The 70,675-nt window shown below is 43.6% G+C and overlaps 5 protein-coding genes and 2 long non-coding RNA genes across 11 annotated transcripts; 2 read left to right on the top strand and 5 right to left on the bottom strand.

Moving 5' to 3' along the window:
- Positions 1-17,528: 17,528 nt before the first annotated feature.
- LOC127295903 (protein IN2-1 homolog B) lies at positions 17,529-19,681 on the bottom strand. The gene is made up of 10 exons (XM_051325905.2): positions 19,523-19,681; positions 19,356-19,430; positions 19,193-19,253; positions 18,949-19,035; positions 18,757-18,855; positions 18,550-18,658; positions 18,362-18,438; positions 18,150-18,257; positions 17,821-17,901; positions 17,529-17,738 (listed from the first exon to the last, which is right to left on the bottom strand). The coding sequence occupies exons 1-10, from the start codon at positions 19,546-19,548 to the stop codon at positions 17,730-17,732; spliced, it is 732 nt and encodes a 243-aa protein (XP_051181865.1). The 5' UTR covers positions 19,549-19,681; the 3' UTR covers positions 17,529-17,729.
- A 5,309-nt stretch (positions 19,682-24,990) lies between these two features.
- LOC127295901 (zealexin A1 synthase) lies at positions 24,991-27,085 on the top strand. The gene is made up of 2 exons (XM_051325903.2): positions 24,991-25,941; positions 26,313-27,085. The coding sequence occupies exons 1-2, from the start codon at positions 24,991-24,993 to the stop codon at positions 26,928-26,930; spliced, it is 1,569 nt and encodes a 522-aa protein (XP_051181863.2). The 3' UTR covers positions 26,931-27,085.
- On the bottom strand, positions 26,169-26,857 carry LOC139830668 (uncharacterized). Its single transcript, XR_011743715.1, has 2 exons — positions 26,719-26,857; positions 26,169-26,646 (listed from the first exon to the last, which is right to left on the bottom strand). It is a non-coding gene; the product is annotated as an uncharacterized lncRNA (long non-coding RNA).
- A 5,996-nt stretch (positions 27,086-33,081) lies between the features above and the next one.
- On the bottom strand, positions 33,082-35,281 carry LOC127295902 (protein IN2-1 homolog B). Its single transcript, XM_051325904.2, has 10 exons — positions 35,018-35,281; positions 34,849-34,923; positions 34,682-34,742; positions 34,462-34,548; positions 34,255-34,353; positions 34,044-34,152; positions 33,858-33,934; positions 33,639-33,746; positions 33,396-33,476; positions 33,082-33,324 (listed from the first exon to the last, which is right to left on the bottom strand). Exons 1-10 carry the CDS (start codon positions 35,221-35,223, stop codon positions 33,316-33,318), a joined length of 912 nt encoding a protein of 303 aa, XP_051181864.1. The 5' UTR covers positions 35,224-35,281; the 3' UTR covers positions 33,082-33,315.
- A 12,836-nt stretch (positions 35,282-48,117) lies between these two features.
- Positions 48,118-50,365, bottom strand: LOC127295899 (protein IN2-1 homolog A). The gene is made up of 9 exons (XM_051325901.2): positions 50,190-50,365; positions 50,018-50,092; positions 49,828-49,888; positions 49,604-49,693; positions 49,381-49,479; positions 49,161-49,269; positions 48,746-48,822; positions 48,463-48,651; positions 48,118-48,328 (listed from the first exon to the last, which is right to left on the bottom strand). Exons 1-9 carry the CDS (start codon positions 50,285-50,287, stop codon positions 48,320-48,322), a joined length of 807 nt encoding a protein of 268 aa, XP_051181861.1. The 5' UTR covers positions 50,288-50,365; the 3' UTR covers positions 48,118-48,319.
- Positions 50,366-54,720: 4,355 nt separating this feature from the next.
- On the bottom strand, positions 54,721-55,820 carry LOC127295900 (MEIOTIC F-BOX protein MOF-like). The gene has a single exon (XM_051325902.2). It carries the CDS (start codon positions 55,700-55,702, stop codon positions 55,103-55,105), a length of 600 nt encoding a protein of 199 aa, XP_051181862.1. The 5' UTR covers positions 55,703-55,820; the 3' UTR covers positions 54,721-55,102.
- A 478-nt stretch (positions 55,821-56,298) lies between these two features.
- Positions 56,299-61,166, top strand: LOC127295898 (uncharacterized). 5 transcript variants are annotated; one of them, XR_011743713.1, is made up of 11 exons: positions 56,299-57,022; positions 57,094-57,343; positions 57,429-57,489; positions 57,613-57,684; positions 57,785-58,123; positions 58,240-58,331; positions 58,858-58,989; positions 59,144-59,261; positions 59,868-59,955; positions 60,460-60,635; positions 60,867-61,166. It is a non-coding gene; the product is annotated as an uncharacterized lncRNA (long non-coding RNA). The 5 variants fall into 5 exon arrangements; XR_007848156.2 differs by having other exon boundaries at positions 58,236-58,331; positions 59,215-59,261; XR_007848153.2 differs by having other exon boundaries at positions 58,236-58,331; positions 59,881-59,955.
- Positions 61,167-70,675: the final 9,509 nt, after the last annotated feature.

The following is a 70,675-nucleotide window of genomic DNA, read 5'->3' as shown; positions in this document are numbered from 1 at the left end:
AACATGATCATTCCTAATCAGCATGATGAACTTACTTTATTTTTGGGGTGTGAAGAGTTGTCAAGAAAAAATTCTTTGTTAGATATGAGTGATCTTGATATGAATAGTGTGTTGCATGGATGTTATCTCTATTGTGTTAATAACTGCCATGCCAACACCTACATACAAAATGTTATAAAGGATGGGACTTTACCAAAATATGACAGGACTAATATGTGTTTTGTTCTTATTAATGAAAGAGAGGTATCCTCCCAAGTTTCTTCTATTGTTTCTAATAATAAACCAGGTTATGTGGAGAAGCCTCCTTTCAAGCCTCTCCCTCCTAAAGAGGAAAAGAAGAAGAAGAAGAAGAAGAAGAAGAAGAAGGGAACGAAGAAGAAGAAGAAGAAGAGTAAAAGGAGAGAGGAAACGGAAGTTTTCAAGGATCAAGAGAGGAGGATGATATAATATGATCAAGAAGAGTGAAAAGCCTAAGCTTGGGGATGCCCCCGTGGGTCATACCCATATATTCCAAGAAGACTCAAGCGTCTAAGCTTGGGGATGCCCAAGGCATCCCCTTCTTCATCGACAATTTATCAGGTCATCTCTAGTGAAACTATATTTTTATTCCGTCACATCTTATGTACTTTACTTGGAGCGTCTGTGTGCTTTTATTTTCGTTTTGTTATTTTCATTCTCTGAATAAAATCAGATTCTAACATGCTTGTGTGGGAGAGAGACATGCTCCGCTTTTTCATTTGAACACTTGTGTTCTTCGTTTTAATTTAATATTCATGGAGAAAGCTGAAAGCCTCAACATTGATTGTTATTTGGTTGGAAACAGAAAATGCTTCATGTGGTAGTTGGTATACTGTCTTGAATAATTTGATACTTGGTAATTGTTTTGAGCTCTCAAGTAGATCATGTTTAAGCTCTTGCATCATGTAGTTTAAACCTATTAGTGGAGAACTACCGTAGAGCTTGTGAAATTTGGTTTGCATGATTGGTCTCTCTAAGGTCTAGATATTTTCTGGTAAAAGTGTTTGAGCAACAAGGAAGACAGTGTAGAGTCTTATAATGCTTGCAATATGTTCTTATGTAAGTTTTGCTGCACTGGTTCATACTTGTGTTGCTTCAAACAACCTTGCTAGCCAAAGCCTTGTACTGAGAGGGAATGCTTCTCGTGCATCCAAATCCTTGAGCCAAAACCTATGCCATTTGTGTCCACCATAACTACCTATTATGTGGTATTTTTCTGCCATTCCAAGTAAATACTTCATGTGCCACCTTTAAACAATTCAAAACTTTATTACTCCTTATTTGTGTCAATGTTTTATAGCTCATGAGGAAGTATGTGGTGTTTTATCTTTCAATCTTGTTGGGCAGACTTTCACCAATGGACTAGTGGCTTCATCCGCTTATCCAATAATTTTGCAAAAAGAGCTGGCAACGGGGTTCCCAGCCCCAATTATTTAACTTTCATTAATAATTCTCTTCACATGTTTTGCCCTGATTCATCAGTAAGCAACTTAATTTTGCAAATAGACACTCCTCCATGGTATGTGAAATGTTGAAAGGCACCCGAGGATTCGGTTAGCCAAGGCTTGAGAAAGCAAAAGGTTGGGAGGAGTGTCATCCATAAATAAAACTAAAGTACATGTGTAAACAAAAGAGAAGAGGGATGATCTACCTTGCTGGTAGAGATAACGTCCTTCATGGGAGCCGCTCTTTGAAAGTCTGTTTGACAAGGGAGTTAGAGTGCCCACTACCATTCGTTGACAACAACAAACACCTCTCAAAACTTTACTTGTATGCTCTCTTTATGATTTCAAAACTTGAAAAGCTCTACCACATGATTTAATCCCTGCTTACCTCTGCGAAGGGCCTTTCTTTTACTTTATGTTGAGTCAGTTTACCTATTTCTTTCTATCTTAGAAGCAAACACGTGTGTCAACCGTGTGCATTGATTCTTACATGCTTGCTTATTGCACTCATTATATTACTTTGTGTTGACAATTATCCATGAGATATACATGTTGAAAGTTGAAAGCAATTGCTGAAACTTAAATCTTCCTTTGTGTTGCTTCAAAACCTCTTATTAAGAATCTATTGCTTTATGAGTTAGCTCTTATGCAAGACTTTTTGATGCTTGTCTTGAAAGTACTATTCATGAAAAGTTTTTGCTATATGATTCAGTTGTTTAGTCATTATCTTTTTGTTAGCAAACTATAGACCATTGCTTTGAGTCACTTCATTCATCTCATATGCTTTACAATAGTATTGATCAAGATTATGTTGGTAGCATGTTACTTTAGAAATTATTCTTTTTATCGTTTACCTACTCGAGGGCGAGTAGGAACTAAGATTGGGGATGCTTGATACGTCTCCAACGTATCTGTAATTTCTTATGTTCCATGCTAGTTTTATGACAATACTTACATGTTTTATATACACTTATATCATTTTTATGCATTTTCCGGGACTAACCTATTAACAAGATGCCGAAGTGCCAGTTCCTGTTTTCTACTATTTTTGGTTTCAGAAATTCTACACAGGAAATATTCTCGGAATTGGACCCCACGAAGATAGAAGTCAATATTTTGCCGAGACGGACCCAGAGAGCCAGAGAAGGGCCAGAGGGGGGCCAAGGGGCTCCCACACCATAGGGGGTGCGGGCCCACCCTTGGCCGCGCCACCAGGTGGGGAGGACACCCTGGGGCCCCTGCGAGGCCGCCCTTCCGCCTATATATTCTCCTAGATGCGAAAACCCTAAAGATATCAGTCATATTCCATGAAAATTTACGTAGCCGCTGCCATCGTGAAGCCAAGTTCGGGGGACAGAAGTCTCTGTTCCGGCACGCCGCCGGGGCGGGGAAGTGCCCCCGGAATCCATCTCCATCGACTCCATTGCCATCTTCATCGCCGTTGCTGACTCCCATGATGAGGAGGGAGTAGTTCTCCCCCGAGGCTGAGGGCTCTACCGGTAGCTATGTGGTTCGTCTCTCTCCCATGGTGTGATCTTTATGTGATCATGAGCTTTGTAATCTAGTTGAATATGTAGATGTTGCTCTTGTCTATTATGCACTCTAGAGGTTACTTTAATATGAACTCCGGAGTTACTCTCCACGGTGTGATGGTAACAGTGTGCGCATCGTGTGTGATTCCTTTATGACGTTGTGGAGCTTGTTTACTCCGGCTTGAGGTGTGCTTTTGCAGCCCTACACAATGAATGATGTTTGTTATCCAACAAGAGAGTGTTTGAGAGTAATATTTATTTATTCAGTTATGTGATCAAAATTGAGAGTGTCCACTAGTGAAAGTATGATCCCTAGGCCTTGTTTCTAAGCATTGAAACACCGTTTCCAACAAGTTATGCTACATGTTCGCTTGCTTCCATTTTTATTTCAGATTGCAATTACTACTTATAATCATCCATATTACTTGTATTTCACTATCTCTTCGCCGAACTAGTGCACCTATACATCTGACAAGTGTATTAGGTGTGTTGGGGACACAAGAGACTTCTTGTATCTTAATTGCAGGGTTGCTTGAGAGGGATATCTTTGACCTCTACCTCCCTGAGTTCGATAAACCTTGGGTGATTCACTTAAGGGAAACTTGCTGCTGTTCTACAAACCTCTGCTCTTGGAGGCCCAACACTGTCTACAGGAATAGAAGCGTGCGTAGACATCAGTGTTCATGATAGTTGGTCTTGAGATCATCCTGACCCCACTCAATGGGATCCTCATCACTTTCACTAGCTTCATGCTCCTTCATCTTCAAAGCGAGATTGGGCTTGCAGGTGTTGTGAGCGCGAGCAACAAGATCCTTCGCATTCTTCTTGGAGATGTCCAAAGCGATGACTTCGCTAAGGACTTCATCGGATGTCATAGCGCGGAAGGAGGCATTTTGGCGGATGGCCATCAACTTCACTTCCTCATAAGGGAGGAGAGCGTTGTAGAACTTTCGCTTGATCCAATGGTCATCCACAAACGTTGCTCCAAGATCTTGCATTTGTACGGCAAGAGCGATGAGGCGCCGGTACATCTCTTCGGGCGATTCTCCTTCATTCATGACGAAGTTGTTGGCCATGTTGTTCACTTCATCGAAATGAGAGCTTTGAATGCTCTCATTTCCAAGGAAGAGCTTGTCGAGTTTATCCCATGCTTCTTTGGCGGTCTTGAGCGAGCGGATATGAGCGCGGTCATTGGGTGTGATGGCCATGTGAATCATATTGATGGCGGTGGCGTTGAGTTGGTCATCCACCACTTCTCTTCTTGTCAAGTTCTTCGGGTCTCGTGGTGAATAAGCCTCCTCAATGATGCGTCATAGCTCGGTGGAAGCGCTGCGCACATGAGAACACATTAAGAATTGCCAATTTTAAAAACTATTGGATTCAAGTAGCGGTGGTGAGCCATGAGACAAAATATGTGGCATAGGAATTGGAACATTTATGGTGTAATCACTTGGTGTTGGCACCGCATGATTACCCCCTAAACGTTCCGCTACCGGTGGCTCATCCTTCCCTTTTGATGAAGTGTCGGTCTTGATACGTCTCAAACGTATCTATAATTTCTTATGTTCCATGCTACTTTTATGATGATACTCACATGTTTTATACACACTTTATGTCATTATTATGCATTTTACGGCACTAACCTATTGACAAGATGCCGAAGAGCCAGTTGCTGTTTTCTGCTGTTTTTGGTTTCAGAAATCCTACAAAGGAAATATTCTCGGAATTGGACGAAATCAACACCCAGGGTCTTATTTTTCCACGAAGCTTCCAGAAGACCGAAAGGATTACGAAGTGGGGCGACGAGGCGCCGCCACACTAGGGCCGCGCGGCCAAGGGTGGGGCCGCGCCGCCCTAGCGTGTGGGCCCCTCGCGAAGCCTCTAAACCTAACCTTCCGCCTACTTAAAGCTTTCGTCGCGAATACTGCTGGCGCGTAGTTGATGTGGGAGTTAGAGATCTCTGTGGTGTAGTTTTCCTTCACGTCCCCGGCAACGGCGCTAGAAATTTAGCTTGACACGCGTACAGCACGCGACCGTTGGGAACCCCAAGTGGAAGGTGTGATGCGTACAGCAGTAAGTTTCCCTCAGTTAGAAACCAAGGTTTATCGAACCAGTAGGAGTCAAGAAGCAAGTTGAAGGTTGATGGCGGCGAGATGTAGTGCGGCGCAACACCAGGGATTCCGGCGCCAACGTGGAACCTGCACAACACAAACCAAGTACTTTGCCCCAACGAAACAGCGAGGTTGTCAATCTCACCGGCTTGCTGTAACAAAGGATTAGATGTATAGTGTGGATGATGATTGTTTGCAGAAAACAGTAGAACAAGTATTGCAGTAGATTGTATTTCAGTAAAGAGAATTGGACCGGGGTCCACAGTTCACTAGAGGTGTCTCTCCCATAAGATAAACAGCATGTTGGGTGAACAAATTACAGTTGGGCAATTGACAAATAAAGAGGGCATGACCATGCACATACATATTATGATGAGTATAGTGAGATTTAATTGGGCATTACGACAAAGTACATAGACCGCGATCCAGCATGCATCTATGCCTAAAAAGTCCACATTCAGGTTATCATCCGAACCCCTTCCAGTATTAAGTTGCTAACAACAGACAATTGCATTAAGTATTGCGCGTAATGTAATCAATAACTACATCCTCGGACATAGCATCAATGTTTTATCCCTAGTGGCAACAGCACATCCATAATCTTAGAGATTTCTGTCACTTCCCCAGATTCACGGAGACATGAACCCACTATCGAGCATAAATACCCCCTCTTGGAGTTACAAGTATCAACTTGGCCAGAGTATCTACTAGTAACGGAGAGCATGCAAGATCATAAACAACACATAGATATAAATTGATAATCAACATAACAAGTATTCTCTATTCATCGGATCCCAACAAACACAACATATAGAATTACAGATAGATGATCTTGATCATGTTCGGCAGCTCACAAGACCCGACAATTAAGCACAATGAGGCGAAGACAACCATCTAGCTACTGCTATGGACCCATAGTCCAGGGGTAGACTACTCACACATCACTCCGGAGGCGACCATGGCGGCGTAGAGTCCTCCGGGAGATGATTCCCCTCTCCGGCAGGGTGCCGGAGGCGATCTCCCGAATCCCGCGAGATGGGATTGGCGGCGGCGGCGTCTCTGGAAGGTTTTCCGTATCGTGGCTCTCGGTACTGGGGGTTTCGCGACGAAGGCTATTTGTAGGCGGAAGGGTAGGTCAGGGGGCGTCGCGAGGGGCCCAGGAGACAGGTCGGCGCGGCCAAGTGTGGGGCCGCGCCGCCTACCCTCCTGGCCACCTCGTGGCCCCACTTCGTTGACTCTTCGGTCTTCTGGAAGCTTCGTGGCAAAATAGGACCCTGGGCGTTGATTTCGTCCAATTCCGAGAATATTTCCTTACTAGGATTTTTGAAACCAAAAACAGCAGAAACAAAGAATCGGCACTTCGGCATCTTGTTAATAGGTTAGTTCCAGAAAATGCATAAATATGACATAAAGTGTGCATAAAACATGTAGATATCATCAATAATGTGGCATGGAACATAAGAAATTATCGATACGTCGGAGACGTATCAAATACCCCAGTACCGAGAGCCACGATACGGAAAACCTTCCAAAGACGCCGCCGACGCCAATCCCATCTCGGGGGATTCAGGAGATCGCCTCCGGCTCCCTGCCGGAGAGAGGAATCATCTCCCGGAGGACTCTTCATCACCATGATCGCCTCCGGATTGATGTGTGAGTAGTTCACCCCTGGACTATGGGTCCATAGCAGTAGCTAGATGGTCGTCTTCTCCTCATTGTGCTATCATTGTTGGATCTTGTGAGCTGCCTAACATGATCAAGATCATCTATTTGTAATGCTACATGTTGTGTTTGTTGGGATCCGATGAATATGGAATACTATGTTATGTTGATTATCAATCTATCATATATGTGTTGTTTATGATCTTGCATGCTCTCCGTTGCTAGTAGAGGCACTGGCCAAGTTGATACTTGTAACTCCAAGAGGGAGTATTTATGCTCGATAATGGGTTCATGCCTCCATTTAATCTGGGACAGTGACAGAAAGTTTTAAGGTTGTGGATGTGATGTTGACACTAAGGATAAACCATCAATGCTTTGTATAAGGATATTTGTGTTGATTACATTACGCACCATACTTAATGCAATTGTCTGTTGTTTGCAACTTAATACTGGAAGGGGTGCGGATGCTAACCTGAACGACTTTTTAGGCATAGATGCATGCTGGATAGCGGTCTATGTACTTTGTCATAATGCCCAATTAGATTTCACACTACTCATCATGATATGTATGTGCATTGTTATGCCCTCTTTGTTTGTCAATTGCCCAACTGTAATTTGTTCACCCAACATGCTTTATCTTATTGGAGAGACACCACTAGTGAACTGTGGACCCCGGTCCATTCTTTTACATCGAATACAATCTACTACAATACTTGTTCTTTACTGTTCTTCGCAAACAAACATCATCTTCCACACTATACAATTAATCCTTTGTTTACAGCAAGCCAGTGAGATTGACAACCTCACTGTTACGTTGGGGCAAAGTACTTTGATTGTGTTGTGCAGGTTCCACGTTGGCGCCGGAATCCCTGGTGTTGCACCGCACTACACTCCGCCACCAACAACCTTCACGTGCTCGTTGACTCCTACTGGTTCGATAACCTTGGTTTCTTACTGAGGGAAAACTTGCTGCTGTACGCATCACACCTTTCTCTTGGGGTTCCCAACGAACGTGTGCTTTACGCGCATCAAGCTCTTTTTCTGGCGCCGTTGCCGGGGAGATCAAGACACGCTGCAAGGGGAGTCTCTCACTTCCATTCTCTTTACTTTGTTTTTGTCTTGCTTTACTTTATTTTATTTACTGCTTTGTTTTCTTTCTTATATCAAAATACAAAAAAATTAGTTACTTGCTTTACTTTATTTACTGTCTTGTTTGTTTTCCTCATATCAAAAACACACAAAAAATTAGTTACCTGTATTTACTTTATCTAGTTTGCTTTATTTACTACTGCCCAAATGGGTACACCTGAGAATACTAAGTTGTGTGACTTCACTAGCACAAATAATAATGATTTCTTATGCACACCTATTGCTCCACCTACTACTACAGCAGAATTCTTTGAAATTAAACCTGCTTTACTGAATCTTGTCATGAGAGAGCAATTTTCTGGTGTTAGTTCTGATGATGTTGCTGCCCATCTTAATAATTTTGTTGAACTATGTGAGATGCAAAAGTATAAGGATGTAGATGGTGACATTATAAAATTGAAATTGTTTCCTTTCTCCTTAAGAGGAAGAGCTAAAGATTGGTTGCTATCTTTGCCTAAGAATAGTATTGATTCATGGACTAAATGTAAGGATGCTTTCATTGGTAGATATTATCCTCCTGCTAAAATTATATCTTTGAGAAGTAGCATAATGAATTTTAAGCAATTGGATAATGAGCATGTTGCCCAAGCATGGGAAAGAATGAAATCTTTGGTCAAGAATTGCCCTACCCATGGACTGACTACTTGGATGATCATCCAAACCTTTTATGCAGGATTGAATTTTTCTTCGCGGAACCTATTGGATTCAGCTGCTGGAGGTAGTTTTATGTCCATCACTCTAGGCGCCGCAACAAAGCTTCTTGATAATATGATGATTAATTACTCTGAGTGGCACACGGAAAGAGCTCCACAAGGTAAGAAGGTAAATTCTGTTGAAGAAACCTCCTCCTTGAGTGATAAGATTGATGCTATTATGTCTATGCTTGTGAATGGTAGATCTAATGTTGATCCTAATAATGTTCCGTTAGCTTCATTGGTTACTCAAGAAGAGCATGTTGATGTGAACTTCATTAAAAATACAATGCTTATAGGAATAATTCTAGTAACTACTATAGGCCATATCCTTCTAATAATGGTAATGGTTATGGTAATTCTTATGGTAATTCTTACAACAATAATAGGAATGCACCCCCTGGTCTTGAAGCCATGCTTAAAGAATTTATTAGTACACAAACTGCTTTTAACTAATCTGTTGAAGAAAAGCTTGGTAAAATTGATATTCTTGCTTCTAAAGTTGATAGTCTTGCTGCTGATGTTGATCTTTTAAAATTGAAAGTTATGCATAATGAAACTAAAGATATTAAGTCATTTGCTACAGCAAACACCATCCAAGTTTGAATTAATGAAAATATTAGATTGATGGCTGAATTGCGTGCTAGGTGGGAAAAAGAAGAAAATACTAAAGAGAATAATGTAGCCAAAGTTTGGACTATTACCACCACTAGTAATGCTAATGCTTCACATGTTGCTACAACTCCTACTTTCAATGGTAAAATAATTGGTGTTGGCAATGTTTCTACTCCTAATGCAAAGTGTGCAAAACTGTCTGAAACTGCTAAAACTGTTGAAACTGCTTGTGATAAAACTGCTGAAATTTTTCAAAACATTAGGGACAATGATCCCATTGTTGTAGATCCTAATGGTTTAGATTTTGATGATTGTCACATCTCTGAAGTTATAAAGTTCTTACAAAAACTTGCTAGAAGTCCTAATGCTAGTGCTATAAATTTGGCCTTTAAGAAACATATTACAAATGCTCTCATAAAAGCTAGAGAAGAGAAATTAAATAATGAAACTTCTATTCCTAGGAAGTTAGAAGATGGTTGGGAGCCCATAATTAAGATGAAGGTCAATGATTTTGATTGTAATGCTTTATGTGATCTTGGTGCAAGTATTTCTGTTATGCCTAAGAAAATCTATAATATGCTTGACTTGCCACCATTGAAAAATTGTTATTTGGATGTTAATCTTGCTGATAATTCTACAAAGAAACCTTTGGGGAGGATTGATAATGTTCATATTACGGTTAACAATAACCTTGTCCCCGTTGATTTTGTTGTCTTGGATATTGAATGCAATGCATCTTGTCCCATTATTTTGGGAAGACCTTTTCTTTGAACTGTTGGTGCTATTATCGATATGAAGGAAGGTAATATTAAATATCAATTTCCTCTCAAGAAAGGTATGGAACACTTCCCTAGAAAGAGAATGAAGTTACCTTTTGATTCTATTATTAGAACAAATTATGATGTTGATGATTCATCTCTTGATAATACTTGATACACACTTTCTGCGCCTAGCTGAAAGGCGTTAAAGAAAAGCGCTTATGGGAGACAACCCATTATTTTACTTCTGCACTTTTGTTTTATATTTGAGTCTTGGAAGTTGTTACTACTGTAGCAACCTCTCCTTATCTTTATTTTATTGCATTGTTGTGCCAAGTAAAGTCTTTGATAGTAAAGATGATACTAGATTTGGATTACTGCGCAGAAACAGATTTCTTGCTGTCACGAATTTGAGTAGTATTCTCTATAGGTAACTCAGAAAAATCTGCCAATTTACGTGAGTGATCCTCCGATATGTACGCAACTTTCATTCAATTTGAGCATTTTCATCTGAGCAAGTTAAGTGCCCCAGAAAAATTCGTCTTTACAGACTGTTCTGTTTTGATAGATTCTGCCTTTTATTTTGCATTGTCTGTTTTGCTATGTTTGATGGATTTCTTTGTTCCATTAACTTTCAGTAGCTTTGTGCAATGTCCAGAAGTGTTAAGAATGATTATGTCACCTCTGAATATGTGAATTTTTGATTATGCACTAACCCTCTAATGAGTTTGTTTTGAGTTTGGTGTGGAGGAAATTTTCAAGGATCAAGAGAGGAGGATGATACAATATGATCAAGGAGAGTGAAAACTCTAAGCTTAGGGATGCCCCCGTGGTTCATCCCTGCATATTTCAAGAAGACTCAAGCATCTAAGCTTGGGGATGCCCAAGGCATCCCCTTCTTCATCGACAAATTATCAGGTCACCTCTAGTGAAACTATATTTTTATTCCGTCACTTCTTATGTGCTTTACTTGGAGCGTCTTTATGTTCTTGTTTTTGTTTTGTTTGAATAAAATTGGATCCTAGCATTCTTTGTGTGGGAGAGAGACACGCTCCTCTGTTCCATATGAACACATATGTTCTTAGCTTTATTCTTAATGTTCATGGCGAAGGTTGAAACTGCTTCGTTAATTGTTATATGGTTGGAAACAGAAAATGCTACATGTGGTAATTGGTATAATGTCTTGAATAATTTGATACTTGGCAATTGTTGTGCTCAAATAGATCATGTTTAAGCTCTTGCATCATGTACTTTGCACCTATTAATGAAGAAATATTGTAGAGCTTGTTGATATTTGGTTTGCATGATTGGTCTCTCTAAAGTCTAGATATTTTCTGGTGAGGGTTTGAACAACAAGGAAGACAGTGTAGAGTCTTATAATGCTTTCAATATGTTCTTATGTAAGTTTTGTTGTACCGGTTCATACTTGTGTTTGCTTCAAATAACCTTGCTAGCCTAAGCCTTGTATTGAGAGGGAATACTTCTCGTGCATCCAAAATCCTTGAGCCAAAAACTATGACATTTGTGTCCACCATACCTACCTACTACATGGTATTTTCTGCCATTCCAAGTAAATACTTCGTGTGCTACCTTTAAACAATTCAAAAGTTATTACCTCTTATTTGTGTCAATGTTTTATAGCTCATGAGGAAGTATGTGGTGTTTTATCTTTCAATCTTGTTGGGCAACTTTCACCAATGGACTAGTGGCTTCATCCGCTTATCCAATAATTTTGCAAAAAGAGCTGGCAATGGGGTTCCCAGCCCCAATTAATTAACCTTCATAATTTTGCAAATAGACACTCCTCCATGGTATGAGAAATGTTGGAAGGCACCCGAGGATTCGGTTAGCCATGGCTTGAGAAAGCAAAGGTGGGGAGGAGTGTCATCTCTAAATAAAACTAAAATAAATAGACACTCCTTCATGGTATGTGATTGTTGGAAGGCACCCGAGGATTCGGTTAGCCATGGCTTGTGAAAGCAAAGGTTGGAAGGAGTGTCACCCAAAAATAAAAATAATCATGGGAGCCGCTCTTTGAAAGTCTGTCTGGCAAGGGGGTTAGAGTGCCCACTACCATTCGCTGACAACAATAAACACCTCTCAAAATTTTACTTGTATGCTCTCTTTATGATTTCAAAACTTGAAAAGCTCTAGCACATGATTTTATCCCTGCTTCCCTCTGCGAAGGGCCATTCTTTTACTTTTATGTTGAGTCAGTTTACCTACTTCTTTCAATCTTAGAAGCAAACACTTGTGTCAACTGTGCATTGATTCTTACATACTTGCTTATTTGCATTCATCATATTACTTTGTGTTGACAATTATCCATGAGATAAACATGTTGAAGTTGAAAGCAACCGCTGAAACTTATATCTTCCTTTGTGTTGCTTCAAAACTTTCTACTAAGAATCTATTGCTTTATGAGTTAACTCCTATGCAAGTCTTATTGATGCTTGTCTTGAAAGTACTATTCATGAAAAGTCTTTGCTATATGATTCAGTTGTTTAAATCATTGTCTTTACCATTGCTTCGAATCACTTCATTCATTACATATGCTTACAATAGTATTGATCAAGATTATGATAGCATGTCACTTCAGAAATTATCTTTGTTATAGTTTACCTACTCGAGGACGAGTAGGAACTAAGCTTGGGGATGCTTGATACGTCTCAAACGTATCTATAATTTCTTATGTTCCATGCTACTTTTATGATGATACTCACATGTTTTATACACACTTTATGTCATTATTATGCATTTTCCGGCACTAACCTATTGACAAGATGCCGAAGAGCCAGTTGTTGTTTTCTGCTGTTTTTGGTTTCAGAAATCCTACAAAGGAAATATTCTCGGAATTGGACGAAATCAACGCCCAGGGTCTTATTTTTCCATGAAGCTTCCAGAAGACCGAAAGGATTACGAAGTGGGGCGACGAGGCGCCGCCACACTAGGGTCACGCGGCCAAGGGTGGGGCCACACCGCCCTTGCATGTGGGCCCCTCGTGCCGCCTCTAAACCTACCCTTCCGCCTACTTAAAGCCTTCATCGCGAATACCCCAGTACCGAGAGCCACGATACGGAAAACCTTCCAGAGACGCCGCCGCCGCCAATCCCATCTCGGTGGATTTAGGAGATCGCCTCCGGCACCCTGCCGGAGAGGGGAATCATCTCCCGGAGGACTCTTCATCACCATGTTCGCCTCCGGATTGATGTGTGAGTAGTTCACCCCTGGACTATGGGTCCATAGCAGTAGCTAGATGGTCGTCTTCTCCTCATTGTGCTATCATTGTTGGATCTTGTGAGCTGCCTAACATGATCAAGATCATATATTTGTAATGCTACATGTTGTGTTTGTTGGGATCCGATGAATATGGAATACTATGTTATGTTGATTATCAATCTATCATATATGTGTTGTTTATGATCTTGCATGCTCTCCGTTGCTAGTAGAGGCTCTGGCCAAGTTGATACTTGTAACTCCAAGAGGGAGTATTTATGCTCGATAGTGGGTTCATGCCTCCATTTAATCTGGGACAAGGATGTAAAAGTTCTAAGGTTGTGGATGTGCTGTTGCCACTAGGGATAAAACATCAATGCTTTGTCTAAGGATATTTGTGTTGATTACATTACGCACCATACTTAATGCAATTGTCTGTTGTTTGCAACTTAATACTGGAAGGGGTGCGGATGCTAACCTGAAGGTGGACTTTTTAGGCATAGATGCATGCTGGATAGCGGTCTATGTACTTTGTCGTAATGCCCAATTGAATTTCACACTACTCATCATGATATGTATGTGCATTGTTATGCCCTCTTTATTTGTCAATTGCCCAACTGTAACTTGCTCACCCAACATGCTTTATCTTATTGGAGAGACACCACTAGTGAACTGTGAACCCCGGTCCATTCTTTTACATCGAATACAATCTACTACAATACTTGTTCTTTACTGTTCTTCGCAAACAAACATCATCTTCCACACTATACAATTAATCCTTTGTTTACAGCAAGCCGGTGAGATTGACAACCTCACTGTTACGTTGGGGCAAAGTACTTTGATTGTGTTGTGCAGGTTCCACGTTGGCGCCGGAATCCCTGGTGTTGCGCCGCACTACACTCCGTCACCAACAACCTTCACGTGCTCCTTGACTCCTACTGGTTCGATAACCTTGGTTTCTTACTGAGGGAAAACTTGCTGATGTACGCATCACACCTTCCTCTTGGGGTTCCCAACGGACGTGTGCTTTACGCGTATCAGGTCTCCCCAAGCCCTTCCTTTTGCGGGTCTTTTGTCGATTGAGCGACAAAACCAACAAGAGAAAATTGATTAGCTTTTGGTGGGGGATCCTCGGCACTTGCCTTAGGATCTACGATGGGGGTTGGTTTTGGAGCAACCATCTCCATCATCATAGCCTTCATTTAGCTTACGATGGATGACTCCAATTTCTTGAGGCCATCCAACTTAGCCGTTGTGCTATTGACGGTAGATGGTGGAGGTGGTTGCTCACCGGGAAGGGACCCATTCTCAGCCGCCTCTTGTTCAGTCATTTCTTAGGTGGTAACGCCAGAGCAAGAAAACCTTGCTCTGATACCAATTGAATGGATCATAGCGAACAAGAGGGAGGGTGAATGGGCGCTACACAATTTTTATGTCTTTTTCAGATTTTATGCGATGTGGAAGTAAAGGTGATAGCTTTAGAGGTAGAGGTGATCCTAGGCTAGTGCAACAAACAAAGGAACCAAACATGATAGTAAAGTTAGGGAGCGGGACAACCGGGGACGCGGAGACGAGGCAAGGTTTGTTTCCCGCAGTTCCTCCCACAAAAGGGAGTACATCTGCGTTGAGGAGGTGCTAGCCACGAAGGCTAGGCGGCCACACCACGAAGGAAGGCCTCACTTTCTTCCTCGAGAAAGCCCCACAAAGGAGCTTCCCCTTCTCCACTAAGTAGCCGATCGAGGCGGCGGTTCCTTCACAAGGTTGGGGCGAGCTCCACAAACATCGGAGGCTCCCAACACCCTATGGGGCTAGCACAACTCCAAGCTAGCATCCATAGGAGCACTTCCTCCAAGATCCCACCATAGGAACCCTAACTCCAAGATCTACTAAGGACTAGTTGGTATTGGTGAATTCTCTCTTGGTAGAACTATAGATCGGGGTCTCCTCCACCACTCCACAAAGTTTGGGCAAGATTGGTTGGGTAGGTGGGGAGATCCTCAAGGTTTGAGCTCAGCAATAATGGAGGAGAGAGAAGGAGAAGAGATAAAATCGAGCTGGGAAAGAAGGGACCCTTTTATAGGTCCCTCCAAATCCAACCGTTATGTGCAGATCCCACACAACCAGTACTACCGCTTGGGCAAGTGGTAGTACCGCTCTGGGTTTGAAATTCCCCCACAAATTCACCACATGGGCTCAAAGCGGTAGTACCGCTAGCGGTACCGCTGACGGTACCGCTAGGGCCTCTACGAGCCCCGGACTCCACGCGGTATCTCAGCGGTACCGAAGCGGAAGTGCCGTAACTTGACTTACGGTACCTAAGAGGTACCAAGGCGGAACTACCGCTTGCAAGCGGTACTTCCGCTCATGGTACCATAGAGGTACCGTAACTCACTCTGTGGGACTTTTCAGTGCAAACACCCAGAGCGGTACTTCAGGGCGGTACCAGTAGGGTAGCGGTACTACCGCTCCTGGTACCGGTAGTACCGGACATGCAGAATCTGCAGTTTTCTCTTTCCCTCTCCAACCACGCCACCTTGCGACACACACACAAAACCAGAAAACCAATAAGCTACGCTTCAGCCTTCCGATCATGAAGTGTTCAGCGAGGGCACCGTGCACTTGCAAATCTATCAAAGACAATCTATGCACACGGTTAAATTTATTCAAGTGTTGTTATCGAACACACAAAACATGGGGTATAGACCTTGCTCTTTCAAATGCCTTTAACAATACCACTGATAGGCACAACCAAAGGCCATACCTTGTGTTTTCACCTTGCAAGTTTAGACTCTGAATCTCGCATGTGTTGTCACCCCCACTTTCCTATGTTACTGCTCTTAGTCAGTGATCACCAAGCCAAACCTCCTTGCTAGTAGGACACGAATGGCCATTACTAGTTTGTCTTTTCTGTGAAACCAAATGATCAGAAAAAACACGGTTGCACGCGACCGAAACCCATCCGATCCGGCAATCTCTCAGCATGTCGTCCCTTGGGGTTCGCCGACGGAGCATTCCGAAACTCGACTCTTCAGCCGGATCAAAGAAGACTGCCATCAAGCAGATCATCGACATGGCGAGAGGGATCCAAGGACCAAACCCCCTTTATTCGAAGCCATCCCCCAGCCCTCACATTGCAGAACCTCACCAGCCACCATACCCACCAGAACCAAGCCGGTGAGGCCTGCTCCGGTGCTCCCCCTAAAGCAAGTTGAAGTGTCATAGTTGAGTTTTTTTTCTGGGTTGGGTCCGCCGAACCCATATCCAGCCCATGTATATCCATCTGTATTGATACAATATGTGTATATCGCGTAAGGAAAAAAAAGAGGTCACGTCACCAGTTAATGATCTCATGCACGTAAGTATCGCCCCACGTCGTGCATGCTTTGTTTTGAACAAAATCTGGTACATACATGTGATCGTAGATACGTACAAAAACAAGATACAACACAACGCGAGCTATACGTGCATGTACGGACAGTGGACCTACACTGAAATTACGATCATGCCTCCGCTTACAAACATGTATGTGAAGATCTCCACCGTTGTTGTGTTTGACGCGCCTAGAATATTTCCAAGGGAGGAGCACCGGAGCAGAAGTGCAAGCCGGTAGATCGATGGAGACCAAGGCGGCCACAACCGTGAGCACGACCAAGAGGTAGAACAACAACGGAGAACCGGGCAGACCGTGAGCATCGGGCAAAAGGCGCATCAAAGAGCTCTACCATGAGCCATGCACGACCACCATGACGGTAGATCAGCCGCCGCTAGCCACGTCGCTACTGCTCTGCCTTTGCGCCGCTACCCGGTCACCCTCTCCACCACGAAGATTGCCCTGCCGCCGCATCAAGAACGGCCGCCGCGCCATCACCGTGCGCAACCCACCGAACCCAGCTCACCGCACGTAGCGGAAGGAGCAGGGTGAACCATCTTTGCCCCACCGCCTTGAACGGCCAGGCGCCACCACCATCGCCAGCGCTGGCGGCGGCCAGGGCTGCACAGCGATGCGCTCTTTTGGCTATGGGGCATAAATTACAGGGTGTATATATGTCACTGAGATTTTCTTAAGTCTTAGTCACCTTAGAAAAGTGCAACTGTAGTTAAAACAAAAGTGCAACTCAGCAGTCCAGTTGCACATTTCTAGCAGAAAAGTGCAATTGCAGTTTTTTAACAGAAAAATGCAACTCAAAGCTTTTTTTTAAGTGACTTAGATTTAAGAAAATCTCAGTTGACTGAGACATAGCAAAACCGTAAATTACAAGGTACTGACAGCGATTCGCGCAGATTTGTAGCATCACCGTTTTCACATATGAATTGGTTAACCTCACGAGCATTAAGCGCAACACACAATTTATCCTCCTTCATACGACAAGGAAAGCTTACAGCAAAGATTTATTTATTCTCTACCAGCATGGCCTTGATAGCATGCATCTTTTATTCAAAATATAGTACTGTATGTAATAAGCAAGCAGACTATCGGGTCTTCCGCTACTGCTGCGCTGGTTCCTGGCATGGTATGTCCTTGGTCACATATTCAAACAATCTGAAATTTAAATTTGATGTGTAAGTGTGGTTAAGATTGGAAGATAACACGAGCCAACGATGAGGTTTAGAATATATCGTACTCCAAACTTCTCCTTCATTTGAGCAAGCAAAAACTGTGGCTCCAGTTTGGTTTCTGTATATGCGTCGATTTTGTTCACTTCCTGTGACATACAATGCAAGATTGGTGACTTGGGAGTTAAGCTTCTCGTCGGCAAAGAATTTCCATGAAATTGATTTGAATTAAAGTACATTCGGGGTGTTCATAGGCAGGTGTTGTAAAACAAGACAAACCGAGAAGTATGACAGGTTGGCTATAAGCTCGAACCCATTGATGAATCCCCCAGACAATATAAAATCTTTTGAGAACAAGCCTCCCAAAATAATCTCATTTAGCATCATTCTGAATTACCTCAATGAATTTGTGAAGGTTGGGTCTGCCCTTGGCGATATCATCATTCTTGATACCATGATAGAATATTTGAAACCTTTCGATGAATGGAACATATGCAACGTCCACCTGCAAAGAAAGAAAAACATCACAACAAAACCACATGTCAACCACAATTCTTGTGATAACCCATTCTCAAATATGGGTACTCACAAGGAAGAAGAATGGCATACCAAACTGAACTGGCCAAGGAAGAATGGACCGTCGCTGAACTTTCCCAAGGCAGCTTCTATTTTATCCACAGCAGCAGCTAATGAAACATAGTGCATGATAAGATAATAGTATGAGCACTCCATCATGAATTTTCTTGCAGAAACATGTTACAAGTATAGTATTGTTCATTTGTTCTGCTCTATTTTACCAGCTTCATCTGACACGTGTCCCTTGGAGCGTAAGCATGAGAAAAATGCACTATTAAAGGCATCGGAAAATGCAAGCAGTTCCTCAGCGAACTGCTTCTTTGCTGAATCCTGCCCATTTATGACCGCAAAAGGTTAATGCTAACGAGATTTTTTTTGGACATTTTTACAAGCATTGCAAGCCTGAAGATTGAATATATCTTTCTTACATCAGGAAGCAATGCTGGGCCATCGAAATTGCTGTCAATGTACTTGACCAAATCTAGGCTCTCTCCTTTCACCTGGTTGTTATGCTCCAGGGCAGGCACCTGTCCAACAGCATGAGAAGTTTTTGCATCAAGAGCTGCAAGGCTGCAATGTTGTATACATTGAATAATCCAATGGTAAACGATCAACCATACCTTGTTGGCTGGGTAAACCTTCTCCTTGTACCAAGCTGGACTGTCTGCCAGATCGATCGCCACTACCTTGATCTTGTCCTGTAAACCCTGGACAAGCAGTCATAGTGTCATATACAAAGAAGGTTCAACTTCTATGAGCAACTGAAAGCATAAGAACGCTGCATATGAGCATGGAAGTATAAGACCACTGAAACTGAAAGACTATGAATCGGGTCGACAAATCAAAGAACAGAATTAGTACTACCTTGCAGTTCCTGGTGATCCAAGGGCGCTGCGCGTACGGGCAGTGATATGCAAGATACAACCTTCACATGACAAAAAAGTACCAATTTATACTACTCCTTGATCTGTGCAGAACTGAATGGTTACGCGATGCAGGTTCACCGCCTGTGTGGTTAAATTTTTACCTGGTGGTACCGTCGAAGAGCGGAAGGAGCTCGGAGGCGGATGTCAGTGGAGAGGGGAGATCTTCCTTGGCGGAGCTGCACATGTTAATGATAAGAGAAAGAAGCACGACATCAGGAGATCCAGGTTCGGAACGGCTAGAGAGAGGGAAAGCGTCAGGCCTACTTACATGAACGGTATAGCAGCGGTTGCCATGGCGACGGTTCGGAGAGAAGTCCTGGCAGCGATGTGGTGGCGGTGGACTGCCCGTCGCCAACGGCTGATCTTCACGGCAGTGGGAAGCAGGCGTCGGTGGTGATGGGCAGCAAATGAAAGCAAGTGGAGTCATATAGCAGTGCAGCAGTGAACTTTTATGTATTTATTTGAGTCACGTGTACCACGCGATAGGGCAGCAGTGCACTTATCATCATAGAGTTGACTCTTCTAAAAAAATAATCATCATAGAGTGGGTTTCACACGGCGATTCATGCACTGCATGGGAGGTTGAGTCGTGTCACTGTCAGGTCACATTCACACGGTCGGTCTAACTTGGACTTAAACAACTTAAACATTGTGTCGGTGCAAAAACTTTTTGTTTGTTTGTTAGCGAGTAGGTTATCACAGTACCACGTGTGTCGGTGCAGAAACTTCGTTAGCCGTAGAGCAGTTCATCCCACGCTTTACAATGATTTCGCGCGGATCGCAGTTGCACTCTTGTCAACGAAATCATATTGTAGTATCATGGTGTAATATGAGAGTTTTATTCTAGCAAAAAACAGGCCATCATTTATAGCATATTCAGTTTTAGAGTTATCCATCACATGTTGGAGGTGGAAGATCTCACTCTTTCCCAAGCTTAGATGGAACTATGATTTCTTTATTTTCTTCTTTATGTAACAGGCTAGTGCTTTCTTGGGTTGTGGTGTTCCTCTCCAAAGGCCAGCAACCGATCTTTATTAAGAAAGGAGAAAGTTTACATCAAGTAGGCTGGCAGCTCAGAGGTGGAAAACACCGTCGAGCTGCTGCCAGTACAAGAACAAAGCAAAAAAAAAGCTCATATGGTCACAACTCGGCCAGCTGATCGCCAAATCAAGATGTCCTCTCCGGTGGCTTCAAAACATAGATATGATCAGTGAAGTCGGCTATACAAAGATCAAGGACAGTAGTAATCAAAATTTTAGATTTAGAAGCTACAGGAGAGGTTCCATGTTCATTAATGAATGTGTATAATTTATAGGCTTCCTTCAAAGTACCAAATTAATCTACTTCTTTCATCCCTAATTGAGCATAATCACCTCTATTGTAAGATGCAATAACATGTTCTTTATGGGACTGTCATTGAAATTCAAAATGTCTAAAATATAGTTTAGAGCAACTATTGTCCTCATCATGATAGTCAAGAAACTCATTAGCAATTTTATTTAGAAGTCTTAAGAAACTTTCTAGTTGTTTCCCTTCATATGATTCTCTATATTTCATAGCTATCATAGCATTTTTACAATACTCTTCCAATGTGTTCTTTTTATCTAGACTAGTAGCCATACCGGGAGTAATTTTGATATTTTCCATTTTTCATTTTTATGGATTTTTGTGTTTTAAAGGAAAATAAAAAGACTAAAAACAAGACAAAAAAATAACTTTGAAAATCTAAAGGAGAAACAAAAGCTCATAGTGGTGCAACCTCCCTAAGCTTAGGTGTGCACAAAGTTGGTGTTAATGTTGCTAGAAGATGTTGCTCACTCCAACTTGATGAAGATGTAGTTGTGATATCCTTCTTGCAATTCCACGGTGCCATCAACCACTATGATGTAGTCCTCTTGCAATTCTCGGGCAACAACGCCAGAAAATGTTCTTGATGGCAACAACTCTGTGTGTACCAACTCGTTGGGACTCAGAGTGTAGAGTGTTGTGGCAAGCGTCTTTTCCCCACAAGAGTGGCTCGAGGTTTTATATCAAACTTCTGGGAAATTGGTAAAGAGGTTTTGTCTTATTCTCCTCTTCTAGCAACCTGCAAGGCAAAGTTTTTGTCTTGTGTCCCAAACTCCACCATGTGGTTATCAAGCACAAGGTTTCATATTAGTAATATGAAATATAAATATAAAGTAAAGTAAAGTACAACAAGTAAACTAAGAAAGCAAGATAAAATAAGTAAATAGATACAGTAGTTATTTTTGGGTTTTGTGTGTTTGGAAGTGAAGAAAGTATTTTTATATTTTCGTATTAATAAATTGCAGAAAATGTAAAGAGTGATAATTGTGTTGGAAAGGTGTTTCTAATGATCTAAAATGGACCGGGGTTCATGGGTTCACTTGTCTACACTCTCTTTTTAAGTTGTAGTCGACACAAACAATTCATCAAAGACATAATATTGGTGGAACTTCAACATGCGTTTGATAAGAATTCATATGGGCATTATGTCCTAACATAGAGATGATGCAACACATCTCTCTTATACTTCTGGAGAAAGGGATAAGTCCAAACAATCTTGAATTAAGAAGATGCAACACATCTCTCTTATACTCCTGAAGAAAGGGATAAGTCCAAACAATCTTGAATTAAGAATCAACAGAGTATAGCCTTAAGTAATTTGAAATGATGTTTGAATCACAAATATGCTACCTTGAATAAAAAAGATTATCAAGTTGTCACATTATAATTATAGCACATGAATTCAAGTTATCCCTAGTGAGGCAGTAAAAGAAAGGTAAATACCATAGTAGATTTTAAATTTGTTGTCACTATTCAATCACTACAATCATTGTACTCCATCTAATAAACACTTCTCCCCACACATGCTCTTGCATACAAGTTGGATCAGAACAAGTACTTAAGAAGGGGGTACATGTATGCATCGATCAATACATTTACACATAATAGGTTCCAATCTCATATATCAAATTATAGAATCAAGATCCACCACATAGGAATTACATATATGACCATAATCATGTTGGGCAGCTCATATGGTTCTAAATCTATGAAGAACAAGAGAGAAATACATCAAGCTACTACTACAAATCCATAGTCTAGAGGTGGACTACTCCCTCTTCATCACGGTGATGATGGTGGAGACGTTGGAGAAGGTGGCGGGGATCCCTCCAGCGGAGTTTCCCCCTACCATATTCGCCTGGCTCTGTTCTGGTACTTCCGTGTTTCTGCGGCGCTCTCCTCGAGAAAGCCTCGAGAAGTCCTTTATATAGAGGTTTTTAGGTCATACGATATCCGTGGGCGAAAGAATCAAGCGAATTGGACGACCGAGGAGGAAAAGAGTAGGGGTGGCGCGCCCACCCTAATTGGGCGCGCCACCTAGGCTCTTTTGGCCCTCTTGGCCCTTCTCGTGAGGTCCAAGTGTTTCAGATGCTTCTCTTGATGAAATATTGACATCTCCGGAATCCTAGCTCCATTTCAATTCGTTTTAGTCCCTGAACCTAAAAATACACAAAATAGGGTTTTCCTACAGTGCAAGGTTATAACCAAAACAAAGGGGATCATTGGTAAATACCAAAAAATCAATATAAAACATGGATATAAAATCATATATGTTGCAAATATATGGAAATATGTGTCAACAAACTACAAAGTTCATGCATGCATTTTACATGCATCAACACGCGAGTCGATTCCAGCTTTACTGCTCAATAATTAATTACTTGTCTCGATCAAGCTAATAGGCCGATAGTTGGACACATATCCAAGATGCTTGCCACAAGACTTTCCCCTCTCATCAATAATCTCGTGTCCAACACCCAAAGCGCCTTCATTAAAAAAAAGCATCGATGATAATTTTTTGTATGTGAAACCTCGCAACAAGATTCTATAAAAGAAAGATATCGGCCCTTCTATTCAAACTAGACATACAAAACGCAATCGACTCCGTTTGTAGGGAGTGCATTATTGATCTTCTTCATCTTCGGGTTTCCCAAGTGGGTTCCACAATTGGATTGCATGCATCCCTCCTAACAACCTCAGGCTTGACAATCGTTCTAAATAGGACCGTCGACTCTCCCATTAGACACGGTCGCGGGTTGCGACAAGGGGACACCCTATCGCCGCGTCTCTTTGTTATTACTATTGACCCTGTCACCTAAATCTTGGAGGATGCGACCTCTCATGGCCTTCTCAACAAGCTCTGAGGGAGGAATTCGATCTTGAGAACATCTCTTTATGTGGATAATGCCGCCCTGTTTGTGGCTCTGATCAAGGAGGATATTGTGAATTTGGCAACAATCCTTGAAACTTTGGTGAGGTGACCGTCCTTCACACCAACTTCCATAAGAGATCGGTGGTGCCCATAAGATGCAGTGAGTTGAATCTTGATGAGATCCTTGTGGGCATGCCGGCTACAAGAGCGTCGTTTCCTTTGAGACCTGGGCCTAACGCTTTCGGTTAGGTGCTTAAAGAGGGTCGATTTCCAACACCTTGAGAATAAATGTGTCGGCAAGCTCCCCACTTCAAATGGCAAGTATGTCACAATGGCTGAGCGGAGTGCCTTGGTTAAATCGGCTATTGCTTCCCAAGCCATCTAATACCTAACTCCCGTCAAGATACCACCGGGTCCTCTAAAGTTCATCAAGATCGAGCGGACTTTTCTTTGGTCCGAAAAGGACACCGCTACCGGGGCAAAATGCAAGGTCAAATGGGAGACCGTGTGCTGGCCTAAGAAGCTTGGAAGGATTGGAGTGCTTCACTTGCAAAAATTTGCAACGACCCTTAGGCTACGATGTCCATGGCTTCAATGGAAGGATCCCAATAAAGATTGGACGGGCTCCGGGAATCCTTGTAACAGTGATGACATGGAAATCTTCTATGACGCCACTACAATTACACTTGGAAATCGGAGGAAGAGCCATTTTTGGCATCCTCCTTGGCTTCAAGGGAGCAAGCCAATCGACATTACACCCCTCATCTTTGCCACTCCGAAGAGAAAGTATTTGAAGGTTGCGCAAGCTTTGCATGAAGACGCTTGGGTGGAAAAGATTGATTTGGAGCGCACCTTCACCGTCGAGCACCTCACCCAATTCGTTGGCCTTTGGGTTCTAATTGACAATGTGCACCTTGATGAGAACGTGGAGGATGATATCGTATGGAAGCTCACGCCTAGTGGCCAGTACAAGGTCAAGTCATCTTACGAGGTGCAATTTTAGGATCCACATCTTCTAGCATGAACAAGACGGTTTGGAAGGCTTGGGAGCCACCGAAGGTGATTTTTTTTACATGGCTTGCCAATCAAAATAAAATTTGAACGACATACGAGTTGGAGAAGCGAGGGTGGCCAAATTGTGAGCTTTGTCCTTTTTGCAAGCAATGCGCGGAATCCATCAACCATTGCCGTTTCACCCTACGCCTCCCGGGAGTAGTACTTAATCAATAGATTGAGGCAACGTTCATTTTTTTTAAAAAAAAAAAAGACTTGGCTTGCTTTCTCTTGCCACTCGTCACCGCTGAAGTACGTAGCAATCTAAAACACGATCTAGATCTACTCTATCGATGAAGCGATCCCTATTTAATCGGCAACTACCCTGATGTCATCATGTAGGACTGTACAGTAGGAGATATTTTCCCGAACGAGCTAGGTTCAGTGAGCCATCGTCAGGATTTTGTTGTATCCGTACGTCCAAATTACTGAGTACTGACCTCTTTATGTATACTGTACAAGACATGGCATGGCATTACAACTCACCCTGCAGTAATCATCACGTCCACTACGCCGCCATGGAGCAACCTGCGTACTACCTCTGCCTCTTATCGGCTCTCATCCTCCCCCTCCTGCTCCTCAGCCTGTTCAGCAAGCGCGGCCGCGGCGATGGCCTGCGTCTGCCGCCCGGGCCATGGCGGCTTCCGGTCATCGGCAGCCTGCACCACCTTGCCAGCAGCCCGCTCATGCACCGCGTCATGGCTGACCTCGCGCGCCGGCTGGACGCGCCTCTAATGTACCTCCAGCTCGGCGAGGTCCCCGTGGTGGTGGCCACGTCTCCCCAGGCCGCCCGCGAGATCATGCGGACGCACGACACGGTGTTCGCGACTCGGCCGTGGAGCGCCACCGTCAAGATCATTGCCGCCGAGGGGCAGGGCCTCGTCTTCGGGCGCTACGGCCCGCTGTATCGACAGCTCCGCAGGATCTGCATCCTGGAGCTGCTCAGCGCGCGCCGCGTGCAGTCGTTCCGCCACATCAGGGAGGAGGAGGTGGGCCGCCTCGTGGCCACCGTCGTGGCCGCGTCGTCGTCCGGCGAGCCCGTCAACATCAGCGAGCGGATCTCCGTGATGATCACCGACTCCATGATGCGGGCCATGATCGGGGACAGGTTCAAGAGAACGGAGGAGTTCATGGAGACGCTCGAGGTGTCCATCAAGCTCGTCTCCGGGTTCAACCTCAGTGATCTCTTCCCGTCGTCGCGGCTCGCCAGCTTCATCAGCGGCACGGCCAGGTTGGCCGAGGAGAACCACCGCAAGAGCTTCGAGCTCATGGAGTACGCCATCAAGCAACACCAGGAGAGGAGGGACCGGGCCACGGTGGAAGGTGAGGACCTGGTCGACGTGCTGCTCAGGATACAGAAGGAGGGTGGCCTCCAGGTGCCTCTTACCATGGGAGTTATCAAAGCAGTTATACTTGTAAGTGCATTAGCTTCGTTTTTCTTCATCTTCTTTTCTCATCTGTTTCAGAATACTTCTCCTACGCGATGCGAATTTTGGAAGTATATATATTTCGTGATAGATTAGTAGTATTATCAATTTGCTCGTCAATGTTGAATTTCTTTCTAAATATATGCGTCAAACAAGTAATGTTGGGCCAACATAGATTCAACAAGGACAAGTATCTTGAAACAATGTACTAGTAGTTAGCAGAACACAACTGTCTCTTATTTTGAAACAATGTTTTGTTCCCTTCCCTATTATTCTAGGATTGTTTACCACTAAGGGTGACAAATCCTTTAGTGTCAAGAACAAGCACCAATTCCTAAGTGTAAATCGACATATTGCAGGATCTATTTAACGGTGGGAGCGAGACATCAGCAACCACTCTCCAATGGGCTATGTCGGAGCTCATGAGGTACCCAAATGTGATGAAGAAAGCACAAGCTGAAGTACGTGCCAATCTCCAAGGAAAGCCTAAGGTAACCGAAGATGACTTGGTCAATCTTAAGTACCTCAAACTCGTCATAAAGGAGACAATGAGACTGCATCCACCCGGCCCATTGCTTCTCCCAAGAGAGGCCATGGAGACTTGCAAAATCCTTGGGTACGATGTACCCAAGGGGACAACAGTGTTGGTCAATGCGTGGGCTATCGGCAGGGACCCTAAATACTGGAAAGACCCTGAGGAATTTAAACCAGAGAGGTTTGAGTCTGGCATCTTAGACTTCAAAGGAACAAACTTTGAGTACATACCTTTCGGGTCAGGGAGGAGGATGTGCCCTGGAATGGCATTTGCAGAAGTCAACATGGAGATCGTGCTTGCTGCACTTCTATACCGCTTCGACTGGGAGATCCCGGGGGGGCGGAAGCCGGATGAGCTGGACATGTCAGAAAAGATGGGCATCGCCGTCGGGCGGAAGAACGCCCTATACCTACATGCCAGGGTTAGTGTGCCCCTGGTTTGATTTGCACTTGTGTTTTATTCATATGTGATCCGATCCAATCATGAATTTCTTATGTACCATTGCTCTTCATGTGCATTTCTCAAATACGATGACAATAAAGAAGTACTCAATATATATATCATCAGTAACATCATCACCAGGTAAGTATTGAGTTATGTGTGTCATTGTTCAGGTGCTACTACCAGAGAAAGGGTCTCACCAATGTGCGCTTACCCCCTTGCACTACTAGGCTTGGCGCCCGCTGGTGGCTTGGGATCAGTCATGTCTGAATTCCACTGACATACATTCACTTGATAGTGAAAATAACCTTCCAGTGGTTGGTCGTATGGACTATGGAGTATGGACCCGTCAAACGACAACCAACCAGACCTAGCTACCAGACCACCTAGTCAGACTTAAGTGATAGGCCTACGCGGTGTCAAATTAAACCTCTAGTGGCATACCTTAGTTAACATCTAACTCCACTAACCTGCAGAGTTTTATCAAAAAATGGGGACATTATTAAAGGTGATCTAATGGCAATGTTTACTAGCTTCCAAAAAGGAGAGATCCTCTATTTCACATAAACTTTGGTACAATCATACTGCTACCGAAAAAAGAAAATGATGTCTAGATTCAGCGATATAGTCCCGTTTGAGTCAATCTGCACCCACAGAGCATACAAGCTCCAATTGGGACATTCGCTGTATCAAATGTTGGACTCGAAATTCCCCAAGACATCCTCCATTACACCTTTTCAATATGACGTCATCTTCAGGTCGTGCATTTGGCATGTTTAAAAATAGTTCTACAAGGACAGATTTTTGGGAAACTCCAAATTTCGACATAAGGAGGGATTGTTTATGTAGTTCTAGACAGCAAAGCAAAACACAAGAAATTATGCAAATTTGCAACTACTAGTAGGTTATTCCCAACAAATATAATAAAGTTGCTACTTAATATGGATTTTAACATATTTCTGTAATATGGATTCTAATTGTCATTGTTGGTAGGACTCTTTTGTAATAGTAGTATTTCAGTAGGTACTAGTATGTAAATGCATCATGTATATACAGACAGAAAGCAAGTGAAGGGGTGTGAGCCTTCCAGAAAAATCGTTCCCCACATCCTCAAAGAAACCTAACTCTGTCTGCTCACGGTGAGCTCCAACATGGTATCAGAGCAGCAGTGCGGGGAGGGCCCTGATTGGTGACTGGCTGCGGAGATCGGAGTGGCAGCGGCGCAGCTGGAGGTGGTAGGACGAGCAGGAGAAGAGGGAAGCTGGGCTCGTGGAGCCGCCAGAAGCTAGAGGGATTCTCGTTGCTGGAGCTGTACCCGAACCATCGGGAGAAGGGTAATTTGTGATTTTAGAGGATGGTGGGTGAGACCAGCACACCGGTTTCGGCTGGTGAACTTACTGCGTTCCTGCAGGCTATGGATGACAGATACAAAACCCTCTTTGATGCTCTGAGTAAACAGCAAGGAGGAGGGAGACAAGAGACTGAAGTTAAGGAGGAAATGCATCCTTTGCAGATGCCATTGATAAAGTTAGAGGGCTCAGAGAGCTATGCTAGCTGGGCAGAGCATGCCGAGACAATATTGGTCTCAAGAAAATTAGAGGGGTACATACTTGGCACGGTGGAGAAGCCATCTGAAGAGGAATCGAAAGAAGGTCAGAGGTGGAGAATGACCAATGCTCTAGTCAGAGCTTGGTTACTGAGCTCCCTATCACCCAAGATTGCAAAGCAAGTGGAGAGGATTAAGGAGGCTTCTGAAATATGGAGGCTTTTGAAAGGTACCTTTTCAGGAGTTGGTAATGAGATGCTTGCTTGCAAGATACAGAAAGAATTGCAGGGGTTGAGCCAGGGAGAAAACTCTGTGGTGGACTATGCATCTGAGTTGAAAAGGCTATGGAGCGATCTGGACTTTTATGATTCGGTAGACTTAGAGTGTGGCAAGTGTATTGAGAAAGTTAATAAATGGACAGAGAAAAGGCGGGTGAGAGATTTTCTTAATGGCCTGGATTCCAAATTTGAAAATAGGAGGGCTGCAATATATGGGAGTGCAACACTACCCACCCTAGAGCAAGCCATTTCAGCTATAATTACTGAAGAAACTCGGTTGAAGCTAGAGACATCTGGGTCTGCTATACAAGGCATTGCACAAAGAAGATCGGCACTTTATGCCGCCGATGGTGGAAATTATGAACGGCCAGCAACGGATTTCTCTGAAAAGAGGTGTTTTGAGTGTGGACAGCCTGGACACTTCCGGATGGCATGTCCTTTGCTAACAGGAGGAGGACGTGGCAGAGGACTGGACTGGCGTGGACGGGGCCGAGGACGTGGCTTTGATGGAAGAGGTCGGGGTCGAGGAATCCGTCCAACAGGCAGAGCAAATATTTCTGCAGCTTCTGGGGAAGCCTCTCAATCATCCGTGAAAGTGGAATTGTCTGCTGAAGACTGGGAGAAGTGGTGTCAATTTAAAGGCTTATGTCTAGGTGACAAGCAAACAATGGCGACAACGTCGGCTTCCACCTCTACTTCCTCTACAAACTTCGGGGGTAACAACTCTTTTACTATGGATGTACCTTGGTTAATTGATTCGGGTGCATCTAGGCATATGGCTGGTTCAAGGAAATCGTTTGTTGGGTATAATCTTGAGTCAAAACTGCAAAATGTTAAACTAGCTGATGGGTCATCACAAAACATTATGGGGTCAGGAACAATTATTTGCAACAATGGCATGCTACTTTCATCAGTCTTGCATGTCCCCTCATTTCCAATTAACCTATTGTCTGTGAGTTGTATTACACAGGAGCTCAATTGTGCTGCTATCTTTTTTCCAACATGGTGCTTATTTCAGGAACTTGGGACTGGAAGAAGTCTTGGGATGGGGAACATGCGTGATGGCTTATACTACATGGATGCTAACATGTCATCTTCAGTAGCTGCTGCTGCTGCATCTCTCTCATCATTGGAAGAGCTTCTCCTTCATCATCGTAGATTAGGTCATATGTCTTTTGCCAACCTTGGATATCTTTATCCTGACCTCTATAGGAAGGTCAAGAAAGAGGATTTAGTGTGTGATGCATGCCAATATGGGAAGCAGACTCGCATTTCCTATGTATTGTCCGATAATAGGAGTGAAGTTCCACTCCAAACAATTCACTCGGATGTTTGGGGTCCTAGTGGAGTAAGCTCTCTTAATGGTTACCGTTATTTTGTTACATTTATCGACTGCTGCACTAGAACTACTTGGGTGTATGTGTTGAAGAACAAAAGTGATGTGTTTGAATGCTTCAAGGATTTCCATAATTTGATTATGAATCAGTACAATGCATGTGTGAAATTCTTCCGTACTGATAATGGCACTGAGTATGTGAATCATGATTTTGATGAATATTTGTCTGGTTTTGGTATTATCCATCAAACTACCTGTCCAGGTACATCTGAGCAGAATGGCTTGGCTGAGAGAAAGAACAGGCATCTGCTGGATATCGCCCGGTGCATTATGATAGGTATGAATGTTCCTAAATTCTTATGGAGTGAAGCTCTAATGACAGCTGCATATTTAATGAATAGGATGCCATCACGGGTACTAAATAATAGAACGCCAATTGAGTGTTTAACAGGAAAGTTGACATATGTTGTTCCCCCAAAAGTATTTGGGTGTGTATGCTTTGTAAAGGATTATAGACCTTCTGTTGGAAAACTAGACCCCAGAGCACTAAAGTGTATTTTTGTAGGATATTCCGGTAAGCAGAAGGGGTATAAATGTTGGTGCCCATCTGAAAGGAGAATGTTTGTGAGTATGGATGTGGTGTTTAGAGAGCAAGAGTCATTCTATGGAGAATCAACTGACTTAAGTGATGTGTTTCCTGATTTGGTTACTAATAATATCTCAGATGCAGATTGTGAGACAGGGGGAGATAGAGATAAAGACGAGGAAAACAATGGCACAACATCAACGAAGTTGATAATTGGAGCAATACCGATAGGAGATGAGATTGAACAAGAGATACCAAATGAGGCATCACGATGGCCAAAACCAAATGAGGAACGAGAGATCCAGGTGTATAAGCGAAGACACAAAATTGAGGAGCAACATATGCAGGGGGAGGAAATCACTTCATCGGGACATGAGCCTGAAGCCCAAGAAGAACCTGCCATAGACTCTTCATCCTCATTGCAGATCCCACAACTATCCGCAAGTAATAATAATACTTCTCCTCATTATACTGACTTGAATGTTCCTATTGCACAAAGAAAGCAACCTCGTCTCACTGTAGGGAAACTACCCTCAAAATTTACTCCTTATAATGTCTCTAACTATTTATCTTACACAACTGTTGGAACTTCATACAAATCTTTTATTGCAGCATTGGATGCTGCTGAACCTATTCCACATAATTGGCAAGAAGCAAAAATACATCCACGATGGAGAGAAGCGATGCTTGAGGAAATGGCTGCACTTGACAAGAACAATACCTGGGTAATTACCACACTCCCCGCTAATAAGAAAGTTGTAGGCTGCAAGTGGGTATTTACTATTAAACAAACTCCCGATGGAAAGGTGGAAAGGTATAAGGCTAGACTTGTGGCAAAAGGGTACAGCCAAACACATGGAGTTGATTATCACGAAACCTTTGCTCCAGTTGCAAAAATGAACACAATTAGAACCTTAATATCAATAGCAGCAAATAAGGGGTGGAAACTACATCAGATGGATGTAAAAAATGCCTTTTTGCACGGTGATTTACATGAAGAGGTTTACATGGAGGTACCCCCGGGATTTTGTAGTAAAGAAACCGAAGGTAAAGTGTGTCGGTTAAAAAAATGTCTTTATGGACTTAAACAATCGCCTAGAGCATGGTTTGGGAGGTTTCGAAGGGAAATTTGCAATCTGGGGTATCTACAAAGCAATGCGGATCACACCTTATTCTTTAAGCATCAAGGGGAGAAGATTACAATCTTGGTAGTATATGTTGATGACATTGTAATTACAGGTGATGATGAGAAGGAGATACAATGTCTGAAGAAAATGCTGGCAAAATCATTTGAGGTGAAAGACTTGGGTCATCTACACTACTTCCTCGGAATTGAGGTGGCCTATGGGATGCAAGGTATTTATCTCTGCCAGAGGAAATATGTGTTAGATTTACTTGCAGAAACTGGCATGTTAGGATGTAGACCGGCAGCAACTCCAATCGAACAAAACCATCGTGTATTAGCAGATTCAGGTGATCCAGTGGATAAATATCAATATCAAAGGCTAGTTGGTCGATTAATCTACCTATCACACACCAGACCAGATATTGCTTATGCCGTTAGTGTTGTAAGTAGATACATGCATGATCCTAGATCAGGCCATCTAGATTCCGTGAACAGAATTTTGAGATACCTCAAGAGTTGTCCTGGTAAAGGCATTCTATTTTCAAACAATGGTCACCTGAACATAGAAGGATACACGGATGCCGATTGGGCAGGGTGTCTAGATGACAGGAGGTCGACATCTGGTTATTGTGTTTTTGTTGGCAAAAATTTAGTGGGGTGGAGAAGCAAGAAACAGAGTGTGGTGGCAAGATCAACCGCGGAGGCTGAGTTTAGATCCATGGCATCTGGAGTGTGTGAATTGATTTGGCTTAAACTCTTACTGCGTGAACTTCATCTTTATAATGGTGCTCCACTCCAACTGTATTGTGACAATCAAGCTGCCATAAAAATCGTCAATAATCCTGTTTATCATGATAGAACTAAGCATGTTGAGATAGATAGGCATTTCATTAAGGAGAAATTAGAAGCGGGAACTTTACAGGTTAACTATGTGAGATCAGAGAAGCAACTTGCTGATGTATTAACCAAAGGAGTGTGTGTGTTGAATTTTAGTGAAATCTGTAACAAGATGGGGCTGTTAGATATCTTTGCCCCATCTTGAGGGGGAGTGTTGGTAGGACTCTTTTGTAATAGTAGTATTTCAGTAGGTACTAGTATGTAAATGCATCATGTATATACAGACAGAAAGCAAGTGAAGGGGTGTGAGCCTTCCAGAAAAATCGTTCCCCACATCCTCAAAGAAACCTAACTCTGTCTGCTCACGGTGAGCTCCAACAGTCATATCCACCCTGTTGTTTGATTAGGAAGTTCAAATATTCACATGAGCATTATTAACGACATTGAGAACATAAGAGCATCGGTTCATGGAACTTATAGTACAGTACTACAGTATATGATCATCCTCCTTCACAAGCATGGGCACACTGTCGAACTATAACCACAAAATAAATATTTTATATTCAAAAGGCAGGAGCCTAGTAGCATGCATCATTTATTCCATATTTAGCATTCTGCAAGCAAGCACGTTCCTGAGTGACTGAAATTTCATCTCTTGTTCATCCTTGGTCACAGCTTCACTCGATCTGGAAATTGAAGTGTGTAAATGCAAAATGATTTGAAAATGGAAGAAGGAGAAATTTAGGAAAGATTTTACCCCAAGCCGCTTCTTAGTTTGTTCAAGCAGAAATTGTGGGTCCAGTTTGGTTTGTGTATAAGCATCGATCTTGTTCACTTCCTGTAACAGATCGACTCTACTTAAACCTTCCATCTCCTCGGCAAATAATTGCCAAGATATTTATTTTCTTTAGCCAATTTCAGACTTGGCAGAAAAAATGTGAATAATCTTATAAACATGATAATATATGGCATAATCACATCTCACATTGTTCAGAATTACCTCAACGAATTTCTGAAGGTTAGGTCTGCCCTTGGTGATATCGTAGTTCTTGATACCAGAAAAGAATATCTGAAACCTTTCGATGAATGGCGCATACGCAATGTCCACCTGTGCAGAGATTAACATTCGTAACAAGAACACATGCCAACCGCAATTCTTTTGAGAAAATTCTTTCCCCAAATGGAGAAACTGAAGTGTTCTGAGACTGATGCGACATACCAAACTGAACTGGCCAAGGAAGAAAGGGCCATCTGTGAACTTCCCCAGGGCAGCTTCTATTTTATCCAGCGCAGCAACTAATTGAAGATAATGCATAAGAAATTACCATACTATGAGTACAAACTGCAGCCTGAAGAACTTACTATATGATTAAACGATTTACAAGTACAAGCTCTGCTCTTTTACCAGTTTCATCTGAAACGTCTCCCTTGGAGGTTATGGATGAGTACGCTGCCTTACTGAACTCATCGGTATACACAAGTAGCTCGTCAGCGAACTGCTTTTTTTCAGAATCCTGCCAATTTATGGATGGAAACTTTAATACCACTGAGAAATTTATGGACGGCCATTTTACAAGCATCTCACTCATGAATCATGATTGGTTGAATATGCATACATCAGGAAGCAATGCTGGGCCTTGGAAGTTGCTTTCGATGTACTTGACCAAATCCAAACTCTCTCCTTTCACCTGGTTGTTATGCTCCAGCGAAGGCACCTGACCATAAACGAGGGTGGATGAATATGAGAGCAACAATGGACAGAGTCACTGCAATTGTGCAAGGGATTGTACACTTGATACAGAAAGAATTGAGGTTAACCATACCTTGTTCCCTGGGTAAACCTTCTCCTTGTACCAAGCCGGCCTGTCCGCCAGATCGATCGCGACTATCTTGATCGTGTCCTGCAAACCCTGGACAAGCAAGCATGTACCAAAACAGGAACAGTCAATTTGGGTGTAAGAAATGACTCAGTTTCTATTAGCCCAGCAGCCAGCACCAAATATCTGAACTGTTAATCAAAGAACACTAGTACTGTACGGGCACCTTGTAGTTCCTGGCAATCCAAGCGCGCTGCGCATACGGACAGTGGTATGCAACATACAGCCTTCACGAAACAAGATTAAAAAAAGGAACAATTTAGCCCTTGATCTGTGTAGAATTGGATAGGCACAAGATACATCTGAAATGCAATTTCGTTTCAATTGTAGTACCTGGTGGTGCCGTCGAAGAGGGGAGGGGGCTCGGAGGTGGAGGTCAGGATTGGGGGAAGGTTTTCTTTCGGGGAGCTGCAAAAGTTGAAAGATTGAGAAACGATTCGAGTAATTTAACCGAGAATCTGAGGCAATAGATTAATCTGCGCCGGATGTTTGTCCTGCTTACATGACAGGTGCGGCAGCGGCGGTGGCGGCCATGGCGACGGTCCGGGGGGAATTCCGGGTGCTGGCGGCGAGGCGGTGGAAATGGCGGTTGGCTGTTCGTCGCGAGCGGCGGATGTTTATACACGGCGATGCCGGGACGGGAGGGGTAACGGAGGTGGAGGCGGGCGTCAGTGGTGACGAGCGGCAAGGGAAAGCGAGAGAACTCATTGGTGAGGTGTTGATGTCGAGCAGTAAAGCCGGACTCGAACGAACTCGACAGGTCGATTCGGATCGATGATGCTCCATGGATGTGGCCAGCTACTCCCCCGGCTGTGGGCCGGCCTCACTTGGACGCGAAAGCGGTCCAGGTGCCGTGGGGCTGCTCTCCCGGCCGGCCTTCGCGACTTTTCTGGAACGATGCCGATTGTACATAGACAAGTTTTGCTACTCCGTGCGGGCTGGAGCCGTGGAGCGGCGCACGTCATGCATGCGAGTGCATTCGTCTCTAATCGTTCAGAGACTTTTTTTTTTTTGCTTTTCTATGTGAAATCCAATACAGGCACAAACGCTCACACATACGTACATACATACATCCATCCCTATGAATGCATGCATGTACACTGTTTTGAGATTGATGAAGTCACTACGAGCGTCTCGCTGTCGACGGGAACATCGTCTCCCGCTGAAGAATATTCCGTTTTTTAATGAGACACCAAAGTATTAAATCTGGGATTTGAACTCTAGTGAACTGGGGATGTCACTGCCCTCCTAACCATCCAACCACAGGTTAGTTCTCATTGCCCAGAGACTGTGGAACATTGGAAGCAGATGGTCCTTACACGAGTTTAAGTTTTATGGTAAAATCAAATAGATACACTGTGCAAAAGACTAATGGCTCATTCAATTTAAAGGAGTATTGTAGGATTTGAATCTTTTTTTATCGGTTAATTTAAAAAGTTACTCCTTCCGTCCCACCGAAAGTGTCTGGGATTTGTCTAAATTCAGATATATCCGATAGTAAGAGCATATAGATACATTCATATTTTGACAAATCTCGAATACTTTTGGTGCGACAGAGAGAGTATATATAATCGTACGAATTTTACAAGGATTTCTTTAGACTCTATTTTGCAGGAAATTTTGCATGTACTCTTCTGCATTTTTTTTTTCATGCGCTAACTTTGGGATCCGGCGAAGCGTCATCCTCATCCATCGCCTCGGAACTGTCCTCGTCCTTTTCCTTGTTCTTGTCTTTGCCTCCTTTGCCGCGAGGGCGGTGCTTCCGGGCGCGCTTGTATCCTGCTTCCGGGTCAGTCTTAAGATCATTGACCCACTTGCAGTTGCAGTTAGTGTGAGAGGACTTGCCAGTATCCGGATCAATATGAGCTAAACATGGCATATCCCTGTATTCCTCGTAGGTTTGGGGAGCGCGGGTTCCGGCAACGGTGACCTCGTCAGCACGTTGCTGGCCCCTGCCGGCTCCGCCTCCGCGACCGCGGCCTCTTCCGCCTCCTTGATCTTCACGTTGGAACGCCATGGCAACCATGTCGGATCTGCCGCTCTTCTGGTCGTCAGGGGGATTTTTCCGCTTGTTGTTGTTGTTGCTGCTGCCGCCATTGTCACGGTTTTTCTTTTGCTGGTGCAGGGGTAAGGCTATGGCAGTGAGTTCTCCACCTGCGTCGTCATCATCGGCGGTGTGAGTACTTGCAATGCCGATCATGTCATCCACTGTTAATTTGTTTTCATTGATCAAGCAAGTAAGTTTATGCTGAAGTCCTCCCCTCTGTAGGCCACCTATGAAGGTGTGCATAGCTGTGCAATTATCCACGTTCTCACACTCGTTCCTGGTTGCTAACCATCGTGTGAGGAAATTCCGTGATGTTTCGTCTTTTTTTCTGGATACATGCTTGCAGGTCGCTTGTGGTGGAAGGTCTCTTGTAGGTGCTCCTGAAGTGCTTTTCGAAGGCGATCTTCATATCAAACCAACAAAAGATGGAGTTTTCCGGGAGGTCGCCGAGCCAGGTACGAGCTGGACCAATAAGGTACAACTGAAGCATGCGGCAGGCTATTCTTTGGTTCCCTCCGGTGAATCTTACTGCATTGAAGTAATCTTCGATCTAGGTATTGGGTCTTTCGCTGCCATCATAATGCTTCAGATTTCCGGGTAGCTTAAGGTTCAAGCCTTTTGGATAGGGCTCCTCTCGGATCATCCTACCAAAGCATTTTGGACCAATGTAGTCAGATCTGTACTCGTTGAGGCGTTCTCTTGCGTCACGCGGGCCATTACGGGGAGATTTTGAGCGAGAGCGAGATCTCCGGCCTCCGCCTCCACCTCCGCCTCCACCTCCGCCACTAGGTGGTGGGGAGGGAGATTTGGAAGGGGGCCGGTGCGACCTTTTTGCTTCCGCCTTTGGATTTTCCGCGTCCTTCTTGCTGCTGACTCCGGCTCCGGTGGCTACCTTCGTCATGGTGGCGGTCGCCTCCGTCGTTCCGGCTTCTGCGAGGCTTCGGCTCGCGTTCTTCGTTCCGGATCCGGCGAGGCTCCAGCATACGCTTCGTGTTCCTGTTCCTCTGAGGTACCACATTGTCGCGGATGTTGATTCCACCGGGCCCATTGGGTCTGGTGTTTCCGACTGGACTTCGGCGGCGAGGTGGCGGAGGAGGACGCGGGATCCGGGGCGCCAACTGTCATTGCCTATTCGACGGTACCTCGGAGGAGGGATCCTCACGAGGGGGAAAAGAAGTAGGGGCCATTGGGCGGAGTGTCCTCGGGATGGTGGTACGCGATTTACCCAGCTTCGGAACACCTGCACGATGCAGGGCCTACTACTGCTTGTCTGGAATTATCTGGGCGTTTTCGTGTTGTTACAATGAGTTGTGGTTGTCTCCTCTCTACTTCGAGATCTGCGTCCAGGGCTCCCGGGATCCGGCTTATAAAGGCGCTCGGATCTAGGGTTTACACGGAGAGTCCTAGCCGGAATACAAGATCCCTAACTACGGAATATTACATTGCCGTGCACATCAAGGATCCACCTTCCCTTATTCGTCGTACTGGATCCGGATACTTCATGGGTCTTCACGGATCCGGCTTCCTCCGTAGGTCGGTTAAGATTCGGCTCCTGTTTCCTAGGCTAGACTTCATCCATCATGATCTACAGCTACTGGGCCGCCCGATGGGCCACTTACCACATCACCATCTGTGGGTCACCCGGGCTTACCGGATCTAGGTCATGCCGTTAATATACCCATAAAGTATACCCACAACACTATCAAATACTCTTTGACCTAAGTTTTTGTAGTTTCTTAATTATATATGTGACGGAAGATGGCATGCCACTCAAATCTTGTTGTTTTCTATTAATATGATCATGTGAATTAAAGAAGCCCTAAGAACGCAAAGTGCAATGAGATAGAAATAATGGGGCTTCGTCCATGTATTTTTTTTGTGAAATTGAGAAAGCAAGGGATTAGAGGACACATGGGGAGTTCATCCCGTTGGCAAATGGACAAGGCTAACTCTCAGTACCACGGGGGTGGGGCTGTGGAAATCATAGGTCTCATTCTGAATGGTTGTATTTTCGCTTTGGAAAACCAAAACGTAGTCAAACTTTCTATTGTGTGGCTCCTTTTAGGAAAAAGAGAAGTACCAAGTATTCAAAAAACTAGCATCGACTTCAACAAAGTTAGAAACTTTGAACTTTTGAAAATTTCAAAGTTTCAATAAATCAGGTTGCATGGGATTTATATATAGGATTTTTCTACACGTACAGTTATGCATTTAGGGGTAGGTACCAAACATTTCACATGTACCATCTCAGGGATAGAGAAAATTAGAGCATCACATTGCATGCATGCAATAGAAACAAAATTGTTGATTTCATCGAGATACTTACCTAATTTGAAATTTAAAATGGTTTATCTCTTAAACAATGAAAAATTCATTCTATTTAAGATCCATTTCCACTACTAAATCTGTCGTGACAATATCTTTGAATTTAGATCACATGTTGATATATTTCGACGATTTTTCTTACCAAAAGTTACGAAGTTGCAATGCGTGAGTTACTAAGATAATCATAAATGGTTAACAACTTCACAAGTGTACATCATTTTGAATGTATTTGAAGGAATTTTTTGATCTCAAGTTATCACATAGTAACGTGTGAGTTACCATTTCAAAAACTTATCTAGGGTTGATTTGTAAGAGGCCTTTTCAGAGCTTAAATATGTTAAGCGTGCGGTGCCTTGGTGGCGACTTGGCGTCATGCCCGAGAATGGCGAAATGCCAATCTTTCAATCCTAAATCTCCACTTCTAATCCTTCTTCTAATCCGATTTCTCCTACTATATCTGTTCCTCCTCCAGATCCGATTTCTCCTACTGCTTCTTTTCCTTGGTCTCTCCATCGCCCCGATCTGCTCGTCTCAAGAACAATCCCCTTCTCCCCCTAATAACCCACATCTAAGATTTCCCAATTTTCTCCTTATTTCCTCCAGATCCTTCCAGACCCGAGTTCGTCTCTCTGCCCTCTTACTGATATGTGTTAGTTTTTGCAATCGTTGTTGTGCCACCTCGAGAGAAAACGTATCTTCAGTTGCCGCTGATTTTCAGCTGGTAGTTGCTCCTGACTTAATCAGGTGGCGTGAGTTGCTGGCGGAGAAGAAGATTGGTGCTCTTCAAGTTTTGGAGCTGATAGGACCTGCTGTTGGAAGGTCTTCTCTGCAACACTCAAGAAGGCCTCGGAAGGTACAAAGTGTGAAGCTCATTTCCACACACGACATGAAGGCCCTCGGATGGAATTGTCAAGGAATGGGTCGGAGTCTTTGAAGCGAGAAAATGATGCATCTTGCTAGGATGGTCCACTCTACGAAAGCTCAGGTAATATTTGTTTCTGAAATCAAATCTTCAAAAGTGAAAGCTTCTGATCTTGTTACCAGGTTTAGTATGCATGATAGTGTTGTTGTCCCCTCCCGACGTCGTTCGGGTGGGCTCTGGCTGATGTGGAATGAAAGCTTGCAAATAGATGTTCATAGCACTAGCTTCCATCTTATTTTAGCTACTGCAACTTGTACTGCTAGTAATCAGAAGTTTGGTTTAGTTTGTATTTATGGTGATCCTTATCATCGCCAAACTACTGATATTTGGAATGAGGTTGCTAACTTTGTTTACGATAATCCTAGCCTCCCAATGATTTGTATAGGAGATATGAATGATCTTTTGTATGACATGGACAAAAACTCCAACAATATTAATCACTCTCATATGTGTGCCTTTCGCTCTCTTGTCAAGCAATGTGGTTTATTTGATCTAGGGTACAGCGGTCCTGCCTACACATGGACAAATAAAAGATTTTCTTCTAATCCCACTTTCGAAAGGCTTGACAGATGTTTGGTAAATGCTGAATGGTGTTCGACCTTTCCTATCTCCAATGTGTATAACATGCCAATTATTTACAATCTCAGTGACCATGCTGCTATTTTACTTTCAACCGAAGGTCCTGTTCGTAGAATTAAGCGATCTTTTAAATTTGAAAATTGGTGGATTAAAGAACAAGATTTCCAAGAGCATGCAAAATCTGCTTGGCTTGCTTCTGTAAACAAACCTTTCTCGTCCAGAACTAACCATCTTGCAGGTAAACTCAAGATTTGGTGCAAAAAGAAAATGCCATTGCAACAGGAGCTCAACAACCTGGAAGAGCAAATCAAACAGCTCCAGATGCAACCTCTACCAAATCAAAATCACAACTTAGAGGCTTCTCTAGTTACCAGGTATGAACAAACTATGACTAAGCTGACAGACGCTTGCATGCAGAGAGCTAAGAAGCAATGGATAAAGGATGGTCATAGAAATACATCTTTCTTTCATAATGCTATAGTAAAAAGAAGGAGAAGAAATACCATTGTTTCTATCAGAGATGAAAATGATGTACTTCAGTTCATGCCGGAAAAGATCAGCAATGCCTTTGTTAATTACTTTAGATCTATATTTTCCTCTACAAATGCTAACAATGGCAGGCCTTTTCTCGGAACACAATTGCCTCAAGGTGAAAATGACTACACCTACTCAATTCCGGACAGCCAAGAGATATTGGACACTCTAAAAGAAATGAAACGGAATGCTTCTCCAGGACCAGATGGCTTCAATGTTGAGTTCTACTTGGCGACCTGGGAATGGATTGGACAAGATGTGGTACAATTGGTGAGGAATTTTTTCCAATCAGGTATCATGCCTGCGCACATAAATGATACTCATATTGCCCTCATACCTAAACAACTCGCCCCTCTAGTTCCTGCAGATTATAGGCCTATTAGTCTTTGTAATGTCATATATAAAATAATTGCAAAATGCTTAGCAAATAGGCTTAAACCTCACTTGCCAGATTATGTTCATCAATCTCAACAAGCTTTTATTGAAGGTAGGCGCATTAGTAACAACATAATTATTGCCCAGGAGATTACTCACTCGTTCGCTCTCAGTTCTTGGAAAAATCAGGCTTTCATGCTTAAGATAGATCTTGCAAAAGCCTTTGACAGAGTTGAATGGAACGTTATTGTAGCTGCCCTTACCCGTAAACGGTTTCATGCTCATTTCATAAATCTGATTCACGCTTGTGTCTCCTCACCTACATTTTCAGTTGTCATTAATGGTCAGCCATTTGCCAGATTTCGCAGTTACAGAGGTATAAGACAGGGATGCCCCCTATCCCCTTACCTTTTTGTCCTTGCTATCAATGAATTGTCTATTGCTTTGCAAGAGGCTATGTCGACTAACTCTTTTGCAGGAATAAAACTTGGACCAAATTGCCCATCAATCCACTCTCTTTTATTTGCAGATGACATATTGGTGTGTGGACAGGCCACAATGCAAGAGGCAATGCGTATGAAGGATATTTTACAAGAATTTTGTACGCATTCAGGTCAAACTCCAAACTGGAATAAGTCCGGTATCATCTTTAGCAAAAATGTCCCAACTTCCACCATCCATTCAATCAAACAAATATTCCCTGTGCCAGATATTGATACCAATTTTATCCATCTTGGTCATCCTCTCATTCTTCTAGGAAAGGAAAGAACTGCAGCTTACAATTTTGTCTTGGACAAATTTAAGTCCAAGCTTAGCACATACAAAGCAGACAAACTTTCCCATGCTGCGAGGCTCGAACTCATAAAATCTGTTTTTGCGTCTATCCCGGTGTACTACATGTCCAACATTCTTTTCACGAAGAAGTTTATTTCTAAGCTCACGGCTATCATCCGAAACTTCTGGTGGACGGGAGTAAGAGAGGAAACTCATGCTAGAAGCCTTTGTTTAAGAGCATGGAAGGATATATGTACGCCGAAACATGAAGGAGGGCTTGGCATCAAGAATCTTCAGGCCATGAACCAAGCTTTAATTCTTATGGCGGCCTGGAGGGTCGCTGACCAGCCTAATGATTTTCTCCATGCTGTTCTGAAATCCAAATACTTCCCAGACTCCTCTATTCTGCGCCCAAAACCAAATGTTCCCAAATCAGCTTTCTGGTCCTCCATAATCAAAGTTATTCCTATTCTTAAAACCCACTCTTTCTACCAAATCACACAGGGCAACATCTCTATATGGAGTACCCCTTGGTGCCAAGATTGGACTCATATCTATGATGCTCTTATTATTCAGCCTGCAGGTTTTTTCTACCCAGCCACTGTAAAAGATTTGTGGATTCCCAATCAACAGGCTTGGAATGACCAACTCATAGACATGCTTTTCCAGCAGCCTATGGCGGAAAAAATCAAGCAAACATCTTTAATCAGCTCACTTGACAGCGATATTCTTTGTTGGAAATTAACTCCATCGGGTAAATGTAACACCAAAAGTGCATATCGTGCGTGTCTTCAGAAAATGCAGGAACTTGGAGAACCAGCGCCAAGACATGTTCAACCGGCCACACTTCAAATTTTAAAACAAATTTGGAAGAACAAGCAAATGCCCCCGAGGGTTCAAACCTTTGGATGGAGATTTCTTAGGAGAGCAATTCCTACCGGTGCTCGAGCAGGTAAGTACTCATCTCATATTATCAAGCTTTGTGCTAGATGCAGCATAGAAGAAGATGACATACATTTGTTCTTTACTTGCCCTTTCTCAAAAGCAGCTTGGTTTAGTGCACCTTGGTTTATCCGCTCAGAATATATTACAGCTAATTGCAGCTCTCTCACTCAAATTATTCTTAACCTGTTAAATATGAATCACCCATATGCTTCCTTACCAAATATCTTAACTTTTATGTGGTGTATTTGGAAATCTAGAAACGACAACTTATTTAACAGGAAAGCAGGAGCACCATATAAAGTCCATGAGATGGCCCAAGCAATAAAAAACAACATGGAAATGGTAAACAGTACACGGACTCCTTCTTCTCAGGTTCAGCTGCAGCCTCCAGATATTTCTTTGCAGGATTCATCTTGTGTGATGCAGCTCTCAGATCATGCACACCGAACATCTGCTGGCATTTTACCTGATCATGGAGACATGCTAAAAGGTGATATGCTGATTCCAGGAACAAAAATATACTCAGACGCAACCTGGAAAACGAAAAAGGCTCTAGGAAGCACAGATATAACATCAATTGGCATTGGAATATTTTGTCAAATCCATGAAAGCAACTTCAAGGCAACTGTCTTAATCCAAGCTTCAGCCCCAATGACGCCTTCAGTACTTCAAGCCGAGGCTGAAGCGTTACTTCTTGCTGCTAGAATTGCCAGTACTTTTCATCTCCAAGATATTACTTTCTTGACAGATAATTCTACCCTTGCTAAAGCTGCTGCAGTTCGTTCAGTCTCCCATTCTCAGGTGCATTGGGAGATTAGGAACCACATTGCTGGATACATCAACTTGACGCAGTCTCTAGGTGCATCAGTATATCACATCAAGAGAGATTTAAATGGAGTTGCTCATGACTCTGCTTATCAGGCAATCAGACAAGATGTGTCTATGCCTATTTTTAGTTGCTTTAGTCCAGCTCATAGGAATGTTTCATGTCCTATTCTTTCTGTAGTTCAACAGATGCAATTTCAGGGTGTTGTAATCCTTGCCGTGAACTGCATATGAGCTGAATATAAATTTGGCGTCTCCGACGCCTTGCCTTGTTCAAAAAAAAAAAGAGCTTAAATATGTTGATACCCCTAATGGGCCCACTGAAGATTCAACATCACAATGTATATTGGTACTATGAGATTCATGGATCTTGCATCTTTGTGAAATGAAATCCTTATTCCCCACCTTGATAAATTCAATTTTATAGCCCTACTACGTTTTAGCGGGGATTAAAGCGGTCTAGATTCATCTATTGCTTAACCACTAATTCATTCTGCGTATATATGTGGCTAAATATAAATTTTATTATAGAGAGTTCAATATTGTTGCAGAGTGTCAAAAAGTAGACTTATGAATGTGAAAGCTAGCATGGTCTCATGGTAGATGGAAGGGCGGTATGTTGGGTTACGGTGCATGGAAATTTTTTTTTTAAAAAATCACTATTGATAGCACCAATCTGCGTGGATAGATATTCGCTGGGCTCCAAGCATAAAGTGATATAGCGAGGGTTTATTCCACAAGGATGACTCTAGGGTTTATATCAAACTCTCGGGAAAACAATTAATACTCTTCTTTCCTCTTTAAACAACCTACAAAACACAAATAGTGTGCCTTCTGTCTCCAACACCACCAATTAGTTGTCAAGCACAAGGTTTCGTATTAGAATTGAAAACAAATGTATAAAGTGTAGTAAGTAAAGTAAATATGTAGCAAGTAAAGTAAGCTAAATGCAATATGAAAGTTAAACTAAATGTTGTGCAAAATTAAAGTGGTATGATGATGGTAGTGATGTAAACTTTATGAAAGAAACAAATACACATATGATAAATGTTTTTGTTGTATTTTCGGATTAATTAAGTGTTGATATTGTAAACATATGTAAATGCAAGTAAAAGGTGTTTCTTTTGATTAAAAATGGTATGTGGTTCATGATTTCACTTGCCTAATCTCTTATGAACATGGGTGAATCAAAATAGTTTCAAAGAAAACATAATATTGATGTAACTTAATTATGTGTTTGATAAGTATTCATATGGGCATCACGTTCTATGGTTGAGATGATGCAACACATCCCATTAATTCTCCTCTAGTAAGAGAAAGTTCCACAAACTACATTTAAGATAAATAGAGTATTACCTTTGCTTCTATGACATGATGTTGAATATCAAATATGCTACCTCAAAAGATATGAGATCACCATTGTTGGTAACTTGGTAATTGTGACACGTGCATTCATTTATCACTAGTGAGCTAACAATAGAAAGGTAAAAATCATAGTAGGACCCAAACTTCCTATTTACTGTCCAGTTCCATACTACCATGTTGCTCCAACTAATTCACATGTTCCCCCTCTCAAGTACTATCATACTAGTTGGATCAAAACTTATAATGAAGAACGGGGTACATAATATCCATCTACTCATACCTGAAACACAAACTGAAAATTGCAATCTCAGATACCAATCTCGTAAAACCCAAAGATCCACTACAAAGGGGTTACATATGATGGTCACAATCATGAGAGCAGCTGATGTGACTCTAGAACATTGATAGCAAGAGAGAGATAAAATTGTGAATCTAAAAGCACGACCTCACGGTAGATGGAGCGCCACCGCCAGAGACGCAATGGGGAGGGAACTTTGGCTGGCCCGGTACCTGTCGCCCTCACATACGTCGAGCGCCGGTGGCGACAGCTCACAGCGCGGAGAATCCACCTGCACATATTGACCTCCCCGTGTGGACCTCCGCGGTGGACGCGCAATTGCAGGGTGTCCAACGGCGGCTCCGAGGAGGAGACGGAGGAGAAGGATTGGCCTCAACTGAACATAAGACTGTCAGTGAAATCCTCCAGCTTGGCAAGCGCCTCCTCGTCCTCCTGCACCCAGACCTCGTGACGACATTCCTGGTTGGAGAAGTACGCGCTGTCGATGTGGATGCATGAGACAACACTCCATAGGTTGGCCTACCTCCGCGATAGATCGCACGTCTGCACCGCTTGTCGGGACCGAAGTTGCCAAAGGATGGCGAGGAGGAGGAGGCAATCCGGTAGGTTTCTCAGCCAGTTCATGCCGATGGGCTTTCGTCTGCCACCCGCGACCTCCATGGCGTCATGCACACGGGCAGACGTTGCTTAGTTTCACGATGGGGGGAAGGAGAACATTAGGAAGGAGAGGGGCATGAGCGACGCGAGGCAATATGGAGGACGAGTGTCGCGAAGAGATTGGGGGCCCGCAAATAGGGTTTTCAAGGCTGCCCTTTTATACTGGTGCGGTAAAAAACGAACGGCTTGGATTCGCTAGAGGCAAGATCTACGGCCAGGAAAATCTGATTTATGTGGGTGGCACATGGGATGCATCAATTACATCTTTAGATGGTTATATTATATTGGCCAGCGGGAATTCGCTTTCGGTTAGCCTCTAAATTTTTTGAAAAAGGAAATATATTGATATCGCCAAGATACCAATTACATCTAGCCTCTCCATGTGCAGTACCCTAATGGCACCACCGATGCACAGAGCCAAAAAAAATGAAAAAGAAGGAGAAGATAAGTCTCGCTGCAGTGCTTCGGTCTTTGCAGCAGCAGCAGCACACACACCACCAAGACAACACCTAAAATCCAGGTTCTCCATAAGTGACGCCTCCAAGAAGGAAACAGTGCACAACCGTCGTCGCCCGATCGAGGATCTTAGGTTTTTACCCTGAAGATAGTCTCCACTCTCAAAACAATGCCTTCAACAAGGCATTGTCATGCACAACCAATTAAGGGCAGACCTTGGATTTTTACTCTAAAACGTAACACTTTGAACTTCCGCCCCCACTTGCATACCGCTACTACGAAACCTGAAACAAAAAGTCAATTCCTCATCGCCGCAAAGACTCGAACCACCATTACTAGTTCTCAATTATCGTCTTCCATGACATTCTCCGCCTCTGACTTCAACACGGACCAACATGTCTCCTGATGGCAACATATAGCAGAGCTTCGCGCCATTCCCTCCAAAACCAAATGGTCGAGAAAAGACATGCGTGCGTAGGAACGAATCCCATCCGATCCAACTATCTCCAGGCATACGGCGCACTAGGGGGAATTCACTGGCGGAGCCTTCCAAAACTCGACACTCCCACCAGATCTCGGAGGAAAGGCATCAAGCGGATCTTCATCTTGGCGCGAGAGGAACCCTAGGACCGCCGCTTTTATTCAAGCCGAGCCCCGACGCATCCGGCCATCACTGTACACCTGATCCATCGGCAAAAGCCGGCAGATCAAGGATGACTCTGGCCACCACACCCGCACGACAACAAACGGTACTGTGTCGGAGTAGATCGACGACCACAAAAGGAAGTGACGGCCATGGTGGGGGCGCAATAGCCGCAACCCTTCGTCCCATGGACCTAGACAGCCGCTGCCCACACCGTCGTTCACCGCGCCCCAGGCCGCCTCTCGACCACCGCTTCCCGCCGCCACGCTGGATTCGGCGCCAAGTCTAGCGTCTCCCATCTATTCCACCTCTCCGCGCGAAGAGGAGAACCAGGAGGACGCCATCCTCACCCTCGTCGCCTTCGGCGTCCAGGGCGCCACCACCGGTGCCGCCAGCGGCGGCCAAGGAGGGTTGGTGATCTGGTTTTTAGGTGGAAGAGTCGATTGCCCCGGAGCGGCACGCGCGTGCAACCCAGGGGCGTGGTTAGCCTCTAGATGTATACAAATGGAGATGTCTCACATCATGTGAGTCAGAGTAAAATAAATTAAAAATGACTCCACCCCTAATTATAGAGTTCAATATATTGCTGTATAGTGTCAAAAGGTAAAATTGTGAATCTGAAAGCACGGTCTCACGGTAGATGGAAGGGCGGTATAGCTCATAAAGGGCAAAAATAAATCTGCACTCATATGCTTTTTTTCTGCTGAGAATGGTCAAATAGCGGCAATACACTCTTTCATGAAAAATATTTCAGAAGTATCGTGTATTTAAATTTTATTTCCACTACTATGAACCTGAGTGCGTGCTGTGAACGATTATACTTCGGAGACTCTCCATGTCGATGCAATGTTTTGGAATGGAATAAGATAGTAAATTATTATCTTATGATATGCAGGTTACAACATGGCGTCGTTCATTAGGAAGGAAACATATACTACAACTCTTTGCTATGACAATCAAGCCAACTCATAATGAGACTTGAGCCTTCGTCTATTCAGAAGCCATCATTCCCTGGCATCGACTCCCGTTATTCTTGGCAGATGGCAACATCTCCAATTCTTAAGCAATCTGAAAGCCCACAGCAAGAAAGACAGTGTCAAACAATATTATAGACAAATCTGCGATATCTATTTTTGGAAGTACAAAACGTTAAAAAAAACAGGACAAGATCTTAAGACTTTGATTAGGAAAAATGTATTTGCCTTGAGATGCCTCTTCGCACAATCAAGCAATATTAGCGGTTGGTTTTTGGTCTGCTTATACGCTTCAATCTTGTTCATCTCCCCAATGAATTTGTCAAGGTTGGGCCTGCCTTTGGCGATCTCGTAGTTCCTGACGTGAGAATAGTATATCTGAAGCCTCTCCAAAACCGTAACGTAAGCAATATCCGCCTACAAATTATGCGATCGAATTAAAGCAATTATTTACTACACACTTTCCTGCGGAATTAAAACTAAACACATTGGATGGAGTAGATTAGCATACCAAGCTAAATTGGCCAAGGAAGAACGGGCCGTCACTGAACTTGGACAGGGCAGCTTCGATCTTGTCTAGAGCAGCAACTGACAAACAAAATGTAAGCTTGATCAGTATCAGTTAATCCAACGCGATATTCCTCTGATCTAGAAAACTGCAACTCCTTCCGTTCAAAATTAGCTTGCGTTGTCAAACTTTATAAAGTTTAGCTAAATATTTAGAAAAAATATATCAACATATGCAATATAACATCTATAATATTAAAATTGACGCGAACTATATTTTTATATTATATACCTTTGGTATTATGGATGTTGATTTTTTTCTATATTACTTATCAAACTTGATAAAGTTTGATTTCGACTAAACGTAGAATGCTAAGTAAGTAAAAAAACGGAGGGAATAGCTAGCCAGCTGTTCTTACCGGCCTCATCTGACATGTCTACTCTGGAGATCAAGGGCGCGTAGAGTGCTTTGGTAAACGCGTCAGCATACGCAATCAGCTCATCAGCAAACTCCCTTTTAGCAGGGTCCTGGCAAAGTGGCCATCGACACATCCAAAGACTGTAAGAAGACTGAAACATTAACCGAAATAACTGTTCCTGATGGTGAACGGTCGTTGGGTTTATGATTTCCCTTCTTACTTGAGGAAGCAGTGCCGGGCCCTGGAAATTGCTGTCGATGTACTTGATCAAATCCAAGCTTTCTCCGGTGACTTTGCCATTGTGCTCCAGGGAAGGGACCTATCCAAAACGTCAACGGCGAAGTGTAAAAATTGTCAACGGAGAGCACGGATTGGAGGTAGCGCGTGAGAATAGGAAGGAACTGGATGAACAGATGATGGATGAACTGGAGTACGTTCTTTACCGTGCCCTGTGGATGGTAGACCTTGTCCTTGTACCAGGCAGGTTTGTCCTCCAGATTAATGGCGACTAGCTTGATCTCGTCCTGCAAACCCTGCACAAAAAATAAGGAAGCATGTTTCAGGTATTTCTTTCAGCTAAACAACGACAGGTTCAGCGATGATAGATGGGCCGAGTTTGGATCGGCAAGTAGCTACAGCTGATTTCAGGTATACTGATTAGTAGTACCTTGCAGTTCCGGGTAACCCAAGCGCGCTGAGCAAATGGGCAGATGTAACAAACATAGAGCCTTCACATCGCAAAGAAATAGATTGATCAATCGATGGTTAGTAAAGTAGCTCATGAATTGAATCCCAAATCCCAATGGAAATGCTGAAATGAAGATTACTAGTAGTAGTAGCGAGTAGCAGGTAGTTACCTGGTGGTGCCATCGAAGAGGGGAGGGGGCTCGGAGACGGCGCCCAGTGCAGGCGGGAGCACTTCTTTAGTGAAGCTGCAACACACACCAGTTCCAACCGTCTCAATAATCCATGTAGTACTAAAACGATGTACAGAGGTGCCGTGCCTACCTAATCAAAGTAATCACTCACCTCCTGGATGGTGCTGCAGCTGCGGCCATTCCGGCGTAATTAGCTAGAACAGGGATGTGACAAGATGCGCTGGTTATAACTCTGAGTGATCTGAACATCTGATGCGTTGCGGTGGTGACCGGCGAGCGAGTTGTCCCGAGTATTTATGCGTCAGCGTCGCAGAGAGATGGAAACCAAGTTGGAGAGTGGATCCATTACTTTATCTTAGATGATGGAAGGTCTCTGCTTCGGGCTAATCACTCTACTAGCGCCGATCGGGTCATTCGGTCCCAATCGAGCTAGTTCGGTTCGACTTTTGACGTCTGCTTCTACCCGATATTGACGGGGTGACGTAACTGATTGGGTCATATATGATCTTCAGCAGCAGCCCGGCTGCTGCAGGTGGTATAGAATGATTGTTGAGAGGATATCTAGTACTACCAGCCATATATGTGCTACATGATTCCAGAGCAATCTGGACCTTCCAGTTTACATCAATGGACAGGATGAAACATGGTTCACAATCTTTCTCTCACTGTGTCACATATGCACATTCGACCCTACCGTTTTTTGGATTGTAAAGTTTGGCTCCCTCACGTTAGATCACACCTTCTCCAAATCTCCTCTAGGCTAAGGGAGCGTGAGATGCATGCCTAGCAAGGCTGGAGTGCTAGACCAACAATCCCTTCCGCTGGTGCAGTACCAGCCAGCCGCTGCCACGAGCATAGATTGACTGAGATTTTTACATAATAATTGCTTGAGATGTGGCCGATGATTGCGGAATCGGTAGACACAAATTAAGATTGTTTTACTGTTAATTGCTTGAGATGTAGTCCACGGTTTCTCCAGGAATCGCCCGCCCGCACAAGGATCCTGATGCTTCGACCTTTGGCCATGAATAGAGCCACGAGCAGGCAGCCTATGACAGCGGTTCGTTCTCTATATCTCGACATAGATGCTAGAACTACAGGTGGCTCGGCCGGCGATGTTTATAAAAAGGCTGCTGCTATTGCATCTCTTCAAACTGCAGTGGATGCTGTTGCGCTCGGGAAACATGAGGAGTGGTAATCTCCGTGCTTGCATCTCCCCTAGACGAGAGGTGATTTGGGGATAAACAGGATCTTTCGTTGCAATTCAAAAAACTACAGGGGCTAATGTGCAAATATACCAGGTGGGAGATTGATCACGAGTTATGTTCAATCCTGTCCATTGGACCAGTTTGGATGGCCCAGATTCACGTGGAATCAGGAGCATGCAAGTCATACGTAGCACTAGATATCTTCCCAATGATTGTTCTCAGTGTTGTCACTTTATGACGTAACTGATTGGATCATCTTTCACACGCAAAGCTTATTGTAGTGGAACTTTTGTTCTTTGCCATAGTTTCATTTTTATTTCCAGGAATGAATAAATTGAGCAGAAAACAGGGTTTTTTTTTTTGAGGAATAGTTGTTAACTTGTTATGGAGAGGGAGCACCTGGTGCTCAGTCGAGTTATGGTATCTGAACTTTTTTAACCTCATGGATCAATTTTTTTTTTGATGTAACCATATATTTCATTAGACAATCTGTTTACAGAGATTACACATATGGTCACCACACAAGACAAATATTTGTGTCAAGCAACTTTGCACAAGAAAACCCACAAGAAGTAAAACTACAAGTTTTGTTGTGTACTGTCTGAATATTTACTTTGCACCGTGTGGATATTTTTCACAGTTACAACTCATGTGCAATTGAAAAAAAAAGTTGTGACCCACATGCAACTCATAGGTTACATGGATCACAGCACAAATCTAATGGCTAAGGAGGCCACTACAGTTTAATTCCATCTCTGAGTGAAAACGAGTCGTCAAGATGACGGACTCAGCTTCACTGACTTGCTGAACCTAAGTCACCGAGGCTAAGTCACCCATCTTAGTCTTTCAGTTTAGATCCAATGGACTAGATCGATCAAGATTCACACTAAAAAAATTCAAACTTCTCAGAAAAAATTGAAAAAAAAATCGTATATATCATACATGTTCAGTAAATTGAAAATTATGAATCTTGAATTTTTTCTGCGAAAGGCTATTTACACAAATCGCTAATCCAAATAAATTGAAAATAACTCAGAATATGAAACTGAACATGTACGATATATAGGATTTTTTTCAATTTTTTCTGAGAAGTTTGAATTTTTAGTGTGAATCTCGATTGATCTGGTCCATTGGATCTAAACTGAAGGGTTGAGATAGGTGACTTAGGTTCAGCAAGTCACTGAAGCTGAGTCCCAAGATGACCTCGGATGGAAAGTTCTCAACATGAAAAAATTCGCCTATTCAAGACGAATAACTTTCCTTTATAGAGTCACCTCGACCCGAGTGTGTTTTTAACCTCAAAAAGGGATCGGATGGTCATACCAGATTATAGGAATGAAAGATTCGAACCTGCCCATCCATATTGGACATGTGAATCCAAGCATGACTCTTGCATGAAAACTCCACTTGACACTTATTATACCTAAAGGTCACGGACGATTAAAAAATGACAAACAATCACAAACTCAATCTACATACCGTTTCTCTTGCCTTTATGCTTCCCATTCTTCGGCGTTCTTTGAGTTGGAGAGCATCGAGACCACGGGGTCCTAGGGACGTGTGGACCAATCCAGGGAAGCCCGTAGAGGTTGTATGTCCAAACAGGGTCCCTCCTAGGCGTGTGGAATTTAGGTCTTCAAAAATACTTGTTGGATTGTCTTGTGTGTATCACACTTCCACGAGCCTCCCCCCTGTCATGTCATGCCGATCATCTGCGACCAGGTACCATGCTACTGCTCTAGCTCTCCACCTAGATAAATTGATCTCAGGTTGTCGTGTATGAAAAAATTACACAATGCAAGTGGTTGTCTCATCTATTTTGTTGGGTCTCACTATGCCTCCTCCTAGCCACTCCATTTATTTGGTTTGCCTTCTTTCTCTTCTTTCTCTTCTTTCTCCTCTATTTCTCACATTTATTCTCCTAGGGTCACACTTTTCACCTGAAGCAGCCGGCTCTTCTACATGCCACGCCATAGATGTGCAAGCCTACACTTTCTTCTACCCTAAGTAATTACTATTGGACCTACGGGGAGGATTGGTCATTACCTTAGCATGGGCACCAGCCGATACTTCGCGTACCACTCATAAAAGTGGCATTGTAGAATCACAGCCACATCTACTAGGACAAATTTGCTTTCTTCGACTCACATTTAGATTTTCTACATGTTGCTAACATGTTTCATGGCCTGAATAATGGTACAAGCCAATTTTCTAAAGAAGGTTGTGGGGTAGCAATAGCATGACATTCACTGTGGCACTCCATGATGGATGACTACTGAAATGAACCAGAGCATTCTTGATACCCTATCTATGTGACAATGTCATGGAATTTAGTGAAACTTAATTACTCACCTGACGAGAACTCTAATGAAAGTAAATCAACTTAGAAAAGGACAAGTCAGATCTAATCTCTTCTACACTTAATGATGTTAGTCGATGGTAGCTTCTTTTTCACCATGAAGGGTAACTGTTACTCAATGACGATGACGATTGAAATGGAAAAAGACATTGTTGATATCCTATATGTGTGACGTTTGTCGATGGTAGCTTCTTTTTCACCATGGAGGGAACCCTGGAGTCTCCACGTATGGTTCGCACCAACTTGAGGTGGGGTAACACTGTCGTGGTCTCCAAATCTTTTGTTTGATTCCTCGCCGAAAAACCATAGGGTGAATACTCCCGCGTCTATGCACACACGGAATTAGGGTGTTAATTGCACGAACATACTACGGATTATCATCTAGACTGCTCATAGTGGAAGTAACTATGGTACTAATATGTAACTATATGCATTGCTAACTAGGCATTTTAATGACATGGTATTAATTGTATTAAATAAAGAGGAAGATGATTGTGGTGACTAGCTACATTACCATAATATCAAACTTTTCAAAATAAAATGAGTCTACAAGCTAATTAATACACTCATGTATGATACAACATCTATGTTACTATGCACTATAAAGGTTGCAACATAGACTAGTGTCATATGCATATTTTAACACTCACTATGGGTAGTCTAGTGGCTAGCTAGGTGAGTTGAAAGTGGGTTAACTGGATTGTTAAAAAAATTACCACACGGGAAAGAAAAGGCATTAAAAATATCACTATCAACGACACTTTAAAAAATGCAGTATAGAACTAATCCTTATTTTAGCATTTTTTATATGTCTGTTTTGTGCAGGAAGAGACGTCCATACCCCGCATCTATCAAGAGCAAGCCTGCTGATTGCAGGAGTGGAGCGCAGAAAAAGCCAGAGAGTTCGTAGGTTGTACCCAAGGTCACAATCTTCAAGGACCAAACTTATCAGGTTGGGAAACGATGACATTGGGGTGAGGCGCCATGGGTAGGCCCCATTCAGCACCTCGCACAACACCAACTGCTTCTGCACGAGGTATGAAGTCAAGAGTATGTTAGTATCACTATCGATCATTTGTTAAAGGAATGGAGCGAGGATGATCGAGTACCGTTTCTTGGAAACCAGAGAGGTGCAAGCTAGTAACATTGGACAGGGAGTCGACGATGAGAGAGCGCAGATTACGTATATGTTCCCTGTTGTTGTCCGGTTTCGGTTCACCCTTATCGTCTTCCGGGCTCCAGGGCTTACGATCCTGATCCGTCTGGTCGAGTATGCGGATGGATGCTTGGGCGAGACAAGCTCGAGCATCCGACATAATATTGAAACGAATGGTCGCGAGCCGAGCGAGCGTGGACTCCAGCCGCAGCGATGCGAGGCGAGGGGCGGCGATCCGGACGCTGCATATACTCGTGGTGGAGCGAGAGGACGCGTTCACTAGGGTTAGGCTAGTGAGCGTGTCGGACGCGATCTGCCAGATCTCGGACGCGAAGACAGCGTTAATGATCTCTAGGTCTTCTAGCACAGGGAAGAGATCGATCCCTGAAGTCATGTTGGAGGACCACGTTGTCCAGACGAAGCCTGGTGAGGCGGCGAGCGCCGCCTCCGGAGACGCGATGGGGGAGGGAAGTTAGGCTGACCCGGTAGCCGTCGCCCCCCGATACGTCGAGCGCCGCTGGCGACAGCTTCAGGCCGCGGCGAATCCACCTGCACATATTGACATCCCCGCGTGGACCTCCGCGGTGAACGCGCAGCCGTAGAGAGTCCAGCGGCGGCTCCGGGGAGGAGGAGGATTGGCCACGGCTGAGCACGAGACTGTCGGCGAAATCCTCCAGCTTGGCGAGCGCCTCCTCCTCCTCCTCCTCCTGCACCTGGGAATAGACCTGGTGGTGACGACGCTGCTGGTTGGAGAAGTCGGCGCTGTCGATGTGGATGCAGGAGACGCCGCGCCAGAGGTGGGCCCACCTCCGCGACAGGGCGCACGTCTGGACGGCCTGCCGGGACCGGAGCTGCGAGAGGATGGCGTGGAGGAGGCAATCCGGCAGGTTGCTCAGCCGGTCCCGGCCGCTGGGCTTTCGTCTGCCACGGGCGACCTCCATGGCGGCAGACGCTGCTTAGTTTCCTGGTGTGGGTCGATCGACGATGTTCTAGTTCGATCTGTCCAATTTCATAGAGGAACCAAAGGAGATCGGGATTACCCGCGAGAAGATCGAGATCGCGTTGCACCTGTGATTGAAGTGATTTCCTTTTACGCCGTCTAGCCGGGTCCATTTATGGAGGCGGATTTCTGGGACTGGTGAACCCCAAGCCCACGAAGGCACGGACCAGCAGCGGCGGACCTACAGAGTCAGCGGCCGAGCTATGCATGTTCGTTCAGGGCATGCGTTGGATAGCTTGGGTAATGTGAGCATCGATGCGTTAATGATTGCAAGCTAACTATATCAACTAATGCACTGACGCATTACTATATATAAAAGCTGACCCCTTTTGCTGAAATCTCAGCTATTCAGGTTACTGTAGACATGTAAAAATTGGATATCAACGGTGCCTCCGATTAACATTGCCGTTGGATTCAATCTTAACCATGTAGTCAAAGCGGTGCGGTCAAAGCGGTGAACACGTTCGGCCAGAAAAATCCAGACCTCTTCCTCCCCAATCCCATCGATTCTTCATCCTCCCCAATCCCCACCGATGGGGTCAAAAAAAAAAAATCTCCAGCTCACATCCTCCGCCCAGGAGCGGGCGGCTCCTCCCCCTCCCAGACCGAGTTCCTCTGCCGTGGGTGGCTTGCTGCCTGCAGCTCCTCATGAAAGCTTCTCCTCTCCCGGGCCGCTCTGCTGCCTCCCGAGGGGGCCATCGACGCGCGTGGCGGCGCGGTGGAGGAGCCCGAGGCTTGATGGCGGAACTCCTGTGTGGAGGCCTTCCGACACCTCCAGCCAAGTCCCCTGCGTGGACGCCAGCAGAGCCCACCTCCTCCATGTGCCAGAAGGGATCAGTACCACCGGAGGAGAGCAGAGGGGAGGCGCGGCGTCGCCGATCTCCGTCAAATCCCCTGCAGGGTTCTCCCCCTCTTCACCTCCTCCTCTGCCTCTCGGGGTCACAGCCTGGGTCGTCCCTATGGTCTGCACCACTGTGCCCCTGCTTCTCCACTCCCCCGTGGTCGTCCTCTCCCCTCCACATATGCCTCCCACCGCCCAGGTCCGCAGCACCGTCGCTGCTCTGCGTTGTCGCCAAGGTCACGTGCCGCCTGAAATGCCCTCGGCATGGAGGTACTCCACTACTACCCCGCGAGGCCTCAGGAGGGAGTCGGGGTGGAGGCGATGCCGTCGGCATGGAGGCAGGATGACAAGCAGGGAGCGGCTAGGACGGAGACAACCACGTCGACCACGATTCCAGCGGCTACGCGGGTCTTTACGCAGGTACAGTACATCGCTTCAACGCTCTCTCCTCTGACACTCTCTTTCTCCAGCCTCATCACTCTCTTTGTTAGGGAGGATTTTGATCTTCGCCGGTGCGTCCTCGGCTCCACGGCTACCACCAGACGGGTACTCTGGCCACCTGCACGACTTTGACTCCGCTACCAGATTCGAGCGTTTAAAGGAGTGGCGGGGGGTTCAGGTTGAGCACCACCATCGCAACCCTGCTGGCTTACTCGGTGGTTCTATTCATGCTCAACAAGGAAAGGAGACTCCAGGTCCTGAGACGCTTTTGCTGCAGAGATCGTATGAATTGTCCATCAGGTTATTACTGATAGGATCCTTCCGTAGGTGAAACATTACTCTATATATTTCTGTTTAACCAATATATGGCAACTACTCTATGCAGTTCGTTATACCTAGAAGACAAAGGAATTGGAACTTTTTTTTGGATGTCCGCCTGCTATTAGGTATGAGCTGTAATTTGTTATGGTTAGTCTTTGAAGAAAAATATGAACAAGATTCTGCTCAACTATTATTCTGCTTCCTGCCTTCTGAAAATCCATCTATGTTGTTTGTTCCATATATTACAGCAAATGGCACCCCTGAAAATAAATTGGTCGGTTGTTCCTTTGCTTATCTAAAAAGTAACAATTCGGATTCAGGTATGTCATGTTAAAGCATTCATTTAGCTTGCATTTGTTTGTGTGTATTTTGGAGTGATCACAGGTTAGTTTTGTTATTTGGTTTGGACATAACAATCAGGTACAAGTCTGCTATTGATTCAAGCAGATGCAGACAGGACAAACAATTTCAGGTCACTTCCTTGCAATGTTTTTGCTTACAATTAGTGTTAAGATTTTTTGCTACTTAGATACTTTCATTATGAAACTCCTTTCTTACAATTCCCTGTTTGTAAATGTTAAGTTTTCTATTTCCAACAATACTCTGGCCTCTTGGCCTACCTTTGCCTGATGTTGCTTCTTCACATGTTCTCATGGGTTCTTCATTGGTTGTGCATGTGTTGTCGGGGGGTGGAAGCACGAAGAGGAGAGATCTGTTTGGGCAAGCTGCCGGTCGACAATGTGCTTCATGGTCGCACTGGTAATTTTGTTCCTTTTCTCTATTGTGTGCTATCTTGCATTCTTTGTTCTGCAAAGTACCAACGGAATGACCCAAGTAATATGAACTGAAGTACTTCTTTGTTCTTGGACAGTCAGGTATTATAAGTCCCACTCAACTTTGTTTCTCCAGAAAATATACAAGAGTGCATCAGGCTAAAGGGCATAGAGTGAATGAAGAGAAGCTAGAGGTATGGCAATCAGTTTATCCATACTCTCCTGTTGATGTATAATTTATCTGTTTGTTCATTGCTAATCCTTATCTTGATTATATATAAGCATTATTGTGCATACATATACTATATGTCTTGATAGCTCCATAAGTGGTACATGCTCTCTTTTCTATTTCTAATATTCTGAGTCAATTTGTAAACTTGATTTGCGAGATTAAGTAGGCAGCTTTTCGTGCAATCAATATTGTAGCCTCTGTGTGCACCATTCAGCAACTTCTCGATTGAATCTTGAAATTAGTGTTTACTTAGTTATTTCTTTGCATTCATTATGATTCGCAGTGAAGTTACTTTGTTTAAAATTAGGACTTATATTAATCCTAATATGTTTTTCCTTTTCATGTTTAGATTGCAGGCTTCAGACCTGTTAGTTGCATTTTACTACTTATAAAGTTTGCTTGGACTGAGTGATCTTAAGTTTTGGGGTGACCAAAAAATCTCAATCAAAAAAAGTTATTTTTTTACACTATTTCCTTATATTGTCTAGATATAAACTGGCCCAACTTTGCGGAAGAAATTGCTTCCTCTTCATCTGTTGGTCTAGGTTCTCTTTCTGATGCAGAAACTTGGGGGCGTGAGCTTTCATTGGGAAAGAGGCTGGTTGTTGATACATCCCATGGTACTGCTGCGGATCCTCTCATTTTGGTGTTGCTTTGTATTTCGTTGTTCGTTCTTTCTATAGTATACAGCTGTCTTGCTGCAGGTTGTTATGTATCGCGGCCGTTTTCTTCTTCCTTAATTCTGTTTTGTACCTCTGCAATCTGCCTTTGCAGGTCATGCTGATTTTGGAAGCATTGGAATATATTCCAGAGCAGATGTTTCTCATGGGTTATTTGTTGTACAGGCTGCCGGTCTGCCGATTCAGTGAACAGTCTTCTCATCGTTCTCCTGGTTAGTTTGACCTTTGTGTGTTAATTTTTCTTAATCTTTATTCTCTTTTGATTTGTTTATTTAATCTCCTTATCTTCTATACCCTTTTCAAGTTTCTATGGACATTCTTTGGCTGGTACTGAATTTTATTTAGTTGGCCAGCATAATTTCTCACTGTCCTTTTTTTCCAGGTTCTGGTTCTTACTGAAAATATCATGTTTCCTGCTTATTCTCGCATTTCTCGCATTGCACTATCATGTGCCAACAGATTTAAGCTACGTGACTTCGAAATATAGGTGTTGTTAGTAGTTTTTAATGGAACCTTTTGCAGTTATAAATTCTGGCTCTGTAAATGCTATGTGCTATGCACTGAAAATATCAGATTTCCTATTGACTTTGGTGCTTGAGTTTTTGGTGTCTGATGATGCCTGGCTGTAAGGTGCGAGTATTTCTACTGAATTCTTCTGCTGTTATGAGTTCTGCATATGTGAATGTTATTTTGTGTGCCAATGGAAGTTCATGAGGTGAACATGGTCGATACTCGATAGGAGCTTGAGAGTTGATTATGTCAGGTCACTGTTTAGGGCTGCTCCAGCACTATTGATGATAATAGTTTGGCATGACCAGGTTTTTTACTCAGGAAGAACTATCTGAGGTGGTGCGAATTTTATGAGGCAATGAAGACAGGCCCAAAAGCTAGAGAATTATACCATTGGTAGTAACCTTAACAATACAGTTTTGTCGCATAGGCCAAATATTGCTTGAATCTGAGATAACCACGCTATCAAAGATATCACTGACAACTAGATTTTGATTCTCCCCAGTTTTCCTTATGATAATTGGACTTGCTTTTTTGGTAGAAATCCTTCTAGAGCCGACTCACTGACATGATTTTTCTAGGTGTCATGAAGGATTATCAGACTGTATGGAACTGAACTGTTTACTTCTATTTGGAATTGGCCCTTCAGTCTAGATTGGCCTCTGTGTACAAATCATAATAGTATCGGAAGCCATTCCTCAGTTGCTACCACTCTTTTCGTTACACATGTTTATGTCCTACCCTCATACCCTGTACTTACACTTTATGCCATTCATAACTGCTTGGCTATTAGCTAAATAAATATGAATATTTGTGTAGCACAGATCATGCTATTTCTTTATAATATTACTACGTTGATCTTTTTCGTCCAGCTACTGAAATTTCCTCTTCTAAAAATAGGTGCCGAGTTCTGTCTTGGTCGGGATTGACGCCCAACACTCACCAGGAAGTTTTGGTGGGATAATATTCTAGATGAGGATAGACGGCGACAACTGAATTGATCATTGACGTTTGCACTACAGACCAGAACTTACATTAACAGTGCATATCTCAAACAAGTGAGTGAATACTCGCAGGTATGCAAATGTGTGCGCGTGCTACTGATTGTGTTTATCTCTATGTAATGTTTGGATCCTTTACTTGGCTAAATATACAAATTCAAGCTAGAGCTTTAAGGTAGCCTTATTGCTATAGATGTATCCACTGCAATCTACAGTTTCATGTATACACAATCCCATGCCAATGATTCAGATATATCTATGCTGTGCATCTAGATTATTAATAATGGTTTATGTTTTTATTTTTAGGATACAATTCACACAGATGAGATCAATAGGTCCAAGACATTATTTTGCAACGTATGTGTGGCTGGCACATTTTTTTTTCCTGATTATGATGGTTGGTGTATAGACTTATCAGTGGTTTATGTTGGAATTTCGACACTGGTGCCCTGTATCGAAGCCTTTTGTAGTTCTTTGTTTTGTTTGTGCAGATACCGTTCTATGTAATTAGTATGAGTTGTTTACAAGCTGTGACACAACCGATAGAGCTTGATGGACGCTTTTTATTACGACATTTTAGAGATGACCTAGGTTTTTTCCCTGTCAGTTTTGCGCCAGGTTCACATTTAGCCATGATATTTTTGCCTGGGGTTTGCTTAGTTCGTATACCGTTATCAGCACAATAACCAGCCTGGAGTTATGCAGATTGACTGCTCGGTTCATATACCTTTACCATGAGACACCATCTAAGGAAATCATTGCCCTTTTCTCCATCGAAAAAAACGACAACGCTAATCACTGATGGCCCCAAAGCAGAGCAATAACCAGCCATTTTACTTTACTATTTCATCCAAGCTCATCTCACGACATTGTCTCAATCAATGTCATCTCACGGGCGCGGCGTGCCGCCGCGCTGCAACTTCCTAGTCTACTCCATCGATGGAGCCGCTTGAAACATAGAAAAATTAGTTCAATAACATAATGCCCATCGATGAATTAGTTCAGTAGATAGCTTGGGTGCGGTCAAATACTTTAGAGCACCCAGCCGCGTCCCCAAATGGCGTCGGATCAAATATTTGGAGAACGTGTTTCGTTCGTGTCGCGTTTGTGGACGTCGCTCATCAGCCGCATTCCCTAAACACCGTCCCCAAACATTAAAATATTTTTTATTTTCCTTTTGCATTTTTATTTCAATAGAGAGAAGAAACATCCCACAAACTAATACATAATTCTGAACATGGTTTACACAAATTAAGGTATAGTTTGGAACATGGTATCCACAACTAATACATAGTTTGAATCATGGTTGACACAAATTAAAACATTGTAAAATAAAAAAACCTAATTAGTGTTGGCATCGTAGATTTCGTGTTCGCTGCCAAGAAAGAACACTCTCAGGCACTCCCAGTCACCCAAACTGGAAAATCCAGCTGGTGATGATAGCCATGTTGGTCCTTTAGAGGAAGAACATCCAGAAACCTTTATGCTTATTTTCGCTGCCAAGAAACAACATTCAGTTGTCCTCCTCATCGGTGTCGTCGTGGTAGTGTCGGTGGCAGCGCGTCTCGTCGAACACCTTGACGCTCATATCGGCCTCGCCAAGGTAGGAGAATGTGAGCATGCAGCCGGCTTCGAGGTCGTGGTAGCACGCAAACTTCTCCCAGCCGGTGTGGAGGTACATCTTGTCGCGCCCATCGAAGAGCACGTCCACCCTTGAGGACGACGGCAGCCTCTGGATGCCGAGTGGGTCACCCTTGAGGATGACGACGAACTCGAACATCACTTCCTGTTCTTCCTCCTGCAGGTCCGACGATGAAGACGATGGCGTCGCAGGAGACGGCGAGCGTGCAGCTCTGCCGCGGCCATGACCACGACTGCGACCTCCGCCTTTGTCTCTACCAGCCGTGGCGTCGACTCTTGAGATGGTGGCATCTAGGGTTGGAGAGAGAGGCGCTAGGGTTTGTGTGTGAGGGACGATGAGAGAGCGCCCCTTTTTATAGGTCGGAGGGATGCAGGGGAGCGGTGGCGCTCATTAACGCTGGCACGTAGAGCTAGGCGCGACGAGACGCTTCGTTGAGCCTCTGCAGGAACTGCACCGTCGCTGCACGCCAATAACTTTCGTCGCGAGGTAGGCGATGGTTAGGTTAAACTTCAATGTCCATTGACGCGTCGGTCCTGCCACTCCTTGCCCCGCTTTTCGTTGTGTCCGGTGTGCCCGGAGCGTCCCCTATGTAGCGGGAACGAGCTCGGGGCGCCGGGCACCGTATTGGGCCGCGCCGGACAGAAAGAGGCTTTGGGGCGTGTGGCTGGGAACGATTTTTTGTCTAGCGCCCCAAATCCCTTTGGCGGGTGCTTTAGGGGACGCAGCTAGAGATGCTCTTAGACAACTCATAGTGGGAGTAAACATACCTACCCCAAGGCATTTTATTGACATGGCATGACAATAAATGAAGAAAGATATTGAGGTGGTAACTAGCTATGTTACCATAACATCACACTTCTCAAGACAAGATGAGTCTACAATCTAATAAATATAACATGCATGATACCACATATAAATAACTATCCACTATGGAGGTAGTAACATAGAGTAGTATCATGCACCGTGTTACTACTCTATGTTACTTCCCACTATGAACAGTCTTAGAAATTTAGGGTCACACAAAATAGAGAAAATTTAGTTCAATAATAGAATGACCCATGGATTGTGTGCAGCAGTTTACATTTTTTATTGTAATGCAAATCGTATTTTATTCAATTATTTGTCATAATCTCTCCATGTAATATAGCATGCATTTCTTTTCGCGAAATTCAAACTTCACTAACTTCTACCCAATTTATTGAGTTAATTATCGATATTTACAGTACTAAATGCAGCGTCCGGCACGACCCAAAGTCGGCCCATATCTGGGACTGCTTTGCATGGCCGCGGATGAAATGACGACGCGTGGCGTGTCCTCCCGCATCCGCCTATTGGTCTTTGAAGGGGCACCTATCGGTGTCCCACCAGCGTGTGTAGGTCCTATTAAATGGGACCGAGGAGATTCCTCGTCCCCATGCTTGTCCCTATCCACACACTCCACTCCACTCTCCCACATGCATTCCGCCGCCGCCATGGCCCCCAAGGAGCAGCGCGGCCACAATGAAGACGAGGCAGGGTCGAGCCGCCAGGTCGCGCCGGTGGCGGAGCCCGAGCGCGACTGCTTCTACTTCACCGTGCGGGTGGCGGAGATGTTCCGGGAGGTGATAGATTGCAAACTGATAAGGGAGCGACCCACTGGATCCTCCTTAGTTGATGCCCGATCTTTCACAGCGAGAACCTGGGGTAGAGAATCCTCCCAACAACGCGATAAACGCAGCCTGGAGAAGAGGGAACGAATCCAGCAAGCAACGGATCGATGAACGATACGCCTCAAACCAGGAGCTAGACAATCATTGATGAACACAAGAACCTTCGCAGCGGATATAATAGATAACGGCAGCGCCGTACCCCCGGAGGGATGATACACGTGATCACACGCAATAGGGAAACCCTAAACTTTTTGACTAAACTTGTTCTCATGATAAAGGGAGCGACCCACTGGATCCTCCTTAGTTGTTGCCCGATCTTTCACAGCGAGAACCTGGGGTAGAGAATCCTCCCAACAACGCGATGAACGCAGCCTGGAGAAGAGGGAACGAATCCAGCAAGCAACGAATCGACGAACGAGACGCCTCAAACCAAGAGCTAGACAATCCTTGATGAACACAAGAACCTTCGCAGCGGATATAATAGATAACGGCAGTCACTGCATCCCTGGGAGGGATGATACACGTGATCACACGCTATAGGGAAACCCTAAACTTTTAGACTAAACTTGAACTCCCCTAAACCCTAGCCGTGCCATCTCCTTATATGAGAGGGAGAGCTGGCCGGCCGGCCCCCTTATTGGGCCTAACCTAGTTCGACTTGGACAGGCCCAAGTCAAACAGACTCTATTAAAACCCTAGATGGCCCACAGCATGACCTGGCTACATTATTTCCTAACATAGAATGAATGACACAACATTAGACTTAATTATTACATGGCGTAAGTCGTCCTAGCGTGTCACTCCTGAATCCTCGATGGCGTACTACCTAGGTTGGTGGAGTCCTGAAATTGGGCTCCACATAGGCCTCCGTGCCCATATCATTTTTCGCGATTTTGACCTCCGAAACAGCCATGGATGACCTCCAAACTGCACCAAACAACACCAAACTTCCTCCAACCAACCTCCTTCGACCGAGATCCAAACACCTCCGATCTTAGAGCCAATCTTCTCCGATGCAAACCGATCAAAGAGACCGATCAACAACACCTCACCGTGAGCAACCCAGAAAGCTGATACCACATGATAAAGGGAGCGACCCACTGGATCCTCCTTAGTTGTTGCCCGATCTTTCACAGCGAGAACCTGGGGTAGAGAATCCTCCCAACAACGCGATGAACGCAGCCTGGAGAAGAGGGAACGAATCCAGCAAGCAACGAATCGATGAACGATACGCCTCAAACCAAGAGCTAGACAATCCTTGATGAACACAAGAACCTTCGCAGCGGATATAATAGATAACGGCAGCGCCGTACCCCCGGAGGGATGATACACGTGATCACACGCTATAGGGAAACCTTAAACTTTTAGACTAAACTTGAACTCCCCTAAACCCTAGCCGTGCCATCTCCTTATATGAGAGGGAGAGCTGGCCGGCCGGCCCCCTTATTGGGCCTACTGATACGCGTACATCACGCGTCCGTTGGGAACCCCAAGAGGAAGGTGTGATGCGTACAGCGGCAAGTTTTCCCTCAGTATGAAACCAAGGTTTATCGAACCAGTAGGAGCCAAGAAGCACGTTGAAGGTTGATGGCGGCGAGATGTAGTGCGGCGCAACACCAGGGATTCCGGCGCCAACATGGAACCTGCACAACACAACCAAAGTACTTTGCCCCAACGAAACAGTGAGGTTGTCAATCTCACCGGCTTGCTGTAACAAAGGATTAGATGTATAGTGTGGATGATGATTGTTTGCAGAGAACAGTAGAACAAGTATTGCAGTAGATTGTATTTCAGATGTAAAGAATGGATCGGGGTCCACAGTTCACTAGAGGTGTCTCTCCCATAAGATAAATAGCATGTTGGGTGAACAAATTACAGTTAGGCAATTGACAAATAGAGAGGGCATGACCATGCACATACATGATATGATGAGTATTGTGAGATTTAATTGGGCATTACGACAAAGTACATAGACCGCTATCCAGCATGCATCTATGCCTAAAAAGTCCACCTTCAGGTTATCATCCGAACCCCTTCCAGTATTAAGTTGAAAACAACAGACAATTGCATTAAGTATGGTGCGTAATGTAATCAATAACTACATCCTCGGACATAGCATCAATGTTTTATCCCTAGTGGCAACAGCACATCCATAATCTTAGAGGTTTCTCTCACTCCCCGCATTCACGGAGACATGAACCCACTATTGAGCATAAATACTCCCTCTTGGAGTTACTAGCATCAACTTGGCCAGAGCCTCTACTAATAACGGAGAGCATGCAAGATCATAAACAACACATAGATATAAATTGATAATCAACATAATATAGTATTCTCTATTCATCGGATCCCAACAAACACAACATATAGCATTACAGATAGATGATCTTGATCATGTTCGGCAGCTCACAAGATCTGACAATGAAGCACATAAGGAGAAGACAACCATCTAGCTACTGCTATGGACCCATAGTCCAGGGGTAGACTACTCACTCATCACTCCGGAGGCGACCATGGTGGCGTAGAGTCCTCCGGGAGATGAATCCCCTCTCCGGCAGGGTGCCGGAGGCGATCTCCTGAATCCCCCGAGATGGGATTGGCGGCGGCGGCGTCTCTGGAAGGTTTTCCGTATCGTGGCTCTCGGTACTGGGGGTTTCGCGACGAAGGCTATTTGTAGGCGGAAGGGCAGGTCAAGGGGCGTCACGAGGGGCCCACACCATAGGGTGGCACGGCCAGGGCTTGGGCCGCGCCGCCCTATCATCTGGCCGCCTCGTGGCCCCACTTCGTTAGCTCTCCGGTCTTCTGGAAGCTTCGTGTGAAAATAGGCCCCTGGGCGTTGATTTCGTCCAATTCCGAGAATATTTCCTTACTAGGATTTCTGAAACCAAAAACAGCAGAAACAAAGAATCGGCTCTTCGGCATCTCGTTAATAGGTTAGTTCCGTAAAATGCATAAATATGACATAAAGTATGCATAAAACATGTAGATATCATCAATAATGTGGCATGGAACATAAGAAATTATCGATACGTCGGAGACGTATCAAGATCCCCAAGCTTAGTTTCGCTCGTCCGAAGCGAATAAACGATAACAAAGATAATTTCTGGAGTGACATGCCATCATAACCTTGATCATACTATTGTAAGCATATGTAATGAATGCAGCGATCCAAACAATGTAAATGACATGAGTAAACAAATGAATCATATAGCAAAGACTTTTCATGAATAGTACTTCAAGACAAGCATCAATAAGTCTTGCATAAGAGTTAACTCATAAAGCAATAATTCAAAGTAAAGACATTGAAGCAACACAAAGGAAGATTAAGTTTCAGCGGTTGCTTTCAACTTATAACATGTATATCCCATGGATATTGTCAATGCAAAGTAATATAACAAGTGCAATATGCAAGTATGTAGGAATCAATGCACAGTTCACACAAGTGTTTGTTTCTTGAGGTGGAGAGAGATAGGTGAACTGACTCAACATAAAAGTAAAAGAATGGTCCTTCAAAGAGGAAAGCATCGATTGCTATATTTGTGCTAGAGCTTTGATTTTGAAAACAAGAAACAATTTTGTCAACGGTAGTAATAAAGCATATGTGTTATGTAAATTATATCTTACAAGTTGCAAGCCTCATGCATAGTATACTAATAGTGCTCGCACCTTGTCCTAATTAGCTTGGATTACCGGGATTATCGCAATGCACATGTTTTAACCAAGTGTCACAAAGGGGTACCTCTATGCCGCCTGTACAAAGGTCTAAGGAGAAAGCTCGCATCGGATTTCTCGCTATTGATTATTCTCAACTTAGACATCCATACCGGGACAACATAGACAACAGATAATGGACTCCTCTTTTATGCATAAGCATGTAGCCACAATTAATTTTCTCATATGAGATTGAGGATATTTGTCCATAACTGAAACTTCCACCATGGATCATGGCTTTAGTTAGCAGCCCAATGTTCTTCTCTAACAATATGCATGCTCTAACCATTAAATGAGTGGTAAATCTCCCTTACTTCAGACAAGACGGACATGCATAGCAACTCACATGATATTCAACAAAGAGTAGTTGATGGCGTCCCCAGGAACATGGTTATCGCACAACAAGCAACTTAATAAGAGATAAAGTGCATAAGTACATATTCAATACCACAATAGTTTTTAGGCTATTTGTCCCATGAGCTATATATTGTAAAGGTAAAGAATAGAAATTTAAAGGTAGCACTCAAGCAATTTACTTTGGAATGGCGGAGAAATACCATGTAGTAGGTAGGTATGGTGGACACAAATGGCATAGTGGTTGGCTCAAGGATTTTGGATGCATGAGAAGTATTCCCTCTCGATACAACGTTTTAGGCTAGCAAGGCTATTTGAAACAAACACAAGGATGAAGCGGTGCAGCAAAACTCACATAAAAGACATATTGTAAACATTATAAGACTCTACACCGTCTTCCTTGTTGTTCAAACTCAATACTAGAAATTATCTAGACCTTAGAGAGACCAAATATGCAAACCAAATTTTAGCATGCTCTATGTATTTCTTCATTAATGGGTGCAAAGTATATGATGCAAGAGCTTAAACATGAGCACAACAATTGCCAAGTATCACATTATCCAAGACATTATAGCAAATTACTACATGTATCATTTTCCAATTCCAACCATATAACAATTTAACGAAGAAGAAACTTCGCCATGAATATTATGAGTAAAGCCTAAGGACATATTTGTCCATATGCAACAGCGGAGCGTGTCTCTCTCCCACACAATGAATGCTAGGATCCATTTTATTCAAACAAAACAAAAACAAAAACAAACCGACGCTCCAAGCAAAGCACATAAGATTTGATGGAATAAAAATATAGTTTCAGGGGAGGAACCTGATAATGTTGTCGATGAAGAAGGGGATGCCTTGGGCATCCCCAAGCTTAGACGCTTGAGTCTTCTTGATATATGCAGGGGTGAACCACCGGGGCATCCCCAAGCTTAGAGCTTTCACTCTCCTTGATCATGTTGTATCATCTCCCTCTCTTGATCCTTGAAAACTTCCTCCACACCAAACTCAAAACAACTCATTAGAGAGTTAGTGCACAATCAAAATATACATGTTCAGAGGTGACATAATCATTCTTAACACTTCTGGACATTGCACAAAGCTACTGAAAGTCAATGGAATCGAAATATCTATCAAGCATAGCAAAACAGGCAATGCGAAATAAAAGGCAGAATCTGTCAAAATAGAACAGTTCGTAAAGACGAATTTTATTGAGGCACCAGACTTGCTCAAATGAAAATGCTCAAATTGAATGAAAGTTACGTACATATCTGAGGATTACTCACGTAAATTGGCATAATTTTCTGAGTTACCTACAGAGAATTTGGCCCAGATTCGTGACAGCCAAGAAATCTGTTTCTGCGCAGTAATCCAAATCTAGTATGAACCTTACTATCAACGGCTTTACTTGGCACAACAATGCACAAAACTAAGATAAGGAGAGGTTGCTACAGTAGTGAACAACTTCCAAGACACAAAATAAAAATAAAGTTACTATAGTAAAAACATGGGTTGTCTCCCATAAGCGCTTTTCTTTAACGCCTTTCAGCTAGGCGCAGAAAGTGTATATCAAGTATTATCAAGAGATGATGCGTCGACATTCTTACCAGGGGTGTTGCTCTTACCCTTCTTACTCTTATTCCTACTCTTTGGTCTAGGGAATACATGACCGCATCCGGGTGTAGAGGTAAAATTTAGGGTGCCTTTCCCCACATCTATGACTGCTCCCATGAGTTTCAGCAGGGATCTTCCAAGCGTGATTTGTCCTGTCCCTACACATTCAATAACGAGATAATCAGTGGATACCGTCCTTCCAAGAAAGGTTGTGAAAACACCTTCAGCTATACCCTTAGGAATTATAACAGAGTTATCAGTAAGGGTTATTTCTTCTCCCCCTTCAGTAAGTTCCCAAAGTGTCAAAGATTCATAAATACTTTTAGGCATAAGGCAAAACTCAGACATAATATCACAACGAGCAGGAAAAGTTTCACCACCAATAGTAGCTTTAACGGTAGGCACCCACATTGAAGGTTCGAAGCTTAATGGAACATAATCATAGTATTCACGAATTTGGTTATACACTTCTTTTAAACAGGATATATTTGTTTCAATAGTGTTTAATCTATTATGCATGCTAGCATGAGATGGATCAAAATTATTATCGGAGCTAAATGATGTAATCAATTTCCTTATGGCATTAAAAGCTTGATCCCCATCACAATGAAGGAAATCTCCTCCCACTACAGCATCTAAGGCATATCTATAGCGAAGAATAAGCCCAAAATAAAAGTTACTAAGAAGCAAACTTATGGTCATTTTAGGTTCAGTTTTACTATAAGAATCAAAAATTCTAGACCAAGCTTCTTTAAAATTCTCTTCACCTCCTTGTTTAAAAGTGAAGATTGATTCCTCAGGTGATAGAGTAACAACTACGGGACTAGTCATGATAATAAAAATAAAGTAAATGCGAGTAACTAATTTTTTTGTGTTTTTGATATAGCAAACAAGATAGCAAATAAAGTAAAGCTAGCAACTAATTTTTTTGTATTTTGATTTAGTGCAGCAAACAAAGTAGTAAATAAAGTAAAGCAAGACAAAAACAAAGTAAAGAGATTGCGATGTGGAGACTCCCCTTGCAGCGTGTCTTGATCTCCCCGGCAACGGCGCCAGAAAAAGAGCTTGATACGCGTACAACACGCGTCTGTTGGGAACCCCAAGAGGAAGGTGTGATGCGTACAGCGGCAAGTTTTCCCTCAGTA

Source organism: Lolium perenne, chromosome 4 (assembly GCF_019359855.2).
Source record: "Lolium perenne isolate Kyuss_39 chromosome 4, Kyuss_2.0, whole genome shotgun sequence".
Taxonomy (NCBI): Eukaryota; Viridiplantae; Streptophyta; class Magnoliopsida; order Poales; family Poaceae; genus Lolium; species Lolium perenne.
Note: the sequence above shows the minus strand (reverse complement) of the source record. Positions and strands in the feature narration are given on the sequence as shown.

Bases quoted from the DNA above. Each gene is read 5' to 3' on its own strand.
- LOC127295901 (XM_051325903.2), top strand. From the start codon at position 24,991: ATGGCATGGCATTACAACTCACCCTGCAGTAATCATCACGTCCACTAC. The intron at 25,942-26,312 runs GTAAGTGCATTA...GACATATTGCAG, and splicing joins TTATCAAAGCAGTTATACTT to GATCTATTTAACGGTGGGAG.
- LOC127295903 (XM_051325905.2), bottom strand. From the start codon at position 19,548: ATGGCAACCGCTGCTATACCGTTCAT. The intron at 18,856-18,948 runs GTATGGTTGATC...GCTGTTGGACAG, and splicing joins AGGTTTACCCAGCCAACAAG to GTGCCTGCCCTGGAGCATAA. The intron at 17,902-18,149 runs GTAATTCAGAAT...TGTATGTCACAG, and splicing joins ACCTTCACAAATTCATTGAG to GAAGTGAACAAAATCGACGC.
- LOC127295899 (XM_051325901.2), bottom strand. From the start codon at position 50,287: ATGTTCAGATCACTCAGAGTTATAACCAGCGCATCTTGTCACATCCCT. The intron at 49,889-50,017 runs GTAACTACCTGC...TGCGATGTGAAG, and splicing joins CTCTTCGATGGCACCACCAG to GCTCTATGTTTGTTACATCT. The intron at 48,823-49,160 runs GTAAGAACAGCT...TTTGTTTGTCAG, and splicing joins AGACATGTCAGATGAGGCCG to TTGCTGCTCTAGACAAGATC.
- LOC127295900 (XM_051325902.2), bottom strand. From the start codon at position 55,702: ATGGAGGTCGCCCGTGGCAGACGAAAGCCCAGCGGCCGGGACCGGCTG.
- LOC127295902 (XM_051325904.2), bottom strand. From the start codon at position 35,223: ATGAGTTCTCTCGCTTTCCCTTGCCGCTCGTCACCACTGACGCCCGCC. The intron at 33,935-34,043 runs GTAAAAGAGCAG...ATCTTCAATTAG, and splicing joins AGACGTTTCAGATGAAACTG to TTGCTGCGCTGGATAAAATA. The intron at 33,477-33,638 runs GTAATTCTGAAC...GATCTGTTACAG, and splicing joins ACCTTCAGAAATTCGTTGAG to GAAGTGAACAAGATCGATGC.